Source organism: Aethalodelphis obliquidens, unplaced genomic scaffold (genome assembly GCF_003676395.1).
Source record: "Aethalodelphis obliquidens isolate GAN/ISIS:26980383/991018 unplaced genomic scaffold, ASM367639v1 scaffold26, whole genome shotgun sequence".
Lineage (NCBI taxonomy): Eukaryota > Metazoa > Chordata > Mammalia > Artiodactyla > Delphinidae > Aethalodelphis > Aethalodelphis obliquidens.
The window spans coordinates 20673819-20733692 of NW_020837970.1; the positions used below are offsets into that span (position 1 = coordinate 20673819).

The following is a 59874-nucleotide window of genomic DNA, read 5'->3' on the forward strand; positions in this document are numbered from 1 at the left end:
TTTTTTTTTTTTTTTTTTTTTTTTTTTTGCGGTACGCGGGCCTCTCACTGCCGTGGCCTCTCCCGTTGCGGAGCATAGGCTCCCGATGCGCAGGCTCGCGCAGGCTCAGTGGCCATGGCTCACGGGCCAAGCCGCTCCGCGGCATGTGGGATCCTCCCGGACCGGGGCACGAACCCGTGTCCCCTGCATCGGCAGGCGGACTCTCAATCACTGCACCACCAGGGAAGCCCCAACGTTCACACATTTTTAGCATTTGGTGGTGTCTTTAGTCTCTTTGCTCTAGGAAAGGCCCTTGTCTTTTTTTCTTTCTTTCTTTCTTAATGACATTGACCACTTTGAAGATTCCAAGCCAGTTGCTATGCCCCCACAACATGAATTTTCTTCATTCACTTTTACCATCTCTCACCAAGAGGGAGGAGGCTGAGGGGGCCTCTCTTTACAATATAGGATCCTCATCATTTCTTGTTTTCAGATTAAGGACCAGGGCTGAAATTCAGAGGTGGTCAGAACATACCTATTTCTTATCTGGTTTCACAGGTGGTTGGAGGGGTATTACAGGGCACCTTTCTGGAGAGGAACAGTGAGTCTCCCCCGCTGATCAGCCTGGACTGAGTGCCCCCAGGCAGGGTCCCTCCTCGTGGGTGCAATGGGAAAGTAGGTTGGACTAGCCCAGAGAACTTTCACTCCCAGCACCCTGCCTTGCCCTTGAGAGAAATAAGCATTACCTCCAGACTCTGGACCCTGAAAGGAGCTGGACATTCCTCCCCAGGGACATAGTACCTATCCCCAGAAGAGCTGCCCCTGGGCCCTGGGAGGTAGGTGGAGCTGAGGGATCATGGCCCAAGGCCAAGAGCTGATCCTTTCAACTTTTTTTGCTGACTTTGATATCAAATGACCAGGACAGCAAGGCCAACCTGATTGGGGTGGTAGTTATGAAAGGCCACTCACCCGGAGCCAGAAGCTCTGTATCAGCTTCCACAATCCTGCTGATCTCAAGCACCTGCCTCTACAGGTACCTTTCTTGGGCTCATTTCTTAGCCCTTGGGATTCCCCATCAAAAATCCTGGGAACCAGTGGAGATGGAGGGATGGGGGGAACACTGGGTTAGGTGTAGGAGGTCTGAGTTCTGGTTTGTTTTTTTTTTTTTTTTGGTTGCATTGGGTCTTCATTGCTGCACGTGGGCTTTCTCTAGTTGCGGCGAGCGGGGCCTTCTCTTATTGCGGAGCACAGACTCTAAGCACTCGGGCTTCAGTAGTTGCATGTGGGCTCAGTAGTTATGGCTCACGAGCTCTAGAGCGCAGTCTCAGTAGCTGTGGCGCATGGGCTTAGTTGCTCTGCGGCATGTGAGATCTTTCTGGACCAGGGCTCAAACCCGTGTCCCCTGAAATGGCAGGTGGATTCTTAACCACTGTGCCACCAGGGAAGTCCTGAGTTCTAGTTCTTGCTGCCCAGCTCCAGACTTTGGTTTCCCCATTTTTAAATGAGAAGCTTGGACTGGGCCACCTCTAAGGACCCTTAGTGTGACTGGATTGAAGAGGTGGGTAGGGCTCCCCACCTGGCATGAGGGCAGCCCTGGCCCTGGCTGCAGCCCAACCTCAGCCTTCCAGACTGTGAGAGGATGGGGCAGGGGGTTGGACTTCCCTGGTGGTCCAGTGGTTAGGACTCCACGCCTCCACTGCAGGGGGCACAGGTTTGATCACTGGTTTGGGAACTAAGATTCCCACATGCTGTGCCGCACAGCCAAAAAAAAAAAAAAAAAAAAGACTCTGAGAGAATGGGGACTTGTCCTTGGAGGAGGTGTCCTGGTTGGTCTTGATAAAGAATGCCCTGGGGAAGGGGGCATCAGAAGTCATTTGCATCAGCCCTGGGACCTTGATCCCATCAGTGTTGCTAGCGGGGAGCAGCTCCCTGTTCCGAGGGTATGAGGAGGTATCAGCAGGAAGGGTCCCCGCGGTACAATGCCCAGCATACACCCTGCACTGGGGTCCACAAGAGTGCTCCGTTTTGAAGTGATCACTCCAGCCTCAGAATTGGTAACAGGTGATGGGCAGAGGGGATGGCCAGGGCTGGGATTTCAGACGCTCAAGTTGGGAATCGCAGGGCTCTTTTCCAGCGCTCAGATTCTGTGATACACCATGGGTGAGCTCCTGGGATGAAGAATCCATGTAATTTAGTGAATGCAACTTAGTCTTTCCGGTGTCCAGCTGGGAGCCCAGCACAGAACATGTACAAGTGCTTATTGACTGAGTAAATGAATGAATGAGTGGCTCTATCTCGTCCCTCAGTCTGGCTCCTCCGTTCTCTTCCCCTGTAGTTGGTACAAATGGCATTGTCCCAGGCCACTCCCTTCTCAGCCACAGAGCTTCTCCTGGCCTCTGCCACCTTCTGCTTGGTATTCTGGGTGGTCAGGGCCTGGCAGCCTCGGGTCCCTAAAGGCCTGAAGAGTCCACCAGGGCCCTGGAGCTGGCCCCTGATCGGGCACGTGCTGACCTTGGGGAAGAGCCCACACTTGGCCCTGTCGCGGCTGAGCCAGCGCTATGGAGACGTGCTGCAGATCCGCATTGGCTGCACACCCGTGCTGGTGCTCAGCGGCCTGGACACCATCCGGCAGGCCCTGGTGCGGCAGGGTGATGATTTCAAGGGCCGGCCTGACCTCTACAGCTTCACCTTAGTCGCTGATGGCCAGAGTATGGCCTTCAACCCAGACTCTGGACCAGTGTGGGCTGCCCGGCGACGCCTGGCCCAGAATGCTCTCAACTCCTTCTCCGTTGCCTCAGACCCGGCTTCCTCATCCTCCTGCTACCTGGAGATGCATGTGCACAAGGAGGCTGAGGCTCTCATCAGCAAGTTCCAGGAGCTGATGGCAGGACCTGGGCGCTTTGACCCCTATGACCACGTGGTGGTGTCCGTGGCCAAGGTCATTGGTGCCATGTGCTTCGGGCAGCACTTCCCCCAGAGCAGTGAGGAGATGGTCAGCCTTGTGACGAACACCCATGATTTCGTGGAGACTGCCTCCTCCGGGAGCCCCGTGGACTTCTTCCCCGTCCTTAAATACCTGCCCAACCCTGCTCTGCAAAAGTACAAGAGCTTCAACCAGAGGTTCCTGCAGTTCCTGCGGAAAATGGTCCAGGAGTGCTATCAGGACTTTGACAAGGTAAGCCCAGGGTACGGGAAGTGTGAGGGCACCCAAGAGTCTGCGTGTGGCCCCTCTTACCCAGCTCCAAGGTACCCACACACCTGGTGAGCAGCCAAGGCCTAGGAAGGCCCTGGGACATCTCAGATCACCTGAGTGACCTGGAGCCAAGCCCTCTCCCTCTCTGGCCTCAGTTTCTTCATGCCTATAGCCTCCCTCTCAGGGCTGCTCAAAGCCCCAGAGAGATAAGGTCATGAATGGGGCCCTGGCAGAGCCCTGTAATGTGGGGTGCTGTTATCATGAGAAGGCTTTTGTTCTGCTGGAAACTGAACCCAGACAGAGACTAATTCCCAGCTCGGGTGTCACCTTACTTCCCTGTACTCACCCCAACCTCCTTCTCTGAAATTGGACCCCTGGGGTTATTGGGAGGAAGAGTCAATGGGGCATGAAATGATACTTTAAGTCCTACCTTGGGCTGCTACCAGCTCCTGTCGTGAGCTCAACCCACTGCCCAGAGGCCAGCTGGCAGTGCCAGATGGGATGGGGCAAGGTCCAGACTTCCACCCCAGAAGTGCTGGGGTGCTCCTAAGCTTGTGCCCCCTCAGAACAGAGTCCAGGACATTGTAGGTGCGCTGTTCAAGCACTACGAGGATAACTCCAGAGCTAGTGGGGGCCTCATGCTCCAGAAGAAGACTGTCAACCTTGTCAACGACATCTTTGGAGCCGGTAGGAGCCAGACCCCTGCCCCTCCATCCCTCAGTGCCTGCTGTTCACACACAGCCTTGCCCAGCCCCGGGGTCCATCAGATAACTCACCAACTACATGTCAGATGATGCAGGACACAGAGACCAGGCCCAGGCTCAAGGTTTGAGCCCAGGCTGTACCACCAACTCCCAGTGAAAACTCAGCCAAGTCCCTCTCCTCCTCTGGGCCTCAGTTTCCCCAACTAAACAATAAAGGCTTCTCTGGACTGTAAGTCTAGGCCCTTGTAATTCCAGCAACTAATCATGAAAGCAGTGACTCAAGTTTGTGCTGAGGTGACTCCACCTCTGCCCTTAGAAAATTCAGGGTGAGGGGCTTTGGGGGAAAAGGAGGCAGAGAAAGACAATGTTTGCTACATACATGGTGGGTGCTTGGTAAATGCTGCCTTCTTGTTCCTGTCTTCCTTTCTTCCTCACCTTGCCCCATGCTGCCCAGGGCTTGATCCGATCACAACAGCCATCTCCTGGAGCCTTCTGTACCTTGTGACAAATCCTGAGATACAGAGGAAGATCCAGGAGGAGCTGGGTATGTAGTGTCCCCTAACCCTCTGGTGGAGAGAAGCCTTGGGGTCCCAGGTCATCTGTTCAATCTACATATAGCTGTTATGTATCTACTAAGTACAAGCCCTGGGCATACAATGGTGCCCACCCTTGCCTAGAGGATACTGGGGGGGGGTCAGTGGGTCTCAGACCTGTAAACAGACATAGTACCACATAGAGTGACACCTGGTGTGATTGGGGATGCAGATGCCATGGAGCAGTCAGGACAACCCCTAAGCCTTGTCCGTCCTCTGTGTTCTGCAGACACAGTGATTGGCAGGGAGCGGCGGCCCCGGCTCTCTGACAGATCCCAGCTGCCTTATTTGGAGGCCTTCATCCTGGAGACCTTCCGACACTCCTCCTTCGTCCCCTTCACCATCCCCCACAGGTGAGGCCTGCCTATTCTGCCCTCCCACCTCTGAAATCATTGCCATGTTTTCTCCCCAGCTTCTCAGCCCTGGCCCTGGTCAGACCTCAGCATCTCCTTCCTGGCCATGACACCAGATTTCTCACAGATCTTGGCCTCTATTCTGCCCCCATCCAGTCCAAACATGATCAAAGTACCCGGCTCTCAGGAGAAAAACCACACTTCTGACCTCAGCTCTCATTCACCTCTGCTCACATTCCCTCCCTACAGGTACTCTCAACCCTGCCAGGCTGGCCTCACCATCCCTTACAAGCATGAACCAGCCAGCCTCCAATTTTGCTTATGTTGGACCTTCTGCTTGGAAGGTCTACAGTCTTCTCTGGCTACCAGAATCCTATCTTACCTTATCCTGACACAAACTTTCCCTCCCCTAGAAGGCTTTCTTGATTCATCCAGCTGGCATAACTTCATTCTGATATTTTGTAGGACTTACAGCCATTGGTCCTTGATTAGGTCCTGGGATTTTAACAATGTCAAGAGCGTTAGTGAACACTTACTTCAGCCCATATTTTGGTCTAGTTATGCCCAGAGGAAGAGGCCTGATGCCTCAGCCAAGCTGGGGACTCCCCAGGACTGGCCCCAGACTGCCTGTTTCTTGGCTCCAGAGAATGGCCAAGGGCACAGCTGGGTACAGAGAAAAGTTTAGTAAACTTTGTTGAAGAACAGGATCTGAGAAAGGGGAAGAATAATTTCAACCCTTCCTTGCCCCTGCTATTCCCTCCTAGTGTACGGTATAGAAACCATGGTGGACAGGCTATTGGAGTGGGGTGAAGCAGCAAGAACCTCTGCGGGGGGGGGGGTATAAATCAGGAGTTTGGGATTAATATATACACAACTACTATATATAAAATAGATAAACAACAAAAACCTACTGTATAGCAAAGGGAACTATATTCGATATCTTGTAATAACCTATAATGGAAAAAACCTGAAAAATAATATATAGGTATATATATGGCTGAATCACTTTGCTGTACATCTGAAACTAACACAACATTGTAAATTAACTATAATCAACTTTTTTTTTAATTGCTAAAAAGAAAAAAAACAACCTCCCAGAGACACATCCCAGTTTTCCAGCCCGTGAGCCTGACAGAGCCCTCTTCCCTCCTTAGCACAATAAGGGACACAACACTGAACGGCTTCTACATCCCCAAGGAACGCTGTGTCTTCATAAACCAGTGGCAGGTCAATCATGACCCGTGAGTACATATCCCCCACTGAAAAGTGTGTGAAGTTCAGCAGTCAGGAAGGCTGTTTGTCCCCCTAGGAACTGGTTATACAATAAGGGAATGGTGCCTCGATGGCTCTGCAGCCTGCTCTAAGGGAAAAAATTTAGGTCCATGTTTCTCAAACTTCAGTGCATTGACCAGGAAGTTGGTTTTAGATTTCGGTGCCCAGTACCCCGAGATTCCTCTTCGGTAGGTAAGGTGGAGTATCTCAGGCGATTCTGATGTGAATGGCTTAGGGACCTCTTTGGAAAATCTCACTTTACAGGTAGGAGGATCATATAATTTACCATCCAAACTAGGGCACTTCTGTGTGTGAAAAAGGATGCTGTAAATAATTACTCCAAAACAATAAGCATAAACCAGGATGGACGGTTGATTCCCCTTGTATATTGAGTAGGATAGAGATGGACATGTGTTCCTTCTTTTAATTTCTTTTAGTTAAAGTATTATTTCTTTAAAATAAAAAATTAATATTAGGGCTTCCCTGGTGGCGCAGTGGTTGAGAGTCCGCCTGCTGATGCAGGGGACACGGGCTCGTGTCCTGGTCCGGGAAGATCCCACATGCCGTGGAGCGGCTGGGCCCGTGAGCCATGGCCACTGAGCCTACGCGTCCGGAGCCTGTGCTCTGCAGTGGGAGAGGCCACAATAGTGAGAGGCCCGCGTACAGCAAAAATAATAATAATAATAAATAAATAAATAAATAATATTACAAAGCACTATTTTCAAGGCTGGTGATTTTAGAGAGAGCTATGTAAAAGAAATAAACATCAAAATACAGTTTGGCCCCTTTCCCCACTCTCCTTTCATTGCGCTAGATCTCCCCCACCCAGGGGAGATGTCCCCCACCCAGGCCTTTCCCAAAGGGCTTCCCCAGCCCAGAGATACCACTTCCTCTGTTCATCTCACAGGAAGCTGTGGGAGGACCCATCTGAGTTCCGGCCGGAGAGATTCCTCACTGCCCATGATACCACCATCAGCAAGACCTTGAGTGAGAAAATAATGCTCTTCGGCATGGGCAAGCGCCGGTGCATAGGGGAGGTCCTGGCCAAGTGGGAGATCTTCCTCTTCCTGGCCATCTTGCTTCAGCAGCTGGAGTTCAGTGTGCCACCAGGTGTGAAAGTGGACCTAACCCCTACCTACGGGCTGACCATGAAGCCTGCCCCCTGCGAGCATATCCAGGCACGGCTGCGCTTCCCCATCAAGTGAAGAAGTTACCAGCATTATGAGGCAGAGGGAAGGGTGGAGGTCACTGAGGAAACTTTGTTTCTTTTCTTTTCTTTTTTTTTAACTAACAGCTTTATAGATATAATTCATAGACCATATAATTCACCTCCTTAAAGTATACGATCCAATGGCTTTTAGTATATCACAGAGTTGTGCTATCACACCACAATCAATCTTAGGACCTTCTCATCACCCAGTAAAGAAACCCATACCCCTCAGCAGTCACTCCCCATCTCCCCCTAACCCACCTTCCCTACCCCGCTAGCGCTAGAAAACTACTAATCTACTTTCTGTGTGTACAGATTTGCCTACTCTGGGCATTTCATATGAATGCAAGTATACAATAAATGGTCTTTTGTGACTGGCTTCTTCACTTAGCATGATGTCTTCAAAGTTCATCCGTGTTGTAGTATGTGTCAGTAAGCCCTGTTTTCTTGAGTCCTGAGACTAGGCTCAGTTCACTATTCTTACTTCTTTCCTGTATGATTCACGACTTGGAACACTTGAAGGGAACAGAGAGGAAGGGACCCAGCCTTGTAGGCCAAACGCAGATGGGTGAAGGGGGATCCCTCATGCCCTATCCTCAAAAGGTAGAGAACATCTGACCTCTCACAGTGTTCTGATTTGTTCATCCATAGCTAGGGGAAGATAAGCCCCCCAGAAATGCTTGGGTTACCTGCAAAAAGCGCAGGTCCCATCAAAAGGGGACTATCAAAAGAGTGAAAAGAGGGCTTCCCTGGTGGCACAGTGGTTGACAGTCCACCTGCCAATGCAGGGGACACGGGTTCGTGCCCCGGTCCGGGAAGATCCCACATGCCGTGTTGTGGCTGGGCCCGTGAGCCATGGCTGCTGAGCCTGCGCGTCCGGAGCCTGTGCTCCGCAACGGGAGAGGCCACAACAGTGAGAGGCCCGCGTACCGCAAAAAAAAAAAAAAAAAAGAGTGAAAAGATAAGCCACAGAATGGGAGAAAATATTTGCAATTCACATATCTGTAAAGGATTAATATCCAAAATATATAAGGAACTCCTACAAATCAACAACAAAAAAAACAAACAACCCAATTTTTAAAATGGGCAAAAAAGTGGTGATCGTTTTGTAATGTATAGAAATATCGAATCACTATGTTGGGCATCAGGAACTAACATAGTTTTGTAGGTCAGTTATACTTCAAAAAAACAAACAAACAAACTCATAGAAAAAGAGATTAGATTTGTGGTTACCAGAGATAGGGGGAGGGCAGGGGAATTTGAATGAAGGTGGTCAAAAGCCACAAATTTCCAGTTATAAGATAAATAAATAAGTACTAAGAATGTAATGTACAATGTGATTAATATAATTAACACTGCTCTACATTATATATGAAAATTGTTAGAGAGTAAATCCTAAAAGTTCTCATCACAAGAAAACTTTTTTCTATTTCTTTAATTTTTTTGTATCTATACAAGATGATAGATGTTCACTAAACTTACTGTGATAATCATTTCATGATGTTTGTAAGTCATAATCATTATGATTATTATCATTATGTAAGTTTACACCTTAAACTTATATCATGCTGTATGTCAATCATATCTCAACAAAACTAAAAGGAAAAAAGACAAACAGAAATGGGCAAAAGACTTGGATAAACAGTTCTCTAAAGAAGATATGCAAATGGACAAGTACATGAAAAAACACTCAACATTATTAGTTATTAGGGACATGCAAATCAAAAACATGATGAGGTACCATTTCACACCTACTAGAATGGCTACAATAAAAATTAAAAACTAGGGACTTCCCTGGTGGCGCAGAGGTTAAGAATCTGCCTGCCAATGCAGGAGACATGGGCTCGAGTCCTGGTCCAAGAAGATCCCACGTGCCGCGGAACAACTAAGCCCGAGCGCCACAACTACTGAAGCCTGCGCGCCTAGATCCGGTTCTCCGCAACAAGAGAAGCTACCGCAGTGAGAAGTCCACGAACCGCAACGATAAATAAATAAATAAATAAAAATTAAAAACTAGAGAGCTATTTGGGAATTCCCTGGCGGTCCAGTGGTTAGGACTCCGCGCTTCCACTGTAGGGGGCCCACGTTCTATCCCTGATTGGGGAACTAAGATCCCGCAAGCTGCGTGGTGTAGCCAAAAACGAAAAACAAAAAACCCCGCTAGACTGTGATCATATGATCACCTCAATAGATGCAGAAAAAGCATTTGACAAAATTCAACATCCATTTATGATAAAAACAAAAACCCTCCCAACAAAGTGGATATAGAGGGGATGTACCTCAACATAATAAAGGCCATATATGATAAGCTCACAGTTAACATCATACTCAGTGGTGAAAGCTAAAAGCTTTCTTCTAAGATCAGGAACAAGACAAGGATGCCCACTATCACCACTTTTATTCAACATAGTATTGGAAGTCCTAGCTAGAGCATTTAGGCAAGAAAAAGAAATAAAAAAGCATCCAAATTGGAAAGGAAGAAGTAAAACTCTCCTATTTGCAGATGACATGATATATATAGAAAACCCTAGACTCCACTAAAAAATTTGTTAGAGGGCTTCCCTGGTGACGCAGTGGTTGAGAGTCCACCTGCCAATGCAGGGGACACGGGTTCGTGCCCCGGTCCAGGAAGATCCCACATGCCGTGGAGCAGTTGGGCCCGTGAGCCATGGCCGCTGGGCCTGCGCGTCCGGAGCCTGTGCTCCGCAACGGGAGAGGCCACAACAGTGAGAGGCCCGCGTACTGCAAAAAAAAAAAAAAAAAATTGTTAGAAATTATAAACAAATTCAGTAAAATTTCAGGATACAAAATCAATATATAAATATCTGTTGTATTTCTATACATTGATAACAAACTATTGGAAAGAGAAATTAAGAAAACAATCTCATTGCTTCAAAAAGAATAAAATATCTACAAATAAATTTAACTAAGGAGGTAAAAGACCCATACACTGAAAACTATATGACACTGGTGAAAGAAATTGAAGAAGACAAATAAATGGAAAGATATTCTGTGCTCATGGATTGGAAGAATTAATATTGTAAAATGTCCATACTGTCAAAAGCAATCTACAGATTCAAGACAATCCCTATCAAAATTCCAATGGCATTTTTCACAGCTATAGAACAAACAATCCTAAAATTTGCATGGAAGCATAAAAAACATCCTGAATGACCAAAGCAATCTTGAGAAGGAAGAATACAGCTGGAGGCATCATGATCCCTGATTTCAAACTGTATTACAAAGATATAGTAATCAAAAGAGTATGGTATTGGCATAAAAACAGACACATGGATCAATGGAACAGAATAGAGAGCCCAGAAATAAATCCATGCATATATGGTCAATCAATTTATTACAAAGGAGCCACAAATATCCAATGGGGAAAGGATAGCCTCTTCAACAACTGGTGTTGGGAATGCTGGACAGCCACATGCAAACGAATGAAACTGGACCACTATCTCACACAATACACAAAAATTAATTCAAAATGGATCAAAGATTTGTCCATAAGGCCTGAAACCATAAAACTCCTAAAAGGAAACACAAGTGGTAAGCTTCTTGACATCGATCTTGGTGATGATTTTTTGGGTTTGATACCAAAGGCAAAAGCAGCAAAAGCAAAGATAAACAAACAGGACTACATCAAACTAAAAACCTTTTGCATAGTAAAGGAAACCCTCAACAAAATAAAAAGGCAACTGACAGAATAGGAGGAAATATTTGCAAATCATATATCTGATATTTTGGTTAATATCCAAAATATATAAAAACTCACACAATGCAGTAGCAAAACCCCCAAACAGTCCAATTTAAAAATGGGCAGAGGAACTGAATAGACATTTTTCCAAAGAAGACATACAGATAGCCAACAGATAAATGAAAGGTGCTCAATACCACCAATCATCAGGGAAATACAAATCAAAGCCACAATGAGATATCACCTCACATCTGTCAGAATGGCTATTATCCATCCATCCAACGGTCCATCAACGGATGAATGAATAAAGAAAATATGGGATATATATATTATGATTATATATATTTATAATTCAGCCATAAAAAAGGAAGTCTTGCAATTTGCAACAACATGAATGAATCTGGAGGGCATTCTGCTAAGTGAAATAAGTCAGGCGGAGAAAGCCAAATACCACATCAACTCACTTATATGTGAAATCCAAAAACAAACAAACAAAAACCCCCAACACCCCCAAACAAACAAAAACACCAAGCTCATGGGTATAGAGAACAAATTGGTGGTTGCCAGAGGTTCCGGGTGAGGGCAGGGGGTGCAAAATGGGTCAAGGGTGTTAAAAAGTACAAACTTCCAGATATAAAATAAATAAGTAATGGGAATGTAATATACAGCATGGTGACTAGTATTAACAATATTATACTGAATATTTGAAACTTGTTAAAAGAGTAAATCTTAAAAGTTCTCATCACAAGAAAAAAATTGTAACTGCGTGGTGGCTGATGTTAACTAGATTTATTGTGGTGATCATTTTGCAATATATACAAGTATTGAATTATTATGTTTTACACCTGACACTAATATAATGTTATACGTCAATTATATCTCAATTTAAAAAATGAACATTAATGTGTTGGTGAGGACATGGAAAAATTGTGACCCTTGTGCATTACAAGTGGGAATATAAAATGGTACCGTCCCTGTGGAAAATGCTTTGGTAGTTCCTCAAAAAGTTAAGCATATAGGGGCTTGCCTGGTGGCGCAGTGGTTGAGAGTCCGCCTGCCGATGCAGGGGACACGGGTTCGTGCCCCGGTCCGGGAAGATCCCACATGCCGCGGAGTGGCTGGGCCCGTGAGCCATGGCCGCTGAGCCTGCGCGTCCGGAGGCTGTGCTCCGCAATGGGAGAGGCTACAACAGTGAGAGGCCGGCGTACCACAAAAAAAAAAAAAAAAAAGTTTAGCATATAATTACGTATAACCCAACAAGTTCACTCCTAGGTGTCTACCCAAAAGAATTGAAAACAGGTGTTCAAACAAAAACTGGCACAGGAATGTTCATAGCAGCATTATTCTCAATAATCAAAAGGTGGAAACAACCAGTGTCCAACAACAGATATATGGATACATAAAATGTAGCCTAGACATACAATGGAATATTATTCAGCCATAAAAAGGAATGGCATTCTGATGCATTCTACAACACGGGTAAACTTTGAAAACATTATACCAAGTGAAATAAGCCAGGTACAAAAGAACAAATATTGTATGATTCCACTTACATGAGGTATCTAGATTAGGCAAATTTACAAAGAAAGAAAGTATTATAGAGGTTACCAGGGCTGAGGCAGGTGGAGTGGGGAGGGAAGAATAGAGAGTTATTGTTTAATGAGTGCAGGGTTTCTGTTTGGGACAATGAAAAAGTTCTAGAAATGAATAGTAGTGATAGTGGCACAGCATTGTGAATATACTTAATGCCACTGAATTACACACTTAAAAGTGGTTAAAATGGTAAATTTTATGTATATTTTACCACAAATTTTTTTTTTATCTTTTGGCCCCACCACACAGCATATGGGATCTTAGTTCCCTGACCAGGAATCGAACCTGCGCCCACTTCATTGGCAGCATGGAGTCTTAACCACTGGACTGCCAGGGAAGTCCCTTACTACAATTTTTTTTTTTTTGTACATCTTTATTGGAGTATAATTGCTTTACAATGGCGTGTTAGTTTCTGCTTTATAACAAAGTGAATCAGTTATACATATACATATGTTCCCATATCTATTCCCTCTTGCGTCTCCCTCCCTCCCACCCTCCCTATCCCACCCCTCTAGGTGGTCACAAAGCACCGAGCTGATCTCCCTGTGCTATGCAGCTGCTTCCCACTAGCTATCTATTTTACGTTTGGTAGTGTATATATGTCCATGCCACTCTCTCACTTTGTCACAGCTTACCCTTCCCCCTCCCCATATCCTCAAGTCCATTCTCTAGTAGGTCTGTGTCTTTATTCCTGTCTTACCCCTAGGTTCTTCATGACATTTTTTTTTCTTAGATTCCATATATATGTGTGAGCATACGGTATATGTCTTTCTCTTTCTGACTTACTTCACTCTGTATGACAGACTCTAGGTCCTTCCAACCTTACCACAATTTTTAAAGGCAAGTAACACAATAAAACATTGTGTACAATAAAAAACAAGCATCAGGGCTTCCCTGGTGGCGCAGTGGTTGAGAGTCCGCCTGCCGATGCAGGGGACACGGGTTCGTGCCCCGGTCCGGGAAGATCCCACATGCCGCAGAGCGGCTGGGCCCGTGAGCCATGGCCGCTGAGCCTGCGCATCCGGAGCCTGTGCTCCACAATGGGGGAGGCCACAACAGTGAGAGGGCCGCGTACAGCAAAAAAAAAAAAAAAAAAAAACAAACAAGCATCAAAACCACGAAAAGACATGGAGGAACTTTAAATGCATATTGCTGAGTGAAAGAAGCCAATCTGAAAAGGTTACCTATTTTATGAATCCAACTATATGACATCCTGGAAAAGGCAAAACTATGGAGACCATCAGTGGTTGCCAGGATTTCAGGGGTGAGGGGGTGGGTGGGAGGAGGGGGAGATGAACACGTGGAGCACAGAAAGCTTTTAGGGCAGTGAAACGATGCTGTATGATACTGTAATGGTGGGTACACAGCATTATACATTTGTCAAAACCCAAAGAATGTACAACATGGGCTTCCCTGGTGGCGCGGTGGTTGAGAGTCCGCCTGCCGATGCAGGGGACGTGGGTTCATGCACCGGTCCAGGAAGATCCCACATGCCGTGGAGCGGCTAGGCCCATGAGCCATGGCCGCTGAGCCTGCGTGTCCGGAGCCTGTGCTCCGCAACGGGAGAGGCCACAACAGTGAGAGGCCCGTGTACCGCAAAAAAAAAAAAAAGAATGTACAACACGAAGAGTGAACCCTAATGTAAACTATGGACTCTAGTTAATAAAAGTGTATCAATACTGGTTCATCAATTGTAAAATAATTACCTACTAATGCAAGATGTTAATAACAGGGAAAACTGGGAGCAGGGAAAGCAGGTACATGCGCACTCTCGGTACCTTCTGCTCATTTTTCTATAACCTACAACTGCTCCAAAACTAAAGTCTATCAATTAAAAACACAAAAGGCAAGTAATCCAATAAAATATTGGCAAAACATTAGGGAAAAAAGGCCCAGGCCTTACCCTCTCTTCCCATAGCCCTGGGGGTTGGAGCAGTCACTGTGCTCACTTCCATAGTGCCAGAGGCCCCTTTTCTGCTCCGAAGCTCCCTAATTTCACCTCCAGTGTTTCCACCTGAAAAATGGAGGCAAAGAGTTGAATTAGTTTATCTCATAAGAGCCCTCGATTCTAAGTGCATAATAAGTTTGCTTTGGTCTTCGCAAAATGAAAGACCTGTTCATTATGTTTTATATGCATGAGCAAGGCCCTTCACCACTGAAAAAAATGGATACAGAGAAACAGAGCTTGAGGACGCTGAGATTTGGGCTTTGTCCCTTCCCACACACACCTGAACTGACCACTGCTTCCTTATTGTCCCTCCAGCCCAAGGCTCTTTCCAAGGACATACCTTTATGCCTGGAGGGATCAACTGGGTATAGTGTGACTCCAAAGTACCCACCCTGGGGGTTGGGGATAAAGGAAGGAAAATGATGGAGGAATTCTCAGGGAGGGTCCTAGAAGGAGATAGAAGAGAATGACACAGAAAGAATGGCTGTGCCTGCACATCTATCCTGATGCCCTGTTTTCTGGAATAGCCTCATCCAGCCACATGGGCAGTAGAGCGGATCTCTGCAAAGTGAATCCTATTTTCCTATTGCCTTTTTTTTTTCGATACGCGGGCCTCTTACTGTTGTGGCCTCTCCCATTGCGGAGCACAGGCTCCGGACGCGCAGGCTCAGCGGCCATGGCTCACGGGCCCAGCTGCTCCGCGGCATGTGGGATCTTCCCAGACCTGGGCATGAACCCATGTCCCCTGCATCGGCAGGCGGTCTCTCAACCACTGCGTCACTAGGGAAGCCCCGTTTTTGTTTTTTTAAAGGGAACTTTATTATTTGTTTCTTTTTTTTATTTTTGGCTGCGTTGGGTCTTCATTGCTGCACGCAGGCTTTTTTTAGTTGCGGCGAGCCGTGGCTACTCTTTGTTGTCGTGTGCGGGCTTCTCATTGTGGAGACTTCTCTTGCTGCAGAGTATGCGCTCTAGGCACGCGGGCTTCAGTAGTTGTGGCATGCGGGCTCAGTAGTTGTGGCTCGCGGGCTCTAGAGCACAGGCTCAGTAGTTGCAATGCACGGGCTTAGTTGCCCTGTGGCATGTGGGATCTTCTGGGACAAGGGCTCAAACCCGTGTCCCCTGCATTGGCAGGCGGATTCTTAACCACTGTGCCACCAGGGAAGCCCTGTCAGTTTGTTTTTGCCTTCTCTATTACTAATCAAGACTCGGCCTTATCTGTCCTACAAATCATGATTTTCTGAAATGAGATGAAAATGAGCCAGACCTCCTTTTCAAAGTGTTCATCCAGTGGCAGAATTGCCTCAACATTCTGGAAATAATCACGGCTGTCTGTGGCTTTGAAGAAAATAATCAATTTAAGAATCAAATCAGCCGGATTCTGTGCTAAAGTCCTGGAGGGAGGAAGCACCTCACCTGAGCTCCACTTGTCCGTCCTCAAACCCAAAGCAAACTCCTCAAGGAACCCCTTGAGGAAACTCAGCTCACCTGTCAGACAAAGGAGTCTCAGCTCTGCCCTAGGGAACTCCAGTCTGAGGGGGAAGATAGTCCTCTCCTGGGAACCTGAAGGTGAGCCCGACGTGGCCCTGTCCTGCACGTCACAAGCGGAGCGGGGAGACACAGGCCTACCTGGGGGCTCCAGTCTGAGGGGGAAATGAACCTGCTCTACAAGTCCCAGTCTGATGAGGGGGATGCAGCTCATCCCCCGGAATCTCAGGAAACACGGCCCTGTCTGAGGAAGGAGACAAACCCTTGTTCTGGGAGCTCCAGTCTGTCGGGGACACGGTCCTATCCTTCAGAGCCCCTAACTAGTGGAAAATTCCATCGAAGCACCCTAGTGGCACATGTAAAGACCCCCAACAAGCAACAAACAGACACTGCCATACTTCGTCAATCCAAGACTCAGCTCCCTGGGGAATTTCAGGCCCAGGGGTCACTCAGGGTCACTGCCCTGTCTGGCTCCCTGTGGTCAGGAACTGGCCTGAGCCTTCTCACGCACACCTGGCCAATCTTTAACTCACTTGGGCTGGCTTAGGGCTCCCCTCTGGTCAGAGCCAAAGGAGGAGAAACTGGACATGGAGACTTTGCCCCCCACAGCAGGCTGGAGGTAGACTGCAACGGTTCTGTCCTGCCCCTCCCTGGGTAGGTCCTGGACACACACCATCCCAGGCTGTTCTCACGACAACCTCAGGAGGCAGACACCACTATAGCCCCTTTTGAGATAAGGAACACAAGGCTCAGAAGCCCGAGTTGGGAAGTGGTTGGGGAGGGACTCAGGGCTGTGTCTCTTATACCCTGTGCAGGGTCTCTTCTCCTGCCTCACCCACATAGCCAGGACTGTTCGGATAGAACAGGGCAGCTCAGAAAGGCAACACGACCATTGAACCGTGTGCAGAGTTGGAAAGAACACTGGGCTGGAGGATTAGGAATCCTAAGCTCAGGTTTTACCTGTGGGTGACCTTGGGCAAGTCCCTCCCTCTCTCTGGGCCTCAGATCCCCCATCTTCAGCCACCTCTGAGGTCTTCTCCAGCACCATAAACCTGAAGATCAGGCCACTGGCAATGACCCCTGGTCTGCCAGCCTCACTTAAGGCTGTGGGCGAAATCCCGTGAGAATCTGGCAAACTGTGGGGTGCAGTGCACTGGGAAGGGGTAATTTGGTTAAGATGAAATGATGGGAAAAGCCCCGGGTTGGGAATCCCATGAAATGGTGGGAAAAGCCCTGGGCTGAGAATCCCATGTCAGCCTCACAGGGAAAATTAAGTGATTTCCCTAAGTCTCCCAGCTTGTTCAGTTCAGTCTCTCAACTCCTTCTATCTCAAGCATCCACCGCTAACCAGCTCTTTGCTTTACTTAACTCAGTTCAGGTTCTTGAGAAAGGAGTTTGATTGAACCAGGCCATGTGTCAGTCAGTGTTGAGTCCCCTTGGAGCAACATCTGTGTCTGGTCCAAGTAGTCACAGCACACATGCCACCTTGGCAGGTGGACCCTGCACACCAGGCCCAGGAAAGACAGTGGCACAGGAGAAAGCTTACAGAGCCACACAAAAGACTCCATTTGTTATTTTCTCCTGCCCTGCCCACCCCTCCCCATACCTTCAGTACAAAGCAATCTTGCCCTCATTCTCAGTCCTCCCTGAGACTCCAAAAGTTTAGGTTTCTTGACAAATTACCGAAAAAAAATCACTATTCTTATTTTGGCCCAGCTCATCCTTTTTCCGATAGGGACTGTGACACTGGGGTAGGTGGTCCTGCCTGGCTCCTTTTTTCCTCAGGGTGAAGGTGACCTCCTCCCAGGATCCCCTTGGTCCCTATGCAAATGAACCCAGTCACTGGGGACACCCCCCAGATCTGTCCAGATAAGTCTTAGTCCAAAGGCAACTTGCTCCCCAAGGAAGGATTTTCCAAGTGACAAAGGACTCTGAGGAGGGAGCAGACTTCTGAAAGAAGGGTGGTGAGTGCACCATCTGGGTGGGGGAAACCAGAGGCTGGATTTTCTTAGTCCAAAGTTTATATGGTTCAAAGACGCAATCCATGAGTCAGCCCTCCACCTTATCCCTGTCATTGGCTCCTGTCCCTGAGGGGGGCTGCCACCAGAGGTTATCACACCCTGAGCCAAGTTCCCCATCCCTTAATGATCCCCTCTCTCAAAATTTGCCCCCCAAGATCCCACACGCTGGTTGCGCCTGTACCACGACATAACATCAGGTTCGCAGGATGCCCCTGGAATTGGGGCCGTGATTCAAGGTTGTGCAACTGTAGCAGCGGCTCTCAGGTTGTGCAGGGGAGGGGGTATTTTTGGATAGGGAGCCTACCCAACAGCCCTCAACCTGCACTGATGAGGGAGGCAGCCTCTGGCCTCCACTGAGGCCACCTGTGCCCTCCCTGCCAGCCCTGCGTGCCAGCAGATGTTTCTAGTATTAGAAGGACAACATGGTGATACTTGATATGCTTCCCCAAACCACCCCCTCACCTGTGTGCACCCTCTATGCTATCCTGGGTCAGTAATTAATGATAAGAGTCTAATCCCCAGCAGGGCCTGGGAAAGGGAAAGGGGATAAGGTAGGAGGCTGGCTCACAAAGAGAGGTCTAAATCCCAGCTCGCCCACTAATGCTGGGCCAGTTGCATAACCTTCCTGAGTCTAGATTTTCTCAGCTTGCAACTGGGGATGATAATCCTACCCCAAGGGTTGGGGAGGGCCTAATGAGATGGAGTGTGTAAAGCGTCAGGTATTAAATCAATGCTACACACACACACACACACACACACATGCACGCACACCAGGAATGCTGGGAAAGGTGGTCTGGGGGCAGGACTGAACCCGCGACATGGGCATGGCATGTGCAGCTGTGCATATACCAGGTCCGTGTGTGAGCCAGCATTCCCAGGACCCCACACCCTCTCACTGGGGTCTTGCCAGGGCCTGGGCTCAGCCTACTTCCTTCCACTGCTCCCCCCACCCAGCAGCTGGGGAGGGCTGGGGGTGCTGGCGTGACAGGGAACAATGGGCCCCCAACCCCTTCCGGCCCATTGCGTGAGAAGGAGCTGCCGGAAGGAAACTCACCTCCCTGTGGGACAGGCCACCACCCCCCTGATGACTGCCCCAGGGAAGACTGGAGACCCCCCATGCTGCTCAAGGGGAGGGCCTGTGCACTCTAGGACTCTCATTCTTGGTACATTCTGTCCTTGAATCTAGACTGGCCTCCCCCACCTCCTTTCAGAGGCATCCCTGACCCCCTCCCCAGGGGCTGGGCTGGGTCCTCCTGCAAGAGTCCAGGGCCCTGTTCTCATTCATCTCTGTGGCCCCAGAGTGGCCTGGCTAGAGCAGTCCCAATTGATGAGTGTTGACCAACTGAGTAAATAACAGTGCAAGAAGCCAGCCCAGGGATGGTCAGGGCCCAGGGGCTGAGCCAGGAAAGATGAGAGAAAGGGAAGGACCCGTCTCAGGGCTCAGCCAAAACTCCTATATCGCAGATAGGGATGAGGTCAGAGCCCCAGAGAGCCCCCCAGAGAGCACAGGGCACACTGCTGCGGGACCAAGGATGTCCTCCCCCCAGAAGTCCTTCCGGCACTCAGGGTTTCACTTATATAGCAGCATCTTCACCTACACCCCCAACTTCCTCTCTCATGCACAATCACCCTCACTCCAGGTGGGTCCAGCGCCTCCACCCTCAGACGGGGAGCCCTCTGATGTGGGGGGAGGGGGTCTTCCACTGTGCCTGTCCACACCCAGCAGGATGTCTCGGAGGGTTCACCCCTGGTGGGCTGCTGAGCAGAGGCTCTGGACAAGATGCACCCTGTCTGGGCCTCAGTTTCCCCACGTGGCAGCCTGTGTGTGGGGTGGACTGGGTGGGACCATCCCCGTAGCTGGGCCCTCCTGGCCTGGCTGCCCAGCGCACAGCTCTGTCTGATCTGCATCTCTCTCCGCTGCTCCTTTTCAACACCACAACCCCCCAAAGCTCTGGGCAGGGTCTCAGCTCACCCTGTCCAGGCAGATGGCGTCACCAGGTCCAGGTCTCCAGGCTCTCAGGTGTGACCATCGTTAGCAAGAGGGAGGAGCAGAAACACGCTCCGCAAACCTGACTGGTTACCCCGCCGGCCGCCTCCCCAACTCCACCCCCACCTTGGAGGACGTGCTAACCTGGGGCCTGAGAGATTCCTCAATTCCCACGACAAGAAGGACTCTCAGGCACGCGAGCAAGCAGCTCCCGTGGCCCTGAGGGCACAGGAGACTGCAGGCACACCTGCAAACACACGCCTGGCTGCAAGCACGCACATACCTGGCTGGCATGCTGACCCACCTGAACGCACACCTGGCAGGCTCACGCACAGGTATCCACCTGACCACGCCAGGCTCATGCTTGCCCATGTGCACGCACGCACAGAGAGAGGGTGCCCCACATCTGCGGGCTTATCCACTCCCCAGGACTAGCCTTGACATGAATGCCCACCCCCACCCCACTCCCCACCAGCCCACTGGTACGCTTGGCTGGGCCACCCCACAGGAACGCCACCTTCCTTTTTTTTTATTTTTTTTTTTTTTTTTTTTTTTTTTTATGGCTGCGTTGGGTCTTCATTGCTGCACGCAGGCTTTCTCTAGTTGCGGCGAGTGGGAGCTACTCTTCGATGTCGTGCGCGGGCTTCTCGTCACAGTGGCTTCTCTTGTTGCGGCGCACAGGCTCTAGGCGCGCGGGCTTCAGTAGTTGTGGCTCACGGGCTCTAGAGCGCAGGCTCAGTAGTTGTGGCTCACGGGCTCTGCTGCTCCGCGGCGTGTGGGATCTTCCCAGAACGGAGCTCGAACACGTGTCCCCTGCATTAGCACGCGGATTCTTAACCACTGCTCCACCAGGGAAGCCCTCCATCTTCTTATGGACCCACACCATGTCCACTTTGGCAGTTCAGAGGATACTAGGGGTATGGCAGGGCTTTGGACATGAACCCCAGGCAGGGCCCACGGGTAACAATGGGGTCTAGTGCTGTGTAACAAATGATACAGCAGTGAGTTTTTGTGCCCAGAAATGCTACCGATTCATTCATTCATTCATATAAGCTTTTACTAAAAGGTAACGTTTCAAATCAATGGGGCAAAGATATGTTACTGAATAAATCATGTTGAAAATAATTGAAAAGATCGATCCTACTACATAAAAGTAAATCATTTCTACATTTAAAAGAATCGTAAAGTCAAAAGACATACAACAAATGTGTGCTGATCTCTTCCATTTTGCCCCTCCAGATCCCCTCTCTACCTTTGTCTACCCTGCTCTCTGTCTTGTGAAGCTGGCCTGCAGGGGCCTCAGCCACAGGCACCCTTGCCCCCTGGTTTCTAGTTGGTTTCCTGGAACCGAATCTCTAGTGGGAGATGGGAAAGGTGACCTCTCAGGCATCCCTCCGCGTGCAGCTCTTTCCCTGGGTGGGGTCTAGTAACGGCTCCCTCTAGTGGCATCCTTCAGGCAACTGAACTACCCCGAGAGCCCCCACTACTCCCTGCCTATATAGCCTTATAATAAACCCTTATTAACCCTTCCCCAAATTAACCTGAATTGAGAATTCCATCTGTTTCCTGCTGGAACGCTGTGTGATACACAGATAAAAGAATAATGTCCTTAATATGCAAAGAGGTCCAACCAAAAAACAGCAATCCAATAAAAAACGGACAAAAAACATGATTAACAGAAGAGGAAAATACAAATAAATTTTAAACTATAAAGAGATACTTATACAATATTGTACATCAACTATACCTTAATAAAAAACAAAACAAAAGAGAGAGATGCTTGACCTCGCTTATAATAAAAGAAATATAAACGATATACAATTTTTCACCAATCAGATCGGCAAAGATGAAATGTCTGCTAACACTGTGCTGGGAAGGGTGTTGAAAACAGGTACTCATATTCATTTTGGTGAAGGTGCATTTAAGTTAAAAAGTAAACTTCTAGGGCTTCCCTGGTGGCGCAGTGGTTGAGAGTCCGCCTGCCGATGCAGGGGACACGGGTTCGTGCCCCGGTCCGGGAAGATCCCACATGCCGCGGAGCAGCTAGGCCCGTGAGCCATGGCCGCTGAGCCTGCGCGTCCGGAGCCTGTGCTCTGCAACGGGAGAGGCCACAACAGTGAGAGGCCCACGTACCGCAAAAAAAAAAAAAAAAGTAAACCTCTAAAAAATGAATCTGACAGTATTCATCAAAATTTTCAAAGTACATACTCTTTGACCCAGCAATTCCACTTCTAGAAATTGATCCTTCAGTTAAGCTTACACAAATGACAATAATATGTTCAAGGATCTTTGCTGCAGCATTCCATCATTTCCAATAATCTGGAAATGACTAAGTAAATTATGATAGATCCATACAAAATAATATGCATGATATGGAAGATTCTCCAGAACAAATTATCTAGTTTTCTTACCATTTATGTTTTTAAACACACTATACTAATACATGCAGAGAAGATCCTGCAAGGATGTATAAGAAAAAGTAAGTCTCTTCTCTAAAGAAAGTAACGGATGTCCAGAGGACACATGTTTGAGAGAGATTTTATCCTTTTGTAACTTTTGAATTTTGTATCATGTGTATAGATTTCCTATGCCAAAAAAGGAATTTACGGGCTTCCCTGGTGGCGCAGTGGTTGAGAGTCCACCTGCCGATGCAGGGGACACGGGTTCGTGCCCCGGTCTGGGAAGATCCTACATGCCGTGGAGCGGCTGGGCCCGTGAGCCATGGCCGCTGAGCCTGCACATCTGGAGCCTGTGCTCCGCAACGGGAGAGGCCACAACAGTGAGAGGCCCGCGTATCGCCAAAAAAAAAAAAAAGGAATTTACATCATATTGATTGAATATCTACTACGTACTAGGTTCTGTGCTGGCTGGTGGAGACATAGCTGTGAACAAGATCAGCACATGGTTATTTCTGCTCCCATAGAGCTTAAAGTCTAGTGAAGAAACAGACTAAAAAAGGTAAACATACAAGTAAATACCCAATTACAAATTGTAATGAGATTTCTGAAGAAGAAGCAAAAGTGTAATAAAGAGACAAGGATGATGGCTTTAGATGGTTGGATCAAGGCAGGCTTCTCCCAGGAGGAAGAATTAAATAGGAAGGGAAGAGGAAAAAAGAGTTCTGGGCAGAGGGAGCAATATGTGCAAAGGTCCTGAGGCAGGAAGGGGCTTACTGTGTGCCCAGGGCAAATCATCACCCTTCTCAGGGAAGCACAGCCTCACAAGTGAAATAACTCCATTTAAGAGAAGGAGAGACAGAGCCTCAGACAGGGAAGACGGCTTCCCCAGGAAAGTTGACGAGGCAGGACCAACACCTGTATCTTTTGAGTCCATGAACTCAGAGCTATTCTCAGTTCATTTGGGGACTTTTTTGCAGGATCACAGAGACCAGGAGCAGGAGGTAAAGAGGGGAAAAGTTGGCCATTCCCCTGGCTCTTTCCACCATCTCAGGACCTGAGGGAGGGGGAAATCAGAGGCTTCGTGCACGTGCAAGCATGTACACACACACACCATTGAGCACCAACCACACCCCGGACAGCTGAGCTGCTAACCTACCATGGTCATCTCAGGCCTGAAGTCAGATACGCCCTCTACTTTGCCCGAGACTTTGAAATGTGCCTCTTTAAAAAAAAATTTTTTTTATATATATTTATTTATTTATTTATTTGGCTACGCTGGGTCTTAGTTGCAGCACATGGGATCTTTTTTAGTTGCGGCATGCAGGATCTTTAGCTGCAGCATGCAAACTCTTAGTTGCAGCATGTGGGATCTAGTTCCCTGACCAGGGATCGAACCCGGGCCCCCTGCATTGGGAGCATGGAGTCTTAGCCATTGGACCACCAGGGAAGTCTCGAAAGGTGCCTCTTTTAGAATGCTGCTTCTTTTGTGTACAAACCTCAGGGCACGCAAGTATGTGTGTCCTTGTGTATCTGCAAGCTTATGTGTGAGTATTCTCAGTGTGTTTACACTGAGCGTTTCCCAAGAACAGCATCCAGTTCCCATTTTCCTCGTTGTGTAATAATAATTTAATCAACAATCCTACGGGGCACACACTATTATTCACCCCTTTTTACAGATGAGGAAACTGAGGCCCAGATCATCACATAAGTTGTCCAGCAAGTAAGTGGCAAAGACTCAGACCCAGGAGTGTGGGATGGCAAAGCCCCTGCCCTTAGCTCAACACTAGATAAACATGCAATGAATAAGTGAGCCTCATGGCATAGATGGGGAAACTAAGATCTAGATAGGAACCTAGCAAGCTGATGTAGGCAAGGCTAAAACCCTAGCCTTCATTCTTCCCAGGCGGGCCCCCTCCCAGAAGGCACCCTCCTCAGGACTGCAAGATCCTGTCCTCCTCCTGCTGGGCTCCCACACAGCTGGGCAGGCAGGCAGTAGATGGGAACGGGCAGGCTATCCTCTTTGCCATCCTGGGATGTAGCTGAACTCTCTGCCCCCTGCCCTGTGCCCACAACTTGCAGCCCGAGGGAGTCCTGGCCTTCTCTGCCCTGCACCCCAGGGATGCACCGGATGATGAGTGAGTGTGACAAGGGGCTGCCTTCTCCCTAGGCTACTCCCTCACCCTATCTTCTCACCCAGAGACGGCCCCAGGCCCCACTCCGAGGGCAGGTGGAAGTCCTTTGCTTACCCACAGCTGTGCCTGTGCTAAGCCCATGCAGAGCCCAGGGGAGCAGCTGACCTGGGAGGAGGCCAGGAGCTCTGAAACGAGCATACTCATTACACACAGGCCTGCTCCCTCCCACACCAGAGCCCCCCTTTAGCCTCCTTTCCCTGCAAGGTCTGTTTCACTAGAGGGATGTGCAAGCCCAGGATACTGGAAAGCCTGCACCACAGTCTGCCCTCCCAGGGGATGATAAGAGGTACTCCAGGAAGGGCTATAGCCCACAGCTCGCCACCGGCCATGCCTCCCACCTGGGGTCAGCACTGCCCTCGGGGCTCCTCTCCTCCTGTGCTCTAGGCCCCCTGCTCCCTCCTCTCAGCAGCCATAGGCTTACATTCTCCTTGCCCCAGAGGAGGGGGAATCTGTCCCTAGAGTGCCCCGCCCCTGCAGCTGTTCAATTCTGTGCCCCTCTTCCTGCCCCCAGATCTCAGGTCAGGATCTGCCCCCATCCTCCTTCCTCCTGCTTGGAGCTGGAGCAGCGCTGATGCAGTCTGGGCTGCCCCCTCGTGACCACTCAGAGAAGCAAATGCTTCCCGAAGCCACTGACCCATCACCTGCAGCCCGGGAACCCCATGCCAAATAAATAGACAATCTAAGGAAAAGTGAGTTTATTTCGCAAATGCAGCTTCAAGACAACTCTCAAGTCCTTCCTTCCCAGAAATTGCGGAGAAGCCACTAAGAATGGCCAGAGGACTCTCCTCCCAACCCTTCCCCATCATTCCCTGGCCTGGTCTTCAGAGACACACCTAAAGTAGAAATTCCCTGTCCAGCTTCCTGATAGGTGTTCACTTCCATTCTCTTACTTCCAGAGACAGGGAACTCGCCCAAGTGTGTCCCATCATCTTTTCTGTTCTGGGGCACCAGGAACACTGACAATGTAGACCCACCCCTGATCTCCTAGGACTCACACTGCTCAGGTAAGCAAACAAGGGCCTCAGGTGCACTGATCAGCACAGAGATGGGCGTGGCCAGTGCTACAAGGACCTACACATTCACCTACCTCTTCTCAGGGGTCTTTTTGTGGTTTTTTTGGCTGCGTTGGGTCTGCGTTGCTGCACGCGGGCTTTCTCTAGTTGCAGCGAGCTGGGGCTACTCTTCGTTGTGGTGCTCGGGCTTCTCATTGCAGTGGCTTCTCTTGCAGCGGAGCACGGGCTCCCGGTGCGCAGGCTTCAGCAGTTGTGGTGCGCAGGCTCAGTAGTTGTGGCGCACGGGGGCCTAGCCGCTCCGTGCCATGTGGGATCCTCCCGGACCAGGGCTCGAACCCGTGTCCCCTGCATTGGCAGGCGGACTCTCAACCACTGTGCCACCAGGGAAGCCCTTCTCAGGGGTCTTGGAGTCAGGAATTTAGCCCTGGAATCTTGAAGATATCTGGAGGCTGACTGCCCCCTTAATTCTGCTTGAGAATCAGCCAGAGTCCCCTGAGCACTTGCTCTCTGCCAGGTCCCTCCCGGCACTTTGCCCCACTTAGTCCTCACAGCACTGTAAGGGCAGTGCACTCGTGTCTGCTGGGCAGATGGGGATGGGGTGCAGAGCGGGAGGTCACCCAGCCAGGATGTCATGGCTAGTCATTTGCAGAGTTGGGCTTGACCTCAGCCTTGCTGGTGGCTCCTGCATCTCGTGCAGACTACCCCGCCCCAACGCATGACGTCTGGGCCCAAGTCAGACCTGCTGAGAAGGTTCAGGGCGGACTCTGAAGCCAGAAGTTTGATCCCAGCCTGCCCCCTCATGCCCCTCCCTTCCAGCTCTGCCTCCACCAGTGCCCCCACCTTGAGGCCCAGGGCCATTCCAACCAGACCCTCCTGCCCTGCACCAGCAGCTCCTCTATACCTCGAGGGAGGACTGGCAGGCGGGATGTAAACATCCTCCCCACAGCTCACTGCCCTTTCACTGCCAAGCAAACCTATGGCCTGGGGACTCTGGAACTGCCGTCTGAGACCAACCTGATGGGGCAGGAGAGAGAGCCCAGGCTTCGAGATGGTTCTGCAAATCACCTTCTGTGGGCCTCCCTGGCCATAAAGATAAGATCTAGATGCTACTGTTTTCCTTGATGGATAGTGATCAAATGAAATCCAATGTACAAACACCCAGCACACAATAGGTGCTCAACAAAGCATGCCTTCCTTCTCGACCTTGCCTTGTTATTCGGAAGAATACCAGGAGAATCAGCAATGCTCAGGCCAGTCAGGCACCTGGGACCAGTGTGGTAATGGCCTTGGAATCAGAGAACAGTCCAAGGTGGGGGACCCTGGGGAATTCTGGCAGCCAGGGCAGATCTGGCTGTCCCCCACCAGCATCCCATGTGGAAAAGCCCTTCCAGAGGCAGACAACAGCCACTGGGGGTGGTTTCTGGAACAGCTGGATTCTGCCCCTCTGTAAAGGGATGACCAATCCACCCATGCTTTCCAGAAGTGGTCTTATCTTCTCCCCTTCTAGCTGCCCTGGGTTCTCTGTCCTCATCTACCCTGGCCAGCCCTGCTCAGAACCCGCCCTGTGGCACTCTCAGTTGGTGAGGGTCAGCTCTGGCTCTGGCCCTCGTTGAGCCCTGTACAGGGTCCTGCCCAGGCTTCTAGAAGCCAACTTTTTCAGAGCAGACACCGGCTCTACAGGTGAGGCCCTGGGACTGCTGGCCAGGACCTTGAGACTGCCTTGCCTCCAGCCCCATCACGTTCCCTTCCCCTTGGGATCTGCACTCTGGCCACCAGGAGGCGCTGTTCCCCCTCAGACCCGATGAGACCACAAGCCTCATCGTTAAATGAGACCAAATTCTAAGAGACAGCAAAAGGCAAGTCACAGCGGAGACTGCAAGGGGAAGACAATGGCCTTTGTTTGATCGCTGCTATGAGTCTGGCACTTCCCACGCAGGACCGTACCTCATCCTCCAGCCGCCACAGTGGGGGTGGGGTCGGGGACACGGGGTGGGGTTCTGAGTCACAAACAACAGAAACCGACCTCTGGCTAACAAGCAAAAAATAAAGGTGCTGTTCACCAAAACAACAGAAAAGATAGTCACTCAAAGAAGACAGCCAACATCAGGCCTCCAGTGCGGTTTGAACAGGATGCTGCTCCCAGCTGCAACTGAAAATAATCAAGGGTCCCTAGAGTTCGTGGCACTGCTTTCCTCCGTGACACACCCTCACCCTCGCTGACTTGAAGCTTCATGTTCCCTTGCACCACGAGCTCGGGGAAGCAACCAGCTCCTCCCAAGTTGTGGTCCTATCACCCCAACCTTCATCCTTCACTCATATCAACAGCAGGCACCCAGGACCCAGTCTCCCAGACTCAGGCAGGCCCGCCTTTCCTCTGAGGCTGCCACTCTCACTGCTGACTGGCCACACGGTTGAGGGCCAGTGGGAGGGGGGGAAGGCTGGCTGCACTAGGTGTATCTGAAACTGGAGTTGCTTGGCCCCAGGGATGGGGGGGGGCGGGTCTTTGGAGATAAGAGGACCACCTCTACAACCAGAACTGGCTTTGGCTGGATAGAGATGTGACCTGGACCTCTATGTCAGGAGAGCGCTCCTGGAGACCCAGTGGTTAAGAGCAGGGGTCTAAGAAGATGGGCTGGGGGGAAGGACAACAGGGAGGCAGGCAAGGTCCTTTTCCTTGGGACGGGAGCCCTGAGACCTATGGCAAGAATGGCAGCCAGAGACCCCAAGGAGAATTCGGTTGCTCACTTATTCACTCAATACACATTTACTGTTTGCCCCATGGAGAGACAATCCCTCTCCTCTCCACCCAGGCACCCGCTCTTCAGAACTAAACTCTGAGGGCCTTAAAAATCAAAGGGAAGGGACATGTCCCTCCAGGTGCCCATCCCTGTCTCAGGCAGCTTCTAAAAGCTCCTCAGCTCACGGAGGATCTCCTCCCTGCGCAGTTTCACCCCACTCTTCCAAAACCTCCCCTGATCTCAGACACAGACACACAAGTTTATTCACAGGTACAACACCTGGGCAAGAGGATTTGCATGTGATTTGCAAAAGCTTGGCCTGAGGCAGTAGCAGCACCCAGCTGTTCTCCCTTTGCAGCCCAAGCTAGGCAAACCTCCTGCTGCTTCTCCTTGCCCACCCCCATCCTAGGCCAAGTTTCCAACTTTTGTACCGTGAAGAACCCAGAACCCCTTTTCGGCTTTCCCCCAAACAGTTCCCATGAGAAAGGCAGAACAACACCAACTGGGTTTCCAATCTGTGCAGTTGAGCCCGGGGACTTCTGGGTGGAGGCTGGTCCAGCTCAAAGATGACACGCGGCAGGAGAAGGTCTCCAGGCAGCCTTGAGAGGGAAGCATCAAACTTTCAGAAGCTCAGAAGCCCAGGACTCCGGGTACCAAGAACCAAGGAAGCTCTGGCTCTGCCTAACCCCAGGGGCTCTGGTGCCTGGGAAGTAGTACACATGCCCTCAATATTTGGGGAATGGATGGAGGAGGGTTACTGTTCACAAGCCATTGTGAAACTGTAGGCTCAGGAACAGACAAAAGCCTCAGGAAGCTGGACTTAGAGGACAGCAGGGGAGAGCCAGTACTACACAGCCTGTTTCAGGAGTCAGAGAAAAAAATATTCATCTCACTGCCAGTGAGTGCAAGTGTGCCTGGGGCCAAAGCACTGTGCTAAGTGATTAGCTTTTCTTCTTCTCTGTTTAGCATCACAAGTGAGGTGAGCCTCTCATTTTAGAGATCAGGAAACTGAGGCTCAGAAAGTTATATGACCTTTACTTAAGGTCACACAGCTGGGCAGGAGTGAGGCCAGGACTCTAACCCAGAAGCTGTTAAAATAAATTGGGTGAGAATGATACAATGGCATCCTGAATCCTTCCTCTCCTACGCAGGGTCTGGTGGCTGAGTTCCCTCATGGAATCCCTTCAGTTCCTTTTCTGCAAAATGGAGAGAATAATGATACATACCTTGGAAATATATTACAAGGATTAAATGACACTTAAGACATGTAAAGTGCTTAGGACAGTGTCTGGCATATGGTAAAGCCTATATCGGTGTTAACTATTATTATTATTATTATTTATTAAAATTCACATCACTCAGTCATTCAACCAACATCTGAACACCATGGTTCAGCCTCCAGTGGCAGACCAGGAAACTTGCACAAAGCAGGTAGTCAACGCTACAAAGCTGAGAAGAGGGCCCACTGAGCGGCACTGCAGAGGGCAGTGATCTAGCCTGGGGATTTGGGAAAGGCCATTGCAGCTTCCTGGAGGACAAAAAGCCAGTCAATTCTCCATCAACAGGAAGAAGTGATCTTTTAAAAATGCAAACACAGGGCTTCCCTGGTGGCACAGTGGTTGAGAGTCCGCCTGCCGATGCAGGGGACATGGGTTCGTGCCCTGGTCCAGGAAGATCCCACATGCCGCGGCGGGACGGCTAGGCCCATGAGCCATGGCCGCTGGGCCTGCGCGTCCGGAGCGCAACAGGAGAGGCCACAACAGTGAGAGGCCCGCGTACCACAAAAAAAAAAAAAAGCAAACACAGGGACTTCCCTGGTGTTACAGTGGTTAAGAATCTGCCTGCCAACGCAGGGGACACAGGTTTGATCCCTGGTCCAGGAAGATCCCACATGCACAGAGCAACTAAACCCGTGCGCCACAACTACTGAGCCTGTGCTCTAGAGCCCGCAAGCCGCAACTACTGAGCCTGTGCGCCACAACTACTGATGCCTGTGCACCTTGATCCTGTGCTCCACAACAAGAGAAGCCACTGCAACGCAAAGCCCGCACACCGCAATGAAGAGTAGCCCCTGCTCGCCGCAATTAGAGAAGCCCTGCGTGCAGCAGCCAACGCAGCCAAAAAATAAATATTTTTTTAAAAATGCAAACACACAGCTGAGGCGTTGGTGAAACCCTCAAAGAGCAGGGTCCCTCTGCCCTGAGGTGGACACAGGAGGCCCTGCAGGCTCTGGTCACTGACCTCTGCTCCCAAGACTGCCCCGCATGCCCTGCCCCTCAGCCCATCCTAGCCTCTTTCTGCTTCTCCCAAAGCTCAACCCCTTCCAGCTACAGGGCCTCTGCTCCTACTATCCCAGGCATCTCTCCTCCTGCAGGGTCTGAGCACTCAGGTGAGGAGGGCTCCTCTGCTGTGCACCTGCATCACACCTGCACATCCCTCCTAGTAACTCTCATCACGCTGTTTAACATCTGTGCCCCACCAGACAGAACATTGCAAGACCAAGGACCAAGGAGGAAAGAAATATGTGCCACATTTCTGGAGGAAATATGCCTTCCTGGAGGAAGGCACCAGATAAGTTTGCAGGGATCCCAGGTTCCTTGACCAATTCATGTCATGAACTTGGTTTTGCATCTGCCTGCTCCAGAGAGATTCTGAATTGCAAAGCCCAGACCCATGACCTTCAAGGTCAGGAGACCAGCCAATTAACCCCTGTGGTGTGGTCGAGGAAGCCCTATGTACCGGCTGCCTCAAGCCACAAGAGTGAGGTCCTCCAGCTCTCAATGGCCTCTCGGTTGGGTCACCACCACCGCTAAAACCACAAAAGCCAAAAAGCCACCAAACCATCAGCACCAAGACTTCTGCCACCATCATGGTGGAAACAAACAAACAAGCTTCCTTAGAAATCCCCTTAGAGCAAACTGTTGCAGTAAAGAGAAGAGACTTTAATCTGACATTAAAAATGTTTGTGCACAGTAAGTGTCCAGTAAATATCAGTATCGTCATCAATAACAATTATAAAGTATCGGGCACATAGTAGGTGCTCAGTAAATGGAAGCTCCCTGGTCCCAGGGGGACAGAAGTTGGAGTCCGTTGGCAGCTGCCCACCCTCCCCATGCCCAGGGCCTCCACCTGTGCACACGAAGTCAGAGCTGCAGGAGATCACCAGATGCAACCCTTCGGTACACAGGAGGGGAAACTGAGGCCTGGATGGGGAGGACTTGCCCCAAATCAGAGGCCAGTCTGTCCCTAGAACCTGGGTCTCCCAGGGCAATGCCTTGTCCTCGTGATAAACTCAGCCATCCAAGAAGGGAGGTTTCCAACGCGTGATGCCTCTGATGCAGGTGTCCTCCCAAGGACAGCTTTGGGTGGGTGGGGTCTCAGGCCCCTTGAGGAGAACACAGGGCTTATCTGGAAGGTCACGGCTTTGCCTCTGCATGAGGCAGGCGTAGCTTCTTGCCTTGACGGAGCCCACGGAAGCCAGCTCTCCTGCGGGTCAGGAAGGGAAAGAGGTCACGGGGGAGGCCCATGCTGGCCCCTGGTTCCCTGAGACTTTAGCAGCTGTGGATATCAGCTTGGCCACCCCGCCGAGTGGTCCCTGATGTTGAGATGGCCACTGTGGCCACTTGCTTTCTCCTGCTTCTGCCCTCCCCTAGGCCTCCCAGGCCCCAGCACTGGTCCAGTCTCCCCGGCTACCTTCCCTGAAGCCCCCCTTTGCATTGCTCCTACCCCTCGACCCACTCCCACAGGTCAGTGAGACCCTACAGCAAGAAGTGGCATTCACACCAGGGCTGAACGATCCCAAAGCCCATGCCCTCTCCGCCTGGCCTCACTGCCTCCTAGGTGTCCCCAGGTGCTGTTTCCTGTTGGTGCCTCCTTCCACCTTCCACAGCCTCTTTCTGCAGGAGGCTCATTCCCCCAAGGGCCTGGCAGGAGCTTCCTGTGGGGATGGTGATGACGAGGTTGAAGAACAGCTCCTAAAGCAGGAGAGCCGGCCTGTGCAGAGTCACCCAGAGGTGCTGTCAGCGAGGGAAGGGGCCCACAGTCAGCTCAGCCTGAGCACCTGCTCTGCAGGAAGTAGAAGGGGACTTTGCTGGAAATCTGCCTTTAATCTTGGCTTCCTGTTTTCTGCCCCGAGGGACTGCCCAGACATCTGAGTTTCAAACTATTTCACACCAGTTTCTCTAAACTGTCATTTCAGAGCAAAGAGGCTGGGGGAGAGGAGGAGGCAGCGTGGCGGGAAGTCCTTTCCTTCCCAGGGGACCCTGGGATCACAGCTCAGTCCACCCATAAAGGTGCTTAAGCTCTGGATTTCTGGCTACCAACCCAACTTTGCATCGAGCTACTGCGGTGGCATTGTGTCATCAAATGCAGCCAGAAGTCCTAAGCCCTGTTCCCACATCCAGGGGTCTCAAGCCTCCCCTCTTTTCTCCATTCCCCCAAGGTGGGGACAACAGCTCAGCCTGGGAAAGCTAGCACTTGAGCCTACCTGGCAGGGAGGGGCTCCTCTTAAATTTCCTCCCCTATCCTAGAACCAGAAGACCCTTCTCTGATGAGCTCCTTTCCTAGGGTCTGCTGAGAGGGGAGGCTGTTTGGTGCCCCAGGCTTTGGAGGTCCTCAGATTGGAACCCCAATTCTGGGAGTGGGACTCTGGGAAAGTTCTGAGTGCTTCAAGCCTCAGTGGCCTTGTCCGTAAAATGTAGCTCCAAACGCCATCTTGACATCTCCCTGTCTCACAGGTGTCTTAACCTTAGCTTGTCCAAAGTACAGCTCCTGAGCGCTACCCCCAGCCTGCGCCTCTCCCAGGTCCTCCCTACCTCAGCAAAAAGCACCAGCATTTCCCCATGTTCCAGCTGTACCTAAGGATCAGGCCCCCTTTCTCCTGGGGCCTCACTCCCTGAACAGCCCATCACCCAGAGCTGCCACGTGGCTCCCTTTTGTCCACTGGGGTCCATGCCCATCATCACTGGCCATAATATGCAAAGTCTCCTCACTGGTCTCTTGACTTCTGCTCAATCGTGTCACTCCCCTGCTTAAAAATCCTTCAGCGGCTCCCCAGCGCTCATGTAATAAAATCCAAACTCACATAATAAACCCCCCGCCCCATAACACCCCACCAGATCCAGCCCCTTCCTCTCATACTACTCCCCCTCGCTTGCTGGTCTTGTCACCTTGGCCTTCTGGCTGTCCCTTAAGCTGCTGGGCCCTCTGTGTCTGTTTCCCCGCCCCGTGCTCTCCTCCATCAAGCATTCATTGCCCTCATGCCACAGTGTCTGATTGCCCTGCTTATTTATTTATCCCATGAGGGGATAACCACATGGTTATCCACAGTGGTCTTTCTCGCCCTTTCAACTCCTGCATCCAGGATAGTGCCAGGCACTTAGTAGGTGCTCAGTAAGTATTTGAGTGAGGGAATGAATGAATGAATGAATGGTGGTGAGGTTGGAAGTTCATTGGCTCTTCCACTGGAGGATAGCTCTGTGGGGCAGGACCCTTTATTGATTTGTCCCCTGTGCCTGGGGTTCAGGGAAGTTAACAAATTTATTGCATTCTACCGTGAAGAGGTGGAACCAGGATGCAAATACAAGCCTATTTGACTCCAAAGTTCACACTTAGGCCACAGCAAACCCAGGGGATAATGTCAAACATGTTTGGGGGGTAAAGGAAAATGCATTGGTGAAAAACTGGGACAGGGATTAGAGCATTTTCCACATATCCCCACAGCCCTTTCCCATTTTGCCAGCTGATCAGTCAGGGGAGGGGAGATATCAACTTGGCCCTTCGAGAAGCCTTCGCAGAGCTGCTGAAGTGCTTTCCTTCAGGCTGAGAGGTGGCCCCATCCGGTCCCACTTTATCATTCCATCTTGACCTCAGAGGAAAGAAAGGGAAACCAGCCAAGCTGAACACCCTCCCCACCTCCCCCACCCCTAGGCCATTATCTTGCTGCATCTGCACCATCTCTTGTGAGACAGTTGCATTTTAAGCTTGATCTTACAGAAGAGGAAACTGAGCTCAGGGACGTTAAGTAACTAGCCCAAGATCACACAACTAGGAAGTGGCCCAGCTGAAATTTAACTTTACACTTTGAACCCCAAATCCATGCTTTTTCCTGTCACACCATAGCTATCTCTGAGACTGGATGTCTCCTCAAAGGGCTGTGGTGTGACTACCACTTCCCTCCTTGAAGGGCTGGCTCCTTTCTGGAAACTGGCCAAGGGGTGCATTGGGTCAGAGGGCCATCCTGCAGTTTGTCTGGGGAAGCACACCCAACTTCTGCTCTTTGCAATGTACAGCCACACTGCCTTCTCAACTCACTCTCCTCCAGGACCCTAGTCCCTCACTTATTTTGAATTTCAAGACTTTGCCTGTACACCTCATTTTCCCCACCACAGAATGCCCCTCCCCTCTGCCGCACCAATCCTGACCCTTCCTTCAGGGCCCAGTCCCTAGGGAGTAGCCTGCCTCCTTGTACCCACACTGGAGTCTCCGGTCTCTCCTCCATCATTGCCCCCGCCCCCAACTCTCTGCTCCCCCTTCACACTCACACACACACACACACACACACACACACACACACACACACACACAGTCTGCTCCTGAGCTCAGAGCAGATCACGCCCTGCTCCTCGTTAACAGTAATATATAATAACAGGCGATACTTAGCTAAGGGCTGACCACGTGCCGCCCACTGCACGCTAAGCACTTTAAGCGTATTAACTCATTTCCTCCCCACAAAACCTTAAGAAGTTGGTGTTATAACTTCCCCCATTTGGTAAACTAGAGCACAGAGAGGTTAAGTAACTTTCCCAAAATCACATAGCTACTGACAACTTCCTCACTGCTGCCAAGCTGAAAACAAAGTCCAGGAAAGTTCCATAAGGCCCTTTGGATCTCTCTTGTCTCTGGGGCTTGCAGGGAGCCCATCTCCCACTACTTTCCTGGACCCACACTGCAAACTGCAGCCGTACTGAGCTATTTACAGTTCCCAGAGCCATCAAGTGCTCTCACCTCTCCCTACCTTTGTCCATGCTGTTCCTTCTGCCTAAGGTCCCAGCTCTGTGAAGTCTCATTAGGCCTTCCCTCTTTTCTGCTTCCTGTGGACCTTGTACACCACTTCTTCACTTTTATCAGTTATCTCTTGGCACTTGTCTGTTGGCCTGTCAGTACTGGGAACTCCTTGACGGTAACGAAGTGGTCCTACTAGTAGACTCCTGAATTGTCACATTCTCAGCGCCAGGAAATGCTTGTGAATCTATAAATGCTGCTGTGAGTGAGGCCCACTCTCCACAAACAGATCCGAGGAGAGGGGACCAGGCCTGGCCTCAATCGCTTCTACATCGGGGGAGCTGCGCCCGAGGAAGGCTTGGAGGTTGCTCCAAGGCGGGCTGGTCGGCCCTCGGTGAGGGGCCTTCAGGATCCTTCAGCGCCAGTGGGCAGGTGGGGGCAGGGCGTGGGCGCGGACACACCCCCCCCGCAGTGCCCCCGGAGCCCGGCAGGGGGCGCCGCCCCGCCGGCCCACGCCCCGCGGCGCGCCGGGCCGGCTCCCTCGCGCAGGCGCGCTGCCGCGGGCGGAGGATCCGGGCCGCGCTTCCTCTCGCCAGGCCTGCGAGCTTCCTCCCAGCGGAGCCCAGGGCGAGCCGAGCTTGGCCGCCGCCACTGAGACCACCGTCGCCCTCTAGCTCTCGCCCCACCCCGCACCCTGCCCGGAGGTCTTGCCGGGGTGGGGTCCGAGCGGGGCGATCGCCCGGCCGCGCCGCCGTCGGGGCCATCCCCCGGACAGCGGTCCCTCCCGCCCCAGCCAGCCTGTGGCCGCCGGAGCCTCCGGGACGTGGAACGCGGGGACCCCCTGCGGCCCCGATCCAGGGTCCGGGGCAGCCGGCGCGACGTCCCAAAATCGAACCTCTGTGGCGGCTTTCGGAAGCGGAACTCTACCGGGGCCGCGCCGGCTACATTGTTTCCTCCCCCCGACTCCCTCCCGCCCCCCTTCCCCCGCCTTTCTTCCCTCCCCGACCCGGGCCGCGAGGCCGTCCCCCTGCCTCTGTCTGGCCGTCCCTCCTCCCCCTCCTTTCGCACCCAGACCTCTTTGTACCGCACCACCCGGGGACCCCTGCGCCCCTCCCCTCCCCCCTGGCCGCATGGACTGCCCCGCAGGCCGCTGATGCTGCCCGCAGCGAGGTGGCCCGGACCGCAGTGCCCCGAGAGAGGTGAGTGCCTGACAGACCTGGAGGAGGTGGGCGTCCGAGTGCTTCCCGGCGGGGGGTGGGTGGAGGTCGCTCGTCCCGCTTCTGTTGCTTCTGTTGCAGCTGCCGTGGCGTCCACACCCATCCCCCACCTCCCTTACACCCTCCTTCCCGGGTTCGAAATCTCCCGGGAGTCACTGTCAGCCCAGCCCGACTGGGAGGGGAGCGCACGAGGGAGGTACTACCTTTCGAGCCCCACAGACTTGTCTCTGGCCACCCCGAGTCTGTCCTCCCCCTCTTGTGGGGGCTGGCTGGAGCCTGGAGGGAGGGGGTCGGCATGGGCCAGGGCCCAGGAGGATGGGCGGTTTGCCATTCCCGGCCCAGGGCCTCCCTGCGGGTTCCTTGGCCTGCCTGGTTCTGACCCCTCCCGCATTCCCCTGCGGAGGCCCTGCCGTCTCCAGGAAGCCCAGGGCCCAGCCACCTCCCTTGAGCCTGCCAGAGGTTGAGCCTGTCACCCTCGGCCTCCCAGAAGACCAGGCCTAAGCCAAGGGACCTCTGACCCTAGGGTGGGGAAACTGGGCTGGGCCTCTGTCCTGGTGGAGGTGACACTGGGCATTAGGACCATGCCCCACCTCCTGGCAGCCTTGTCAGCCCCTTTTCCCAGGCTCCTCAGGGCCCAGCCAGGTGTCAGGAAGGGGCGTGTCCAGCCACTAGATTCTTGGAGCTTAACTAGGGGTTTATCTTCCCTCCTGTTTTGTAGACCAGGGGACTGAGGCTTAAAGGGGGAGTTGCTATCCCAGGCCTCTGGCAGAGTTAGGCTGTCTGTCCTTTCATCCCCCCGGCTCTGCAGAGCTGGACTGCTGTGGGCAGAGAGAAACCAGCCAGGTGCCTTTACCCACCAGGGACATAAGTCCCCAGCTTGGCCCATGGGTCCTTGTGGGGTGAGCACGTGCTCCCCTACAGAGGGCTAGAGAGAAGGGAGAGGGCTTCCGGCCCCGGCTCTGCCTGGGTCTGGGCTCGGGCAGCATTGGCACTGCCCGTGGGATTTCCCCCTGGTGCCTGAGGCCGGGTCCCACTGAGGGATGCGGTGAGTGTGTGGGGCACCCACGGGGTGCAGCCCTGGTGCTGAACTGAAGCAGCCTGGTGGTCATTCCTGACCTCTCCCTCCTATACACCTTTGGCCCAGCTGGTGAATGGGATCTGGATGGGGAAGGCGAGAGCCCTGTTTCCACAAGGAGCACCCTTCAGCCTTGGCATGGGAACATTGTCAGAGTGGGGACACCCAGGGTGTCTCTTCCAAGCTCCCTACACCCTGGTGTTCCCAGTGTCTTTCTTGGTGGGGCCCCAGCAGGAACAGGGTGAAGGCAGCAGGAAGGAGACTGGGACTGTGGCAGGATCCTTTTGCTGCTGGAAGTGTGGGAGGCTCCCTGGGGGATACTTAGCCGTGTCTGGGGCCCCTTGGGGCTGCTGGCAGTTTCGTCCCGCTCAGGCCTCTGCCGTTGGTTTAGAGTTGTTTCCGGTTGCCCTGACATGCACAGTGGAGGGGACACAGATGTGTTGGGCCTGTGAGGCTCCCCTCACCCAGCCCTAACTTCCTTGCCAGCCTGAGGGCCTGGGGCTGAAGCCTGACATGGTTGGACGCCTGTGAACTGTTGGGTGCAGGCCGGGGTCCCAAGACCCTTGTAGAAAGGGGTCTGGCTTCAGGCAAGCACGTGTGCAGGGCTTCACTTTTTATGTGACGAGCTTGGTGTCTTCCTCCCTGCTCTTCTCTCTGCCTTGGGTCTGGGACAGGGAAGGACCAGAAGACGGTCCCCAGCACTGCTGCAGAGGGCACCAGGCCCCAAGGGGTTGAGCCATCACAGAGCAGACCAGAGTACAGGCAGAGACAGAGGCCCAGGGCTCGCAGTGTGACGTGGCCGCCCCAACAAGCCTGATCTGGCAGGACGGCTTGGGTCCAGTTCTGAGCTTGTTCTTTGGGAGGTTTTGAACCTCATTGTCCCCAAAGGTGTTTGGTCTGGGAACGAGAAGGTAGGGAAGCACCCTCATGTGTCTGAGGGACTGTCCCAAATCAGAAAGGCCATCCCTTGATGTCCCAGACACCAGGACCAGAGCTGGGTGGCAGGTGGGTCCCCAGGAAGCAAATCTGAGCTCAGAAAACTACGTATGTAGGTAAATAGTATTAGGGTTCTTAATTTAGAAAGTAACAAAACAGCACTACAGAAAATTTAGAACACAGAAAATTCACCCACTGTTTCTTCACTGGCATAGTGACTGTTAGTATCTTCGAGCTCCCAGCCAGTCTTTTCCTGATCTTTTTTGCCTTTGTCGCTGTTTTCATTTGGGTATGCGTGCCATCACACCTTTTTTCATTTAATACCATATCTGGGCATTTTCTCATGTTGCTACACAATCTGTGCAACTTTGCTCCTAAAAAGCTACAAAATATTCCCGAAAGCTCTGCCGCAGCAGCCTTACCCCAACCCTCTTACCAAGCTTGTGCATCGTTGTTTCCCGTCTGTTGCTGTTGTAATTGTTGTTACTGCAGGCCCCCAAAGCAGCTGAGAGTATTGGAGAGAGTGGGCAGCTTGGCACCCAACCAACGTGATTCCAGGCCCAGCTGTGCCATTTAGGCCAGGGAGGAGGGACCTTGGACAGGTCATCCTTTGAGCCAGAGTTCCTTTATATACACAACAGGGACGGTGATACCTACGTCAGAGGGGAGTGTGCGGACACGGAACTAACTAACCAAGGTACTAGAAGGTGCCTGGCACACCCCCTGGCATCCACTAGGCACTCTGTGAAAAGGGGTAGGCTTTGCTGAAGGAATGCCCACTGCAGGCTGCTTCAGCGTGTGCAGAAGACACCCGGGCCAGGGCTGGCTGATGGCTCACCCAGCCAAGGGTGGTCTCTGCCCAGGGAGCCCTTCAGAAACCCTGTGTTCAGAGACTGCTCTGGCCAGTATCCTGTCCCCCCTCTCTGCCTTCCCCCGTCCCCATCACCACGTGGAAGGTGGGCTACTGGTTGGTTTCTGGGGCCTGGCCCTACCCGTTCTCCCTCTGTTCTTTCAGCATCAGAGCTGAATGGACAAGGCTCTTTCTCTGAGAGCCTGGCTGCCTCCTGTCCCCCAGCTTCAGCTACTTCCTAGGCCAGCCCCACATTTCCCCAGTGGAGATAGAGGCCTACTTTCCCTGGGAAAACAGTCTTAGCAAGGAACCCCGGCATCCGGAGCCCCAAGCCAGGGACAGCCATGCCAGCCTCATCCTCCCGCCCAGTGGCTGGGGAAGGGAAGAAAGTTGGGGTCAGAGGCAGAGATTCGAGAGCCTCCCAGCTGGGAGTTGAAGGGGAACATAGATGGTCCACAAATCACTAGGGAAGTCTTGTGTGTTAGTGTCCTTCTCTTCAGCAGGTGCTTCCCAGGTGTAATCTGAGCATGTACTGCTGTGACATCGCTTACTTCCTCTTGTTCCACGTCTGTGGAGATCAGAGAACTGGGAGTGCCCTGCTAGGGTCAGCCCATGGACAGTAGGAGGAAAACAGTCTCAGCTTGGCACTCCCAGGGCCTAGGAGACCATAGCCCCAGCTGACCCTGGTATGGCTCAGGACTAACCTAGGTAGAGGGTCCTCCCCAAGGTGGCCCATTCATTGCAGAGGGCTCCCAGGCACATGACCTCGGACTCCGGCCACCAGACTTTTGCCTTTGGAGTGTCCCCCTCGTCCCTGGTCTTGGCGCAGGGGAGGCGGGCATTACAACTGCCCTCCTGTCCCACAGCTCGGGCTGGGATGAGGTCACAGGGTGCGGTCCTCTCCAAGATGCTGGCCTGGCTGGGGTGAGCACTTTGGGAGTTTCTCAGTGCCCCCCCTCCTTGGTTGGGGACAGGATGGGTGGAGGAGGCAGGCCACCCTCCACACCAGGCAGGGAGCACTGCCTCCCCTCCTCCTCTCCTCTGGGTCCCTTCATCCAAGGGCTGGAAATAGAATCCGCTAAGTAATGATTAAAGTCAAATTCAGACCTAAAAATAAAGAGCTGGTGAGGAAGAGCTAGTGTGCTCCCTGCGTGGCTGAGGGGAGAAGCAGGCAGGGCGAGGCTCACTTCGGGGGGGCCAAGCCCTGCTACCCGGGAGAGGCCAGAGCCTGTTGGGGGACCAGGAGTACTCCACTAACTGGGGGGCGTCTCTTGTGTCAGGCATGATGCAGCCCATACCAATCAGGGTCAGACTGGCAGGACCAGGGAGAGAATCCCATTTTTCCCGTGGGGAAACTGAGGCCTGGGAGGGACAAGTGGTTTGTCCAGCGACTGTCCAAAGAGCTCCCCTTGGCAGGCCCCCAGGGACCTGAGGACCCCACGCAGCCCAGCTCGCCCTTCTGCCAGCTCAGTTTCTCTTCCTGGTTTTGAGGTACTGTGATGAGGGTAGCTTCTCATCACACACCAGCTCTGTACGCCTCAGTGGGACTGGGCCTCCAACCGCAGCTTCCCTCCGCCTCCCCTCCCCTTCCGTGGTCTAGGCCCCTAGAAGCAGGAGAGGCTGCCTGGTGCCCTCCTCCTCCCCGCGGGTCCTCCTCTCTGCACTGTTGGAAGCCTTGTGGGTGGGTGAAAACCTGGGTGTCATCTGACGCCTGCACACCCAGGCTGCTGCTTCTCAGCCCTGCCCAGCCCAGCCGCTGCTCCCCAACCGGCCGGACGTCTGTGGCCCATGCTGTCAGGGAGACTGGAGAGGAGAGGAGAGAAGGAACCCTGAGGCCCCCCTGCCGACCAATAGAAGAGGCCAGAGTCAGAGAGGAGTCAGTCAGTAGGGAGAGGCCTGTGGTTCCAACTTCCTGGCAGGGCTCCGGGGAGCTCAGAAGCTGGGGATCTGCGTAGGCTGGAGCAGCCAGGAGGGCTTCCTGGAGAGGAAGGGCCATGAAAATCAAGAAGCGTTTGAGAAAGAGACAGGGTAGGGGCAGAGGTCCTTGCTTAGAGCTCCTCCACTCTCTAGGGCTGCTGGCTTCTCCAGTTGCTGTGCGAGGCACGGTATGGCACAGATGTAACCCATCCTTCCCAGAGCAGGAGGGCTGATCTCTGGGTGGACCTCCCCTCAGCTGCCCACTCGCACCTCTCTGTCCAGGGTGTCATCTGTCCTGCCCAAGGGAAGGGTGGAGGGGTTTTCTCCCGACCAGGTTCAGACAACTCTGAGCTGAAATCCTTGCTCTACCCCTTGGAAGCTGGGTGATCCTCCTCAGCCTGGCTCCTCCTCTGTCAAACAGATCAGCAGTAAAACTTCATGGGGTTTTTTGGAGGATTAAATAACTAAGGCAGGATTGGGTCAGTAGGCTCTCACTGTTCGTGCTTTCATTTTTACAGTCCATCCCGTGGGGCGAGGGTGTTGGTAACCCTTCTCCCTACACTGGGTAGCAAGACTGTACGTCCTTTGAGTTGGGCCCCCTCAGCTTTACCTTCTGAGCCATGTGTTCTCGGGGTCCCAGTTCTGAGATGGGGAGACCAGGAATCTGGTGGCCAGCTCACCGGCCTCTGGGCCGCAATCTCCCCACCTGTAACGTGCCTAGGGGACTTTGGGGTGAGGGACAAGGACGCTCTGGTTTTTAAGGGTTCGTTGGAGGTGGTTTTTAAGGGTTCATTGGAGGTCAGTGCTGAGAGGCTGTATGTAAATGTAGGCAAATGAAGATGCAAAGACCACAGCCTGTGCTGAGGTGGGTGGCGGAACAGAGGCCTGGAGTCCCCACTGCCCAGTACGTGTAGGTAATTAGGCTCCTGAGCGGTAATTAGAAACCTTTCTGGGCCAGGAGTGTCAGCCTCAGGCTGCAGCAGCGCCTGGGGAAGGCGGCTCCCCTTACTAGCCTCCTCTAGCTCCAGCCCCCACTGAGCCATTGGGGGGCAGGAAAAAAGCCAGTGAGTTGCTGTAATTTGGTCTTTAACACTTTGCAGCCATTAAACTCACCCCTCCCCTTAGGGCAGGGGTGCTGGATGCTGAGGGAACCCTGGGGGTGAGGGTGGGGCAGCTCACACTGGAGACAAAGTGGGACCGTCCATCCTTCCAGCCCTCTTCTGACCCCCGGGGAGGTTCAGGCCTCTCCAGGGGTCTTGTGCCCAATTCTGCAGCTGCCCAGCTGAGGGCTCTGGGACCACCCATCTGGCTCAGTGGGAACCAGCCTCCAGCCCGTGGCCTGGTGTGTCACCAGGGGCATCACAGTGCCGTCAGCCTGGGTGCCCTGTGCTTCTAGAACCAGAGGTGGGGCTGATTTTACTGCTGCCAAACCAGCCCAGCTGCTGTTGGTGCCCCGCCCTCCTCAGGTGTCTTTCGGAGGGGCGTGCCCAATCAGAAACGCAGAGCTGTGTGCCAGGCTGCCTGGGTTCAGAGCCTCTGTTGACCCTCACCCGCCTCACCCTGAGCCTCCTCCCGCCTTCATTAACTCTCTCTGTACCACGGTTTGAAATCCTAATCCTGGCCGGAGCTAGCACAGTCGCTTCTACCTGAGATCCTCCCCTCCCCGCCCCCTCTTCCTGGAAGCCTTCCCCAGTGGCCTTTGTCCGTCTCTGCTGAGGCCCCAAGCACACCTGGCCGGGACTGATCAGCTGGTAGCCAGGAGGGGTGGAGCAGGGCTGCGCACAGAGCAGAGATGCTGAGTAGCATTCTTGGGGTCCCAAGGGCAGGACCTCCGGGGCCCTTCCCCCCTCCTGTCCATCCTGGCTGCCACACATGGAGCTGGGCTCACAGGGAGCCTCTTGAAACAGTGGCTCAAAGAATAAGAGGGCAAGGTGGACCTGCTTGTTGCCTCGGGGGGCTGCCCTGCCCCGCAGAGGCTCCAGCTGGGTCCTGTGGCAGGACCAGAGTCTCTGGGGGCCATGGCCCCCAGAGTTCCCCCAGGTCTCTTGTGCACTTCCCTTTTCAGTGGCTATTTTTAGCTGGGTGTAAACAGTTACTGAAGGCTCCCACGCCCCATTAGGCAGTGGAGTTTTGGTAAGGGGGGCAGGGCAGGAGCCCCTTAACCTACACTGGCCCTCAGCACGTGCTAGGCTGTGAGGGTCTACAGCTTCCCCAAGGCAGGCAAAGGGCAGTTGCTGGGCTTCCCCCCTGCCTGCCAGCCTGGGCTCCCAAGAAAGGCCTGCCTGAGGCTGTGGTCACTGACCTCAGCGCTTGGGCACAATGCCCAGCCTGTTCCCAGGACCCCAGCACAAGAACTCCTGGGAGCAGGGTTTGGGGCAGGAAGTCGGAGTGAAAGCCCCCTGTCCCCCAGCCCTGTGGGGGTGGGGTGGCAGCTGCTGTCCCTTAGGGGTTAAGTATAGTCCTGTCGGTTATGGGACCGCAGTGTGGTGCAGCCAGCCTAGCTTCCCCCTGTTGTTTGTTGGTTCATTCATTCATTCAGCACTCACGTGCTGAGCGGCCGCCCTGGGCCCGGCTCCCCTCCTGCAGGGGCTCCCACAGGGTCAGTGAGCTTCTCGCTGGAGCATGGGGCTTGAGAGGCTCTGGAGGCCCCAGCAGCCACCACAGCTGGGGAGCCCTGGAAGGCTCCTGGCACAAGTGGTTTTCAAAAAGTTATTGATTTTCTTACTAATCTTATTTTTAGGGGGAAGGCAATAGATGCATGTGGTTAAAAAAACAAAAGTTAAAAGAACAAAATAGCAAATATACAACGAACAGTAAGTTTCCCTTGAACTTGATACTCACTACTCCTTCCCATTCCCAGAGACAACCTCTGTTATCAGTTTCTTCTATCTTTCAGAGATATCTATCTTTCATATCTAAGGTTAGGGGTGAATGGTATGTCCTTTAAAAAAACAATAATTTGTAATATACCACGGGTGATGTCCTGCACCCTGCTTTTTTTTTGGTCTTTGAGTATTTCAGACCCACCAAAAAGCTGAAATAATGGTGTAATGAATACCCATGTATACTTTACCCAGTTTCACCAGTTCTTAACGTTTTGCCACATTCGCTTTACCTCTTCTTTTATATACATGGACATATGTGTATACGTATTTTTTTTTGCTGATTTATTTGAGTGTTAGTTGCAGGCATCGTACCTTTCTCTCCTGAGTACTTTATCGTGTATCTCTTACATAATCACAGTACCATGATCACACCTAAGAAAATTAACATTAATTCCATAACATTATCTAACATTTTCATTTTCCCAGTTGTCCCCAAATGATCTTTATAGCTATTTTTTCCCTCTGATCCAGAATCTTATTCAGAATCACTCATTGAATCTTGCTATCATGTGTCTTTTCTTTTTTTCTTTTGCAGCTTTGTTGAGATATAATTGCGATTTAATGTTGTGTAAGTTTAAAGTATACAGTGTGATGATTTGATATATGTGCATATTGTGAAACGATTACCACAATGAGGTTACTTAACACATCATTCACCTCACATAATTACCATTTTGTTGTTGTTTCATGTTTCTTTTGTGTCTTGTTTAATCCAGAACATTCCCCAGCCTTTCTTTGTTTGTTTTGTCTTTTATGACATTGACTCTAAGAGTCCAGGCCGGTTATTTGGTCTCTGTCTGCCTACGTCTTCCTGATTGGAGTCAGGTTAAGCAGCTCTGCGGGCCCATCACACAGAGGATGCTGTGCCCTCCTTAGTGCAGGAGGCACTCAGTGTGCGCCTCTCATTATTGGTGATGCTTAATTTGATCACTCGGTTAACGAGGTATCTGCCACATCTCCCTGTGGTGGAGGTGCTTTTTCCTCTCTCTGATTAATCTGGAGGGTGGTACTGAGATGCCATGTCACTGTCCTATTCCCCCAGCAACGTTTCCTTCGTGACTTGAGCTGGCTTTCTGCCATTTCTACTTACTCTATCGTGGGGAGGTTTCTGTATCAGCACCCAGAGATCCATCCTGGCCCCATAACAGCTGGAGTTGTGTTGTTGCCTTTTCAGGCTATCTGGTCATGTATTTACTTGGTTCTTTATTAACGGACATAAAGGTTTCTCCCAATCTCTTGTTACAACAAACAGTACTGCAGGGACTGTCCTACTACATTTTCTTAGGCACACGTGCAACCCCTGAAGGTTGAATGGAAGTTCCTTGGGTAGAGAAGGGGGAAGGAGTGGAGAGGGAATGCCAAGGTGGGAAGGTGGGTGGGGTACCAGGGTCCTAGGAGCAGCGGGTGAGAAAGGGATCTGGTTCAGGTGCTGGAGAGCCAGTGAGTCCCAGAAGGGTCAAGGGACTTTCCCAAGGTCACACAACAAGTTGGTGGCAGAGCCAGGAACAGGACTCAGAGCCCTTGACTCCCTGGACAAAGTTCCTGCACTTCTTCCACAAAGTGGCCTGAAACAAGGTTCACATAACCCTGGAAGGGCCCCTCTGTGCCTGATCAAGGCCTGACTAGAGGCCTAGGTTTGCAGTAGCCCCTCCCAGCCACTCTGACTCTTGGCCTCTGACCTGGAAGGGGATAGCCCGGCTGGACCCTCAGAGCCCTAAGGACGGGACCTTCCTGGCCTCATGACTTCGCCAGGGAGGAGCCATCAGAGGGGGTCTGCAGCTCCTGCTGGCAGGATTTCTGTGGGAAGAAAGCAGGCTTCAGAACAGCCCTGGGAGCTGTAGGGTTGTCACCAGCCCATTGTACAGATGGGGAAACTGAGTCCTGAAGTCATAGCCAGTAGAGCAAAGGGGAGAGGCTAGCTCCTCCCTCTCGTTTCCATATCTGTCAAAACCCAGACCCTCAAGGCAGGCCACCCTGACCCTCCTGGCCTTGCCCCTTCCTCTGAGCACCGCTTGATTCTCCCTCTTCCCTTGCACTCTCTTTTTGAGGCCAGTGTGGTCCCAGCCTCCTGGCAGCCCCCGCATGGTGCGTGCACATGAGGCAGGAGGCACCAGGGGTGGGGGTCGAACTGGCCTGCTGGCTCAGGCATGTGACATCTGCGTGGGGCAGGACGCTCACTGGAGGTGTAGCCTCAGGTAAGGCCACTTGCCTCTCAGCCTGGCTCATCTGTAAAATGGGGATAATAATAGCCTCTCCCTCTCAGTTGTTAGAGGATTTGATGAGCCATAATGTGCCAAGGACAGGGCGCAGCACAGAATAAGTGCTCAGCAAACAGGACCTATTATTATTTTTGTTATTATCATCTAGTCAGTGGGGAGGCGGCAGCAGCAGCTGCAGGCCTGCAGGGGAGGGAGTGTTTGCAAACTGACAGCTGGGAGGGTGACTAATGGTGCCTCAGCCTCCTCGCCCTCTCTCCCTTGGTGGTGGTGAATCTTGCGAGGGAGGGGGAGGCAAGGGGATGTGGAGAGCTGGCAGAGCCCCTATTCAGAAGGTCTTGAAGATTGGGGACCCAGCCAGCCACAGAGGGACCCCCGTTCAAGTTCCGGACCATCGCCCCTAACTAGCTGTGCGACGTAGGGCAAGTTGTTCAAACCTCATGAGCCTCAGTTTCCATTTCTATAAAATGGGGGCAAGAGGAGCTCACGGCTCCCACATGTGGTTCTTGGGGGCCTGGAGGTGCTTCCTATACTCATGGTGGCTCAGTTGTGTCAATGTATGTGTGTGTGTAGGGGTGTCCAGGCTCATCCTTCTTGTGCCCCAGGCTCCCTGCCCAGATGGCAGAGGTTGACGGGCTGGCCTTGGGACAGGAAGCACTATGTATGCCGGGAGGAAGGGAAGCCTGGAAGTGGGGCCTGGACGCAGTGGTGCTTCTCCCCACCTCTGTTCTCCCCGGCTCCTTCTGGTCTCCAAGACCACACACTCCCCTGCTGAGGCCCACAGACCCCATGGCCCTCAGAAGCAAACCCTGTTTCCTCACGTCAGCATTTGAAGCCCCCGCATCCCTGCAAGTTTTGTGCCAGGCGGACCCAGTACACACGGTCCCCTGCCGCAGACTGACGGGGTGCTCAGACCATCAGGGTCTGTTTCCCGCCCTCCTCACCATGGGCTTCCAGCCTGGGGTGCCCCTGCCTTTTTTAGCCCTCTAACCTTCAGGGCTCAGCTCCAGCGCTCCCTCCTCCAGGAAGCCCACCTAAGCTCTGCAGTCCTCACTCACCTCACACCCCTAGGCACTTGCACTCAAATGTCTTCTTCCACCGCCTGGCCTGGGGTAGGTGGTAAAGTTTGTTAGTGTCAACCAGGCCCCAGGCCTTGTGTGTCCTGCAAATGAGCCTGGGAACAAGGCACATGGAGGAGGTTTTCTTCTAACATACTGTGAGCACGGAGGAGTCACTGGCCCTGTCTGAGCCTCAGTTTCCTCATCTGTCAGAAGAGAACAGTAGCCCCATCCCTCTGCTTCCTGGGACAGGTACTCGGGGGCTCTGGGCTGTGTTTAGGAAGATGCTGGTCATAGAGGGAGTGCTGAGCTGGCGCCACAAAGAGTATGTGTGCAAGACGGGGTTGACTAGCTGCTCTTGGGGCGTGGGGTTGGCTGAGGTAGCTATCTCGGGGTAGTCAGTTTTACTGAAGTAAACACATACACCAGAATGTATACCAGCCACAAGGGTACAGCTCAGTGAAGCGCTACAGAGTTGAACTTGCCCCCTTCCAGTCGCTGCCTCCTCCAAGGGGAGTCGCCATCCTGCACTGGAAAATCCCCTGACTGTGGAGTTTATACGAATGGAATCACAAGGCATGTGTGCTTTCTGTCTGGCGTCTTGGTTAGCATGTTTGGATGCATCAGTGTTGTTTCGTAGCTGTAGTTTATTCATGTTTACCGCTGGCCAGTACTCTGTGAATGTACACAGTTTATCCATCTCACTCCTCACGGGCGTCTGGGCAGTTCCCAGTGTGAGGTTCGTTACAGACCGTGCTACTGCGTGTGCTCCTGTGCCTGTGTCAGCAGTGCCTGCCCTGTTTTCTCTTGGGTGTGTGCTGGGAAGTAGGGTTGCCAGGCCATGGGGTTGGCATACGTTTGGCTTCAGAGATACTGCCTGGGTGAGTTTTTATAGGTGACAGAACTAAGAGGCCCACAGAGGACAAGGGACTTTCCCAAGGTCCCAAGCACCTTCCCCAGGTTCACAGCTGCCCTGTGGTCCCCCACAGACCACTTAGCTGATATCCAGCCATGGGGGGCTGGTGGGGCAGACACTACTTACCCACTACGCTTTGTAGCCTCTGTTGGTCATTCCAAGGGCTGTAAGGCCACAATGGGCTCAGGGTTGACGGCCCTCTGTCCTTGGGGGTCCTCAGCCTTCATCCCCTGCCTCCTCCCCTGCCCCGTGCCCTCAGCCTGCTGAGACTGGAAAGGACAGCCCTTGCCCCAGGTCCCAGCTCTGGAAGCCTCTGGCATCTGTTCGCATTGCTATGGGGAAGGAGTAGGGTCTCAGTGATGGAGGGAACCATCTCCTCTCACAACCTTCCCTCAATCTTCCCCTCTCCCCACAGCTCTCATGGTACCAAGTGACAGGTTGGCCTTCCTGTGACACGGTGATACCAGATCTTCTGAGAAGATGTCGGCAATTCAGGTACTGCAGGGGCAGGGGTCTAGGGCAGTGGAGTATCCCCACCACCACCACGGGGGTGCTCAGAAGAGTGAGAATGAGGATTCAGGTCGATTCATTCCCCTTTTCCCCAGTCCTGGCTTTCAGCAAAATGGAATTCCAGGGCCCACTGTCAGATGCATGGCCCTCAAGATGGGAGCACAGGTCTGGGGGCCGTGGGGAAGTCTCAGCTAGAAGACACCCAGAGCTCTCCAGGGGAAGGGCACCTCACCCAGACTCAGGGAGGCCAGCCAAGAGGCTGTGACCTTGAGGGCTTGCAGGTGGGTGGGGCCCCAGGCTTCTCCGCCCACGTGTCGCCTGCCCTGCAGGCTGCCTGGCCATCCGGTACAGAATGTATTGCCAAGTACAACTTTCACGGCACTGCTGAGCAGGACCTTCCCTTCTGCAAAGGAGATGTGCTCACCATTGTAGCTGTCACCAAGGTAACCAGGGACTTCACACCCCTACCCACTGGGTTTTGTCTCCCCTGCACGGGAGGGTGGGTTTTGTCTCCCCCGCATGGGAGGGTGAGCCTGAGAGCGTGTCTGGGCTCCCCTCTCCCCAGGACCCCAACTGGTACAAAGCCAAGAACAAGGTGGGCCGTGAGGGCATCATCCCAGCCAACTACGTCCAGAAGCGGGAGGGCGTGAAGGCAGGCACCAAGCTCAGCCTCATGCCGTGAGTACCTCTGGGTATGGTTGGGAATTCCCAGTCTGGGAGGAAGGAGGACGGGGAGCCCTGTTACCCCTAGAAGAGAGTCCGGAGAGCAGGGAGGCGAGAGTGAGGGGCTGGGATGTCCGTGAGGGCCTCTTGAGACGAGGGCAAGGGCATGGGTGCCGGACCTCAAAGGGGAGGACGGAGCTAGGAGGGCTGAAGAAAGAAGGGCAGGAGGCAGAGGATGAGGGCCTCCAGAGCCTGTCTGAGCCCTGAACTGTGGAGAGGTGCCAGCCAGAGGGAGGGCCTTCGGGACGTGGAGCCTGGCAGTGCCCTTGGGCCACCATGACCCCAGGCCTGGCCTCCCCGCAGCTGGTTCCATGGCAAGATCACGCGGGAGCAGGCAGAGCGGCTCCTGTGCCCACCAGAGACAGGCCTGTTCCTGGTGCGGGAGAGCACCAACTACCCCGGGGACTACACTCTGTGCGTGAGCTGCGACGGCAAGGTGGAGCACTACCGCATCATATACCACGCCAGCAAGCTTAGCATCGACGAGGAGGTGTACTTCGAGAACCTCATGCAGCTGGTGGAGGTGAGCAGAGCGCGCCGGCCCTGATTCCAGCTACAGTCCCACCACTCTAGCTGGATGACCTTGGGCACGTCCTGCAGCCTCTGCAAGCCCACGTTTCCTCATGCCTCGATAGAGCCCGTGCTGTGTGCCAGCGTTGAGCTCTGACCCCACAATGCCTGCACAGGGAGGTGGTACCCCAGTTCATAGGCCAGGAAACAGAGGTTCAGAGCGGTTAAGAGACCTGCCTCTGGTCACACAGCTGTGACTTGGAGGCGCCAGGACTAGAATCTGAGTATTCTGATCCCAGAACTAGCTTCCTTCCAGCCACTCATAGAGCTGTATGCCCAGCTGTGTGAACGTAAACATGTCCCCATGAGCTTCACCTTGACGGCCCACATGTCCCTGCAGCTCCCAAGGCCATCTCTACCCCAGGCAGCCTCCAGATGCCTCCTGTACTCACTCTCAGCACCTTCCCCCTGTTGGCCTGGGTTGGCCTATGACAGGGGAGGGTCCTGTGCACACCTGGCTAGAGGCTGGTATTAGACTGAGCCAGGGCTTGTCCTCTGCTTCGGGATGCTGGTGAGGCCCAGAGTGATCACAACAACCCGGTATCCGTCCAGCACCTGGGTGTGGGGTAGCATGGGAGATGGACCATGTGTCTGGGGCCTCCCTAACCCCTGCTAGAAATGGAGAGCCCTCCTGACCCAAAGCATCTCTGGGCTGGGTGGGACCGGCCTCTGCTGCCATCTGGTGGTCAGACCAGGGCAGTGCACGGGAGCCGCGGGTGGTACACAGGGGGCTGGCCCTGATCGCCTGCCCTGCCCTCTACAGCACTACACCTCAGACGCAGATGGACTCTGTACTCGCCTCATCAAGCCAAAGGTCATGGAGGGCACCGTGGCGGCCCAGGATGAGTTTTTCCGCAGTGAGTGCCATCCCCCCACGCCCACTCCTCACTTGCCCACCCGCCTCCTCCCACCCGGGCTTCCTGGCACTACCCCCTCCTGGAGGCTCTGGAGACGTCCAGGGGACCCCACATAAGTCACAGTCCAGTCTGCTTCTGCTGTGACCCCCGCTCTGGCTTCAGCACCCCTCACTCACCACCCACTCCCCCCACAGGCGGCTGGGCGCTGAACATGAAGGACCTGAAGCTGCTGCAGACCATTGGGAAGGGGGAGTTTGGAGGTGAGCCAGAGAGGGTGGGAGCCCTAGGAGAGGCTGATGACTGGGGGGAGTCCAGGAAACGACCCCCAACTCTCTTGCCCCAGACGTGATGCTAGGTGACTACCGAGGGAACAAAGTCGCCGTCAAGTGCATTAAGAACGACGCCACTGCCCAGGCCTTCCTGGCTGAAGCCTCGGTCATGACGTGAGTTGGGGCAGGGGGTGGGGAGGTCACCCGGGGCCAAGAGGTGATGGGGAGGCTTGGCAGGCTCTGACCACCCCGTCCTGCCCCAGGCAACTTCGGCATAGCAACTTGGTACAGCTTCTGGGCGTGATCGTAGAGGAGAAAGGTGGGCTCTACATCGTCACCGAGTACATGGCCAAGGTGTGTGCCTGCCCCGCGATCCAGTTGCCAGCCTGGAGCTAAACACTGGGGTCGAGCCTTCCAGCTGCCCCAAGCCCCCCACCATACCCTTGGGCCCCTGCTCCCTCAGTCCCTTCTCTCCAACTGGTCTTTGAAGTCACCAGGGCTTGGCTTTTGTCTTGGCTCATCATTTATTCACTACGACCTTGGAAAAGTTGTGTCACCCCTCCAAACCTCAGGTCCTCATCTGTGAATGGAGGTAGTAACAAAGTTTCCCTCAGAGATTTATGAAGATTAAGAGATAATGCATGATAATTGCTGAGCACAGCGTCCAGTGTCCAGACTCTGATATTCCTTCAGTAGTGACGTCCTGACCTCTCCCCTGCCCCTCCCCTCTCCTGACACCTCCCTTGAGTGTCGCCATTTACCCAGCCCCAGGCCCACTGTTCCCAGGGTCTAGAGGGCAAGTCTGACTTATAGGGCCTGTTGGTCTGTCTGTCCTGCCCCCAGGGGAGTCTGGTGGACTACCTGCGGTCTCGGGGTCGGTCGGTGCTGGGCGGAGACTGTCTCCTCAAGTTCTCACTGTGAGTGAAGCAATGCCTGATTGCGGGGGGCGGGGGGTGGCTGCTATGGGATCCCTGTCTGAGGGGACATGTGGCTGGCTCGCCCCCAGAGATGTCTGCGAGGCCATGGAATACCTGGAGGGCAACAACTTCGTGCACCGGGACCTGGCAGCCCGCAACGTGCTGGTGTCCGAGGACAACGTGGCCAAGGTCAGCGACTTCGGCCTCACCAAGGAAGCTTCCAGCACCCAGGACACGGGCAAGCTGCCAGTCAAGTGGACAGCCCCCGAGGCCCTGAGAGAGAAGGTGGGCGCGCCTCTCCTCAGGGCCTGAGCTGTGGTGGGTGGGGTTCCCGGGTCACCCGCACCCCCCAGTTCCCAGGACCTGACACTGCCTCTCCCATCCAACTGGCAGAAATTCTCCACCAAGTCTGACGTGTGGAGTTTTGGGATCCTCCTCTGGGAAATCTACTCTTTCGGGCGAGTGCCTTATCCGAGAATTGTGAGTGTGGGCGCTGGGGCTGGGTGGGGCTTGGAGCAAGGGAGGGGGTGACAGGGAGGGGGACCGGCTGAGCCCCACCTCCCCGGCCTGAGGCCTAGAAGCTGCAGACCTGCCCTCGGGACCTTCCAGGCGCTCCCCTGGCCGGGGCTGAGGCGGAACTAGGGGGGAGTGGGGGTCCCCTCGGGGTCAGGCCTTACACCGATGCGTACCACCCACCTGCCCGCAGCCCCTGAAGGACGTTGTCCCGCGGGTGGAGAAGGGCTACAAGATGGACGCCCCCGATGGCTGCCCACCTGCAGTCTACGAGGTCATGAAGAACTGCTGGCACCTGGACGCCGCCATGCGGCCCTCCTTCCTGCAGCTCCGTGAGCAGCTGGAGCACATCAAAACCCACGAGCTGCACCTGTGACTGCCGGCCTCCGCCCAGGTCGGGGGCCTGTGGGGACTGAACCCAGAGAGATTGCGGACCTGGTGCCCCACTCGCTGGGCCCAAACCCGAACTGAGCCCAGCAGGACCGTGGGCCTCTTTTCTCTGTCGCCGCCTGCGCCCCTTCTGGCCCCCGGAGACCCCGCCTAGGCCTGGCACCTTCTCTCATGGACCCACCTGTGGGGCTTTGGGAACCCCGCCCAAGGGCCAAGAAGGGAGGAGGCTGAGGAGCCCTACTGGGGTCAGGCTCCCCCTGGCCTCCCATATCTCGCCTTCTTAGAGTTTTATCCCTTTCCTTTTTTGAGATTTTTTTCCGTGTGTTTATTTTTTATTATTTTTCAAGATAAGGAGAAAGAAAGTACCCAGCAAATGGGCATTTTACAAGAAGTACGAATCTTATTTTTCCTGTCCTGCCCACAAGGGTTGGGGAGACCAGGCCCCTCTCTAGGGACCCATCGCCCCAGCCTCGTTCCCCACCCCGTGTTCCTTGTCCGTGTTGCCTCGGTCGCCCCGTGTCTGCGCTTGACCATGTTGCACTGTTTGCATGCGCCCGAGGCAGACGTCTGTCAGGGGCTTGGAGTCCGTGTGCCGCTGCCGCCCGCCCACCCACCTGCCTTGTGAGATGGAATCGTAATAAACCACTCCATGAGGACCCCGCCGCCCAGTCTCGGCGCTTCCTCCGCCGAGCCTGCCTGTCCCACCCGGCCTCCCATCCCCGTGCCATCTTGTCCATCCCCCTGTCTCTGTGAGTGAGGCTGTGCTTGCCCTGTGAGTGGGGCGGGGTGGGGAGCACCGCGGGCAGATGTAGCCGCCGCCTTATGTCAGCTGCACGAGCGAGTGTCCTGTGTCTGCCATGGGAGAGCTCTCACTACCCGCCTCTCCCAGTGTCCCGCTGCCAGGCAGGTTTGGCCCTGAGGCCGCCCCGGGCTTGGGTCCCGTCCACAGGGTGATGCCTGGGCATCCCGGCCGCCTCTCCTGCCGTGTTGTTCAGGCCCTCAGCACGAGGAGGGCTGGAGCCACGGACCGGGGAGAAAGCCAGGCCTGACCAGCTGGAGATGGGCTCCCGTTGGTAGGAGGCAGGATAAACATCTGGTGCTTCAGAGGAGATGGTGACCTGGAGTGGGAGGGGGAAGGGGAGACTCTGATACGCTGGTGGTTCTCACAGTCCGCCTAAGATGTAGCACTGCCGCCCCGTCCCCAGCCCTGTGTGTGCCCAGCCCCGTGCCTGAGGACGCAAAGGTGGGGGGGGTCTTCCCCACCACACCTTGTGGGGCACAGATGGAGAACGCGGACCAGCCATGGGATTTTCTCCCCTCGGGTTCCCCAGGGCCAGTGGTCAGTGTGGAACCTCTGAGGGCTGTGGGGAGGCTCACCTCATTCACTGAGACAGGCAGCAGGGGTGGGGTTCCCCTTGTCGTTGGCACTCCGTGCCCGCCTTTCCTAGCCAGCAAGCCCTGAAATCCAGGCAGTTCTGACTTGGCAGTACGCCTCGCGTCTGCAGCTCCTCGGCCCGCCGTGGTCCAGCACCATCACCTCCCACAGCCCAGTGTTGCCACTCCTCACCTCCCCGAGTCCGTTCTCTCTGCACACAGCCAGACTCATTTTTCTAAAACTAGACTTCATTCAACAACAAATATTTGGATACCTGCTGTGTGTAGGACTGGGGTTCAGCAGTGAGTAAAACAGACCCGGTGGAGTTCACAGTGGGGAAGACAATCACATAGACAATTACAAACTCATAAGTGCTGTGAAAGAAACATACATCATGGGAATCGGGCCTTGACTGTAGATCAGGGAGGGCTTCCCAGAAGAGGCAGTGTCAGAAGGATGAACGGGAGGGTAAGGGAGTGGGTAGCAGCATACCAAGAGGGAGGAGCCAGCTGGTCCCTGCTTCCCAGAAATCACTGGAGAGGGGAACTGAGCCTGCCATAGGTGTTAGCCACAAGGAGGTTGCTGGTGACTTTAGCAAGACCTGAGTTTGCTGGGGGTGGATTCCAGATCACAATGGCTAGAGGAGGTGCGAGGAATGCGGGAAGGTAGACAATCTTTGGAGGAGCCTAGCGGTAATGAAGAGGAGAGGGGGTGAGAGGATATTTAAGGCAGCAGAGGCTTGAGCAAATCTGACTGCCAAAGGGAAGGACGTTTACCTTGGGATAGCGTCCACATACTGAGAGGGAGGCGGAAAATAGAGAGGGGAGGTCATGGTAGTGATTGAAGGTGGAACCTTCCCTAGAGCAAGGTCGGGCAGCTGGAATCCAGACCGTAAGGGGCAGTGGGTCTGCGATGGGAGAGGGACTGTCCTGGTGAGACTGCCAAGGACAGGGAATCACGCAGTGGTAAATGTCTGACACTCAGGTCTAGGGCAGGTGTGGGGGAAGGGAGCTCTGATGTATAGTGTGCCGGTGTCCGTGGTGTACCCTCTGCCAGGGTAGATTTCATGCTACCAACCTGACTTCACTGAAAGCAGGGATCAGGGTGGACTTTGACAATAGGCTCCCACTAGCTGGTCTGGAAGCCAGTTCAGGTTCAGAAACATGCAAAGCTGCCTGTGGCCATGAGGCCACGAGAGGGGCCAGGCAGGCGTCATAATGGAGAATTGCACCACGTGTGACGAGCAAGAATAAAGGGGCGGGCTTCCCTGGTGGCGCAGTGGTTGAGAGTCCGCCTGCCGATGCAGGGGACGCGGGTTCGTGCCCCGGTCCGGGAAGATCCCACATGCCGCGGAGCGGCTGGGCCCGTGAGCCGTGGCCGCTGAGCCTGCGCATCCGGAGCCTGTGCTCCGCGACGGGAGAGGCCACAACAGTGAGAGGCCCGCGTACCGGAAAAAAAAAAAAAAAAGAATAAAGGGGCAAGTTCCGGCTGATGGGGCGCTGCGGGAATGCAGGCGCAGGTAACGGGATGTTCCTTCTACCTGGTGGCATGTGAGCCCCCCTCCTGCTCCCATTCCTTCATTACTTCTCCCCTCTCTCTCTTGGTTTATGGTTTTTTATTTTCCCCCTCTTTCTTCCCTCTCATCCTCCCCTTGTGCTCTACTGGCAACTACTGGCAACTGGCATGTCATAGATGAGCGAGACAGAGTTCTCACCCAAGGAGCTTACAGACCTGGGGGAATCCGCTCAGGGCTCAGCTCTGTGCCCAGAAATCTGGTGGATGTTGCCCACCACCAGCATCGAGCCTGTGAGGCAGGGGACGGAGGCGTGGGGCGGCTTCTCAGACGTGTGGAGAGCAGTCAGGTACGGGGTGGGGCGATCCTGGCAAGGGAAGGGCACTGACTGGGCAAAGGCGGTGAGGTGCTTAAGTGTGGCCGGGATAAGGTGCCATGGGGTGTAGTTTGGGAGCAAGTGAGGCTGAAGAGAAATCGGGGCCCAGACCCCACCTGGCTTTGCAGTCCCCTCAAGGAGTTTATGCAAAGATGACCAAGAGCAATTGAAGGATTTAGGGCAGAGTGACATAGATCTGCACTTTAGAAAGATCATTCTGGCTGCAGTCTGGCTAGAGGAGGTTGTTGCCAAGATCTTGGCTCTCTGTGCACTGCTGCGGAACGGAAATACGGAGGCAGAGTTATAGAGGAGAAAGAAAGAGTGGCTTTATTTCTTTGCCAGGCAAAGAGGCAACACAGTAGTCTAGCGCCTCAAGAACTATGAGCCGCTCGCTCTTTCTCCTCCATAACTCTGTCTCCGTATTTCTGTCCGGCATCGGTGCACAGAGAGCCAAGATTTTGGAAACAGGGTGGTGGTGTCTGGAGTGGAGACAGGGAGATGGTGAGGAGGCTGAGAGGCCAGACAGGAGGTGACTGATGGTGGCCTGGACTAGGGAAGCTGGTAGGAAGTGGAGGGGAAGATGAACACAGTTGGTGTTTTACTGAGCTGAGTTCTGTCATGCCTTGTTCTAATGGATGTAGTACCTCACGTAACCCTCCAAACAACTCTTGGAGATACACGCTATTATTATCTCCATTTTACAGATAAGGAAAGTGAGGCTTGGAGAGATTGAAGCATCAGGTAACAGTATGAGTGGCAGGAGCAAACTGAAGAGCTTGCTGATGGCTGATGCGAGGATGAGGCAGAGGAAGGGATCTGGGGGGATTCCAGTCTCCAGCTTGATAAGGTGGGTGGTGCCACCCATTTCCCCTCAGCCCTGGAGGAGGATGTGCTGGGGGTTGGAGAAGAGGAGTTTGGTTTGGATGTGTTGTCTGGGAGTCTTTGAGACATCCAAGCAGAGAGGTCTACTCCAGGGTTAGACATTCTTTCGGGGCTGTGGCTGCAGGAGAAGCCAGGCTGAAAGTAGAGATTTGGGGATCATGGGCACAGCAATGGTGCTTGAAGCCATGGACGTGGACGAGCTTGGCCAGGTAGCACGTGGAGCCTGAGGAGAGACGTGACCCGTAAGGGGCCAGGGAGGGAGAACAGTGACCAAGAAGCAGCTCCTGGGATGGCCCAGGGCAGCAGAGAGGCAGGTGAGCCCTGGGGCAGGGGTTCTCAGAGCAGGGGGAAGAGAGGGGGTGTCCACAGCATTTCACGTTGCAGAGACCGTGTTGAGAATTGTCTGCTAAGCACAGAGAACGGGCATCGTCAGGCCTTGCTGGAGCAGTTTTCCTGGGAGGCGGAGGTGGGGAGGGCAGGAGCTGGAAGGGCTTAGGGGGAGGTAAGGAAGCAGGGCTGGAGGGGAGCCCACCTTTCCACAGCTTGGCTGTGAAGGTGAAGCGGGAGAGCAGGTGGAGGTAGCTGAGGGCTTAGTGTAGAGAAATGAAGTTCTTTTAGTGTGTCCTCAAATTTTCCATTTACAGCCTTGGTTTTAATTACTTTGTGGAGCTCCAGAATCGTAATCCTACTGGGGGTTTACAAAGTACAGTAAAACTTCAGCTACCCAGAAATCTTGGCAAACGAGCTACTCTGGAAAACCAAAATGTACTGGGATGAAAATATTTGAGATATAGGATTTCTTACTTTTTAAAAACTTTTTTTATTATGGAAATTATCAAACAGATAAAAGTAGAAAGAAGAACATAAGCAAACCTCACGTCCCCACGACCCAACTTTATCGGTCATCAGCTCAAGGTCAGTCCTGTGCCGTGCGCACCCTGTTCCCCTCAAGCTCTGGGATATTTGGAAGCAAATCCTAGATGTTACGTCAATTCATCCATAAAGCTTTAGTATGTTTCTCCAGAAGACATGAGAAAAAAAAAAAATCTACCACAATACCATTATTACTCCTAAAAATTCTAACAAGAATTCCTTAATTTAATCAAATATCCATTGTTCAAATTTCCCCAATTGTCTCATTTTTCCCACATTTAGTTGGTTAAAATTAGGCTCCAAACAAGGTCTATGCATTGTGTTTATTTACTCTGTCTCTTAAGACTCCCTTTCTATTTTCATATACTTTATTTGTTGAGGAAACCAGGTTGCTTGGAGGCATGAGCGTTTGGGAATATGGCAGAGAGCGGAGTATTGCAGCAGGGAGAGCAGGATAGGGAAGGATGGGGTGGGTAGGTAATGTCCAGACAGTGGGGACATCCGTCTGTGGGAAGGAGGCAGGATGTAGGGGCCCATCCCAGGCAGGGAAGAAAGTCAGAGCTGCGGAGGGTGGCCCATCCCAGTGACCCCTGAGGCCCCGCAGCCGCTGGGGCAGAAGGGAGGTAGAAGGATGGCCTGAGACGAGGAGCAGGGGCAGAGCTCAGGTTGGCAAGAGGTCGGGCTGCCCGTCAGGCTGGAGGTGAAGTGACGGGCGGGGCCTGAGATCAAGCCTAGAAGGAACAGGATGTCTGTGCTGGGCAGGTGGGGAGAGGACAGTGCCAAAACCCAGCTCCTGGCCCATCCCAGCTCCTCCCCACCTGGCCCCATCCCAGGAGGCCCTCCCTGGCCTCCCAGCTGCAAATCCACCCTTGGGCCCAGATACCAGATCCTTTCACAGTGCTGGTGGTCCGTGGCCTGGATCCCTTGCTCTGCCTCTCCTCCTCCTCTTACTCCTGGACCCTCACAGCCCTGAGTGGGGCCACCCTCCTCAGCGAAGATTTGAGTACAAGCTCAGCTTCAAAAGACCAAGGCTGGCATTGCCTGGGGCTGGAATACCCTTCTGGAGCCATCACGGAGGTAAGGGGGCCAGCCATGCCCAGGGTGGAACACTGGAGGGGCCGACCAGCTCTGTGTGGCTGTGACTTGGTGGGGAGCAGGCCTGCCAGTACCAGCCACTGCCCAAGATGGGGCCAGGCCTGGGCAGCCAGTGCCAGGGGCCCAGGACCCCTCCCAGACCTGTCTGCTGCTCCACGACAGCCCCACCCCCACCCAGCAGCCTCAGTTTCTCCTCTCTACTTCTCCTCTTCTTTGCCCTGGGGCTTCTCTCTTCTCTCTTTATTTATTTATTTATTTTTTTTCGGTATGCGGGCCTCTCACTGCTGTGGCCTCTCCCGTTGCGGAGCAACAGGCTCCAGACGCGCAGGCTCAGCGGCCATGGCTCACGGGCCCAGCCTCTCAGCAGCATGTGGGATCTTCCCAGACCGGGGCACGAACCGTGTCCCCTGCATCGGCAGGCAGACTCTCAGCCACTGCGCCACCAGGGAAGCCCTCTCTTCTCTTTTTACCCCTCCTTGGAGGACCCCTCACCCTGCCTCTTGGACCTGTGAACACACACACACACACACACACACACACACACACACACACACACACA

At 53.3% G+C, this 59874-nt stretch overlaps 2 protein-coding genes and 1 long non-coding RNA gene across 8 annotated transcripts; 2 read left to right on the forward strand and 1 right to left on the reverse strand.

The window, feature by feature from the left end:
- The first annotated feature begins 936 nt into the window (after nt 1-936).
- On the forward strand, nt 937-7660 carry LOC113629336 (cytochrome P450 1A2). The gene is made up of 7 exons (XM_027123763.1): nt 937-1012; nt 2315-3154; nt 3739-3859; nt 4331-4420; nt 4699-4822; nt 5977-6063; nt 7002-7660. The coding sequence occupies exons 2-7, from the start codon at nt 2324-2326 to the stop codon at nt 7297-7299; spliced, it is 1551 nt and encodes a 516-aa protein (XP_026979564.1). The 5' UTR covers nt 937-1012; nt 2315-2323; the 3' UTR covers nt 7300-7660.
- A 20714-nt stretch (nt 7661-28374) lies between these two features.
- Nucleotides 28375-37658, reverse strand: LOC113629247 (uncharacterized). 3 transcript variants are annotated; one of them, XR_003436467.1, is made up of 3 exons: nt 36599-37657; nt 35396-35629; nt 31273-31866 (listed from the first exon to the last, which is right to left on the reverse strand). It is a non-coding gene; the product is annotated as an uncharacterized LOC113629247 (long non-coding RNA). The 3 variants fall into 3 exon arrangements; XR_003436468.1 differs by lacking the exons at nt 31273-31866; nt 35396-35629 and adding an exon at nt 28375-29576 and having other exon boundaries at nt 36599-37658; XR_003436466.1 differs by lacking the exon at nt 35396-35629 and having other exon boundaries at nt 36599-37651.
- On the forward strand, nt 35939-53864 carry CSK (C-terminal Src kinase). Of its 4 annotated transcripts, none has more exons than XM_027123618.1 (13): nt 35939-36581; nt 48868-48947; nt 49292-49405; nt 49528-49640; nt 49989-50208; nt 51019-51112; nt 51307-51372; nt 51456-51555; nt 51645-51735; nt 52225-52298; nt 52388-52583; nt 52692-52778; nt 53005-53864. In XM_027123618.1, the coding sequence occupies exons 2-13, from the start codon at nt 48933-48935 to the stop codon at nt 53185-53187; spliced, it is 1353 nt and encodes a 450-aa protein (XP_026979419.1). In that variant the 5' UTR covers nt 35939-36581; nt 48868-48932; the 3' UTR covers nt 53188-53864. The 4 variants fall into 4 exon arrangements, with proteins under 4 accessions (XP_026979419.1, XP_026979416.1, XP_026979418.1 ...); XM_027123615.1 differs by having other exon boundaries at nt 35955-36581; nt 49058-49405; XM_027123617.1 differs by having other exon boundaries at nt 35957-36581; nt 49244-49405.
- Nucleotides 53865-59874: the final 6010 nt, after the last annotated feature.

Bases quoted from the DNA above. Each gene is read 5' to 3' on its own strand.
- LOC113629336 (XM_027123763.1), top strand. From the start codon at position 2,324: ATGGCATTGTCCCAGGCCACTCCCTTCTCAGCCACAGAGCTTCTCCTG. The intron at 3,155-3,738 runs GTAAGCCCAGGG...GTGCCCCCTCAG, and splicing joins GCTATCAGGACTTTGACAAG to AACAGAGTCCAGGACATTGT. The intron at 4,823-5,976 runs GTGAGGCCTGCC...TTCCCTCCTTAG, and splicing joins CCCTTCACCATCCCCCACAG to CACAATAAGGGACACAACAC.
- CSK (XM_027123615.1), top strand. The intron at 49,406-49,527 runs GTAACCAGGGAC...CCCTCTCCCCAG, and splicing joins CCATTGTAGCTGTCACCAAG to GACCCCAACTGGTACAAAGC. The intron at 51,736-52,224 runs GTGTGTGCCTGC...TCCTGCCCCCAG, and splicing joins TCACCGAGTACATGGCCAAG to GGGAGTCTGGTGGACTACCT.